General features: G+C 48.1%; 2 protein-coding genes across 3 annotated transcripts; both read left to right on the forward strand.

Moving 5' to 3' along the window:
* Positions 1-902: 902 nt before the first annotated feature.
* On the forward strand, positions 903-38,611 carry SYT17 (synaptotagmin 17). Of its 2 annotated transcripts, XM_074840725.1 has the most exons (8): positions 903-1,050; positions 4,384-4,401; positions 5,718-5,866; positions 10,996-11,144; positions 11,575-12,194; positions 23,282-23,402; positions 24,233-24,388; positions 37,416-38,611. In XM_074840725.1, the coding sequence occupies exons 1-8, from the start codon at positions 1,036-1,038 to the stop codon at positions 37,610-37,612; spliced, it is 1,425 nt and encodes a 474-aa protein (XP_074696826.1). In that variant the 5' UTR covers positions 903-1,035; the 3' UTR covers positions 37,613-38,611. The 2 variants fall into 2 exon arrangements, with proteins under 2 accessions (XP_074696826.1, XP_074696827.1); XM_074840726.1 differs by lacking the exon at positions 4,384-4,401.
* Positions 38,612-47,920: 9,309 nt separating this feature from the next.
* Positions 47,921-51,395, forward strand: CLEC19A (C-type lectin domain containing 19A). The gene is made up of 5 exons (XM_074840728.1): positions 47,921-47,978; positions 48,405-48,570; positions 49,082-49,175; positions 49,939-50,071; positions 50,847-51,395. Exons 1-5 carry the CDS (start codon positions 47,927-47,929, stop codon positions 50,924-50,926), a joined length of 525 nt encoding a protein of 174 aa, XP_074696829.1. The 5' UTR covers positions 47,921-47,926; the 3' UTR covers positions 50,927-51,395.
* Positions 51,396-67,752: the final 16,357 nt, after the last annotated feature.

The following is a 67,752-nucleotide window of genomic DNA, read 5'->3' on the forward strand; positions in this document are numbered from 1 at the left end:
AGCCATTGCCTCTGCCTCTGTCCAGGGCTTAGTGTAGATCCAGGTGCCAGGGAGGTGCCAGAAGTGTAGCTGGAGAGTTTCCTCCGACGCTGAGGGCCTTTATCTAGAGCAGCATGTTGGGAAGCCTCTAACTTGTGTGGTACCAAGGTGGTGCTCAGGAGGAACAGCCCCACATCTCCACCTCCTGTGCTTTCCCTTTCCCAGTTTGACCTCAGAAGACCGCTCGGAGTTCTCCAGGTCCACCCATCCACGTGGTGGGATCTCCCCGTTGCTGGGCCACGTCCCCTCCCGCCCTGCCTCTGGCTAGGGCCCGATGCCTCAGCGCAGCGGCGCGAGGCCAAGCAACACCGCGCTCAGCGCAGCCCGTGAGTTACAAGCTCGCTCCTTACTCCAGCTCCTCATCTTCACTTGGGAAGACGCGGGCGGACACGTTTTAACTTTGTTCATTCAAGCTCATAAAACAACTGCATCCTTGCTGAACTCAGGTGTGTCCATAGCACCTTCTCCTTCAGGAACTCTTTGGAGGAAAACGCGGCTATAAAGCTGCTTTATCAGACAAGGCCACCGCTCGCCCCGCGCCTGCCGCCGCTCCGCTGCTCCTACCGCTACCGGCCGCGCTGCCGGCGGTGCCCCCCGGGGCCGGGAGGGTTTTCCAGCCCTGAATTTCCGCGCCGGGCCCTCTGGAGGTCAGTGTTTGCCCGCGCTGCGGCGGACCTGTTGCAGCCCCGCGGAGGCTCCGCGGGCAGGGCCGGGCCGGGCCGGGCCGGGCCGGGCAGGAGCCCGCCTGCTCGGAGCGCAAACCCCAACCGCGCTTCCCCGACCCGAGGGGGGCGGCGGGTCTCCCCGCCCTGACGGCGCCCCCGGTCCCCGCGGTGCCTGCGCGGCCGCGGAGCCGTTCGTAGCCCGCGGGGCGCTGCAGCCGCGTCCCCCCCCCCCCTCCCCGCCCGGGGCGGTGCCGCACCGCGGGGCGTATTGCGGCGCAGCGGGCGCGGGTGGAGCAGCGCGGCGGGAGGCGCCGTGCGCGCCCCGCGGAAGATGGCGTACATCCAGGTGGGTGCGGAGCGGCGGCGTTGTGGGTCCCCGGGATGATCCGCATCACTGGGGGGACCCCCTGCTTCGTCTGCGGGACGGTGCCGGTGCCGCGGCGGGGCCCCCCCTCGCTCCTTGCCCGGCGCGGGTGCGCAACTTCGGGTTAACTTCTGGGGAGGAGTTCCCGGCGGCGGCGGCAGCCTCCGGCGAGGGGGGCAGGAGCGGGGCTCGCAGCCTGCTGCTGTCGGCGAGGCGCCGGGGTAGGAGCGGATCCCGGCGGGGCACGGCGGGCAGCCTTCAGCCCTCCCGCCTCCCTGCCGGGGGCAGTGGGGTGGCCCCGGGTGCAAGCGAGCCCGGCCCGAGCCTGCACAAGGACTTCTTGGAGGGAGGAGGAGGATGAGGATGCTAAACCCCGCCGGCAGACTTGAGATGCGCTGGGGACTTAATCGGCCTCTCCAGCCTGGGCACAGCCCGGCGGGGTGGGGGGCACAGGCGAGCCCCAGCCTTCGGCGTGACGGACGAGACCCCCCCAGCAGCGTGAGGCTGGATTAAAATTTGGGCTGGTTCAGACCCTGAGCGATTTTCCCCTCGGCCCTGCAGTTCCCAGCTGCCTGTTTTCCATCTGTAGCTCCGAAGGCTGCTGCCCGGTTTTAAGATAAGCCCGAGCGGAGCATTTACAGCTGCGCGGGGAGTCCGGGGGCTGGTAGAGACACCCGCTATCAACACCACCCATGACCCCCCCCGTCCCACCCGGGGCAGAGCCATCGGGGGCGCGGCGGGCGCTGCCCCCGGGGGGGTGGCTGGAGCCGGCGGCGGGCGAGCCCCGCCGGGGTGGGGTACGGCGGGGGGGAGTGGGGCTCCCGGCGCCCCTCGGCTCGGCGGGGATCTCGAGTGGGGCCGGGCGGACCCTCCGGCAGCGCCGCCGTCGGGGTCCCCCTGTGCGAGGCGGGGATTCGCGGGTGGGGATGAGGGCAGCAGGGACAGCCCGTTGCACCCACGTTGGGGTGGGGGGGGCACCCACGGGTGTGTGGCTGGGGGGACTGCGCTGTCCGCAGGCTGTCGTGTCCGTTGTGGTGGGGCTTGTGAGCCTTCCCTGGGGGTGTAGCTGCGGGGGCACAACACGGTCTGTCGCCGGTGGGGACCCCACCCTGCTGCAGCGTCCCTGGGGACACCGCCATGGCGGGTTGTTGTAGCTGCTCTGTTGACCCGGTTGTGATGGGTGCGGCTGTGCTGGCTCAGAGCAGGCGACCCCCGCCATGGGCCCAGGCAGACTGGGGGGACTGGGCCCCTGCAGCGAGGCGTGGAGGGGAGGTGCAGCCCTGCCTCGCACCCAGCCCCGGGCGAGGGGGTGCACCCAGGCGGCCGCCGTTGGCCCCCGAGGAGGGTTCACTCCTGGCTGCAGGCTCCCAGCTGGGTTGTTCTCTGCTCGGCCGGCTTGGGGAGACGTGGCAGGGCGTGATGGAGCCTCCCTGACCCCGGGGGCTGAGCCCTTCTCCTGGGGGTGCTGAGCCCTTCTCCTGGGGGTGCTGAGCGCGTCGCAGCAGCTTTGCTCCCTGGGATCCCCCAGTGCCTGCTCACTGGTGCATCCTTCCCTAAGCCTCTGCCCTTCCTCAGCCCTGACCCTCCTGCCCGGTGTGAGGGAGGTGGGTGAACACAGCTGGTGGTGTTTGCTTTCCTTTCACGGGCCCCTGCATTTAAGCCCTATATGTCCCTGGTTGCTTGTTTACCTCTCTGCACTATAATATTTAGTTATTCCTCTCCTCCCATTTCCCGGTGGAGATTTGTGGGACTCAGTTTATGACGGTGCTGGTGGGACCGCTGCGGGTGCTCTCGGGGCTGGTGGCTCACAGGCATGGTTTCACGTTGCCGGTGGCCGATTGTGACCCAAAGGGCTGTTTGACACAAGCCTACGGTGCGTCCCTGTGGGCCATTTGGAAATGCCACTTCCATCGCACAGCACGTGCTACGGAGTTTGATCGTGTGGCACGGATCCAGCCACTTCATTTTAGAGCAATTTAAATATTCTTGTTGCAGCTTTGCTAAACCACTGTAGCTCTGGCTGTCGTGCTCTGGCTGTCGTGCTTTGGCTGCAACTTTGCATTAATAAGAGATGATAAAGCCCTTTAAACCATTTAGGATTTTCTTAAACAGTTTGTCTATGGGTATCTGGTAATCACTGTCTTGTCACATTGCACTGCAGCGTTTCTAGTCTCTTACTTTGTGCTTCTAACGAGTGATGGCCTTTTCACCAAGCACTGGTTTCTGAAGTTTAAAAGGGAGCCTTGGGCTGAAACGTGGTCCATGGGAGAGTTCTTGGAACTAAAGGCAACTTCTGCCTCCCAGCTGCTTTATAAAAAGCTGCTCTTGTTCCTGCCATGAGCATAAAGTTAGAAACCAATTTCTACATGTAAAAAAGTAGGGAAGAGTGGGGGGTTTTGTCTGAGTTTTTTGTTGTGTGGTTTTTGTGTTTTGGGTTTGGGTGTTGGTTTTTTTTATAGGGATTCCCTCTGTAGAAAGACAGCCAGGACAATTAGGAAACTCTTAGATATTAGGCAGAAAGCAATAGGAAAATAACTTCAGCAGGCATTTGAAATGCTGCTAAGTCTCCAGTTGTCAACTGAGTCAAGTATAATGTTTCAAGGTTGTCTTCGTGACTAAAACATTGGCTTGCAACCTTTTCTCCGTGACTCGGGGGAAGTAGCTACAGTGCAGATTTTTGAACTGGAGCATGTGACTCAAGTTTTAAGCACTTATTGTCTATTTTTTGTGTTCTTCAAGTCACATCTGAGGATGAGACTGAAGATGCCCAGCTACCTCAGCTGATGTGTACGTGATGGAGAGTATTCAGAGTCTGTGCCCCTTCCTAGAAATGTTGCTTTTAACAAGTTGACATTGAAACTGCGTTTATATGGGCTGAATCTGGAGGGAAGCCTCTTTTTTCACTGTGTTATCTGACTGGAAGATTTGGATATGGTTTGCCATCAGCAACAAGTAGTTGCTGCAGTTAGAGAGGTTATTGAAGAAAAGAAAGGGGGTTGCACATGATACCCCGTTAGCAAGGGTCAATGAGCAGGATTTTCATGCTCCAGGGTGGGTTTGGGAATTTTGCTCCTGTGGAAGGAGAAGCAGAGGGAGCTTGGTGGGAAGGGACTGGAAATAGCAGAAGCTGATACCTAGTCAGGAGACCTCTCCTTCCTCTAACATTTCCAAGGTACTGTCTTGCCAGAAATCCAAGCTCATCCCAGGCCGGGGCATGTCGTGGCAGAAAATTAAAGTTACTTGAGCATTGCTAACCTGTTTTTGTCTTTTTCATTTTGTTCCCCTTTGCTTCATCCTGGATGTCTAAAAGGACAGTTGGAACCAATAAATGAGGTGAGTTAATCTGATGATTCACTCTCCGTTCTGTCTCCTTGCTCCATCCTGAGGGGATTGTATCATATTTTCTGACTTTTTGCTGATGTCCTAGATATAAGTAATGCACCGCATTTGGGGCTGGTAATTTTTTTTTTCAATGTTCAGATTTTGTTTATGGAAAAAACTGTGTGTTTTACTGGAGCAAAAATAAATGTTCCTGTAGAGAATTCCCTGCAGATATGTGTTCCTCAGAGGAAACCCCTTTGCGTGGTGTGATAGTGCCCTTGTATCTGCCCACTCGTGAATACTGCAGATGTCTCAAGTATTTTGGGGTGATATCTATGGAGAACTTCTCTCATGCTTTATTTCTTCAGCTTCTTAGGAACGCTTCAAGGTCACATACAACCGTAAAGCAATTCAACCCTGGATGTGCATGTGCTGTGCTCTTGCAACTGCATGTCTCCCCCCCATGACTACGGAGCAATGCCCTTTATTAGCAGTGCCCTTGTGCTGCTTAATGAGCCTTCTTACAAACTGCTGAAGTTGAAGCCGGTGTGGGTGGGAAATGGGCTCAGGTTTGGCTTTCGGCTCCTCGTGAAGCAAGCAGAGTTTTGAAATGGAGGGAAGGCTATAGGAATGGCATGGAAATGGGGCAGCAGCCTGTTGCCCCTCTGATGGGGTGCTCACACCCCACGGTTGTAACAGCAGAGGAGCACTTTTCTGGGTCAAGTTACTTTTAAGAAAAACCATTGAAGGTTCTTCATTAAATTAATCATCATAGCAGAGGGGAGGCATGTGGATACTGTGCTTTTGCTAATCCATGTTAGTGGCAAGTTTGTGGGGCTGTAATGCTGTGTGTGTATGGATCATGCAAATACTACTTAATGATAGATCTAGAGGGACAAAATGTGTTCACATTGCTGTGTTAATTAAATAGACCCTCGCCGGATTAAATCGGAGCTTCTGTTTTTAATTCCTCCTGTTGTACATTTGCTGATCTATTAGTTTGTTGATGTGCGTGAAAGAATAAGTGTGTTCTACTTTAGCATATTGCTACGCCATGGTGTTTTGTAAATCACCCTCTTGCCAACCTACATAATAATACATCACTACTAGAGGGAAATACCTGTGGTGAATGCTTATTTTCCTGCCTTGTTATGGCATCAGTGAAGTTGGGCTGGTAACTGCATAGCACTTGTCTGTTGATATAGATGGAATAAATATAGTTCTTAATGTTCTGTTGCAGAAACACAAACATAAATACAGCTGAATGTTATTTCTCAATAGCTATTTGATGGGTTGTAATCTTGTACTTTGGTTTCCAATGGCTTCAGGGTCTGCTCGCTAGAATCTCGGATCTCTTGCTGTGCCGGTGGACTTGTAGAAATTGTTGTCAGAAGTGTTTCGACTGTAGCTGTTGTCAAACAAATGAAGATGAAGTTGAAATCCTGGGACCTTTTCCTGCTCAAACTCCAGCCTGGCTGTAAGTTTAGATGCACAATTTCCTAGCTTTAACTGAGGAGTAGGGCTGCTCAGCTGTGATGAGGGTATTGATACGAAATGGTGATAGGACATTCAGAGGATGCCATGTAGAAAGGAGGAACCTCCTGTTGAGAGTGGGAACATAGGCTACTCAACAGCGAGATGTAAAAGGAGCAGCCCTGTTAGCTCAATAGTAAGGTTAGTGTTTGTAAAACACTTTTCTGGTGGGTAAGACAAGTTATTTTGTAAGCTAGCATAGCAAGCTGATAATTGGTTTAGCTGTGCACCCTTTTCTAAAGATGCTTTTCATCTTCAGTCCTATTTGCTCTTCAGATGGACCAGCCCTTTGGAGCACTTCAACTTACCTGAAATGCTGATGAGGTTGTTTTGAAATATTTTCTTATCCTAGCGTGAAGGTGGTTATCATATAGGCAGATGAAAGGTGTACCTTGTACGTGCTCTAAAGGGGAAATTAATTTAAGGTTTCATTTAGCAAGACTTGATCTCCTGCATCATCTTAGTACTCTTCAGGATTTCCTCTTGAATCATTAAGAACAACAGTGGCAGTGCCAGGTTTTATCTGGGGCTTTGATTAGTGTATTTGCAATCTATTACAGAGAAAGTCAGTGAAGTCTTCCCTGTTTTACTTCCTCTCATTTGGGAATCTGCAGCACAGAGGTGACCCGGTGGAGGCATTGGTGAGACCAGTAAGGGAGCAGAGATCTCCTGTCTTCTAGTAACTGCTCTGTTGCCTGGGCTGGGCTGTCTTCTGTGAGAGCAGATCATTTGATGGACACAGCTTCAGTGTGTCCAGAAGCTGTGGCACAGAGGGTGCCTATTTAGTGCATTATATGATGCTCAGAAGTTTGTATCTAGGCACTGAGATGATCAGTTAATTTTATCTACTCCTGTGAGTACCAACTGTTATTCTGTGTCAGGTCTGGAAGGTCCATGGCTTGGTGCTGCATGAAATAAATTGTCTTATGTTTAAATTGCAGTCTTGTCTATATACTCTTGAATCCAAGTAGAATAGGATGGTAGTTAATACTGAAGCAATAAACCCAGAGATGTTCAAGATGTGTTAGAGTGGTTTTTAAATGTGAAGCAGCGTATTTAAGAGTCCAGAAATGGATTCACCTGCAATTAATGGGAAATGGAAACAAAATCGATGCTAAATAGGGAAGCATTGCGCACAGAAGAACACAGTGATGAGGCTGCAGTATTGGACGTAGAAAGATTGCTGTAGGAACAATTACATACTTGGGAACAAGTATCTAGGCTTGTTGTGAGAGGATGCTTCAGAGTTTCTCTGGTGTGTTGAGGAGCAGAAGGGACATCCTGTGTGTTTGGGGCTGTGGGGTGATTGTCCCATGGTGTAGTTTTTGATTGCTTGATCCTTCTGTCTGGCTAAAGGGGCATTGTAAGTATTGAAGCTCTGTTCTTCTTTTGATCTCAAAACTCAGGTGTATGGTGACTTTGCAGATGAGCTGGACTTTGCCACAGGCAGAGAACACAGAGACCTTTGAACTCATAAAATGCTCTCTCCAGCCTGTATTGTTTTCTCCTATTCGTGCTCCATCTAAAAGCCTCAACAATTAACATACTGGAATGGCCATAAGCAGAAAACAATGTGCTCTGAAAAAAAAAGCCCAATTCTTCAACTATGTTGCGCTTTATGCTGCTCCTATTCATGCTAACAGCCCTGGGAAGGGTCCCCAGGACCCCAGCCTAGGTCATGTATCCATCTTTCCTTCCAGCCTCAGGCAGTCTGGTGCAGTTAGGGTCTCCCTGCTCCGCTGTAGTGCTGAGAGAAGTCAAATTCCCAGGGGTAATGCCTGAGAGGGGCAGCAGGAGCCAAATTCTTATTTTGAATGGACACATGGGAGAAGTAGCTTTGCTTTGTGAGGAGGCATAGATGCTGCCATGCCTTAGGATCACTGAAGTCACCATCTCCTCTGGCACTGTTGCACATCCTGTGATCTCTAAGGATGCCTTAGTGCGTTGATGTGGAAGCTGTAGGTGAGGCTTTGCTTGCTTGAAAAGGTTGTTGGCTCCACTTCTTGAGTTGAGATGGACCCAGGGTGGTGCCAGGGAAGATGGCGATGCTTTAAGCTTCCATGGTGACTTTGTTGGAAAATGGTGAGGGAACCCAAAAATAAGTCAAGTGAGGAGGGCAAAGAGAGCAGAGGAGATATGGAGAGGGAAAGGAGCGGAGGGGATGTGATTGAGAGGAGGGAAGGAGCAAATGAGCCTGTAGAGAAACACAAGTCTGGAAGACTAAGAGGAAAGGAGAGTAAAAAGCAGGAGGCAGAAATGGTGTATTTTGTTTGCTGATCAATAGGAGGGCCACGCTTTTTGTGTGTGCAGGTTTAAGATGGAAATGAACTCATGCAGCATCTGCTGGCTCAGAATTCAGAAGCCAAAGATTTATGTTTTCATTGTGTTGATCTTATACTCTTCAATCTCCATATACATTTTTGGAGGTGGGAAACAATGTCTGGAGTTAGACATGTGAGCAGAATAGGAGTTTGGAATTGGTCTCAGAATAAGGTGTTTAGTGGGTAGGTTTTTAAGTTCTCAGAGATCTGTGTATGCCAGTTGACCCCTTGTCCTTTTTTTTTCCTTTTATTTTTGAAAAGGGGGGTTTTTTATTCAGTGGAAACCCCTAAAATGGAAGACAGTTTTGACACTGCCATATTCTGCATTTAGATGCATGCACTGAATTTGGGAACAAATCAATTTATTGTATTCCCTGCTCACAGCCTGAAAGTGTTTTAAAAATAGATCTAGGTTTTCAGCTGAGATCTTTCCATCTTGTCACTTCTTCATGGGCCTGGGACACTGGTATAATGTGGAATGCAATTTGCTCCTTCCTTACCTGGTCACCCAGTCCCCAGGAGAAAACTGCTTTTATGGTCTTGACTGGCTTGCTAGCAAACATCTGAGTGCCTGTGCTCAGTAATCTATCATTTATTTTTTGCCTGTGGGTTTTCCCTTTGGCAGCTCTGAGACACCTCATTGTCCTGGAAATTCAGGAGGGGACACTGAAACTGCAAGTTTAAGCCCTTCCTCTTGGGGAAACTGTTGATTTTTCTCACTTTCTGAATTTTTTACAGTGGCAACTTAGGAAAAAATTTCTTACTGAAGTGAGTCTAATTGTATTGACCTGAATGCATAGTAGCTTCTTGTTATTTCATGAGGAGCATTTGCATCCTGGTCTTTGCAGAAATGGGCTGGGAACAAGGGGTTATGTTGGAGCTGCCCATGATGGAATATTCTACACAAACCCCAAAGATAAACGCTGCACACTCTGTGAGACTGAATTGAAATCAGCACACGATTTCTCTTCCCAAAGGTTCGGATTAAACAGAAACAGAGCTGCTTTAACCAGAGCCAAAGTTTATTTGAGGAAAAATTATTGTGGCTCAGTAGCAATTTCCTTACTAAAGGTCATCTGTATGTTATTAACTCACTATTACGTTTACCCATTGTAGAACATCTTTAATGCCTCTCTTCCTGATTCCCTTTTCATCCTGCCTTCTCCTTCTGTGCATTTGCTTCTCAAACACAAGTATATCCAAATGCTACCTATGATTGTGTGGACCCGCATTTAGTCATGAAAAAGCTATTTGTATTCCAAGTACTGATTATATGTCAAACCATATGATTTTGACTACCTTTAATGGGCTGAAGAGTTGTGCAAATACTGTATGCCACTTTAGCATAGGGTTTGGTTTTGGTTATTAGCAGACTTTTTTTAATGTGGATGAGTTGTGTGACTCTGAATTGGTGAGATTTGTGTGGATCCTGCTGTGAACTTTGTGGGTTTGGATAAGAATTTCCAGCTTAAATCTATTTTATATTTGGGGGACCTTTTCTGCAAGTTTACTGCTTTTTGCAGAATATATTTATTGCTCTGCTCCCGTCATTGGTTACTAAAGCAAATGATTCAACATATTTCGTTTATACCCAACTGAGGCATGCACACAGAAAGGGTGAATCAGGAGCAAAACTCATGCAGTATTCTCCTTTGCTTTGCTCATTTCACGCTGATGCTTTCCTTGTGATCCGCTGCTGGTTTTTTGGAGTACTCTGTCTCATGGATTAACCAAAAGGCTTATTTTGCCTGATGCACTACACTTCACGTATCATTGTGTGATTCCATTTCCATCAGCAGCCTCTCCCCTCTGAACATGCAGTTGGAGACTTTATCTCCTGTAGTTGTTACTGTCTGCTCTTGTTCTTCTTTCAGTCAAGGCTGGGAGGTCCTGACTGCTTTTGTGAGCCACTGGGGGTGTGACACATTGAGGTTTTCAACCAGAATGTTGTTTTATATGAAAACAAGACATACACACACACACAAACTGAAATGGGAATTTCACGTGGACTTCTTTATGATACCAGTCTTCTGTTGCGTCTTCTCAAAGATGCTACAGCTCTCATTGAAACTTGATTTGTTATTTAGATCCTGCCAACTTCTCGGCTCACACTGAGACCCCTGGGCAGTAAAATTACTGTCTGGTGAGAATCAGAATCACCTCTGGTTTATAGACATGAATAAAAAGCAACCAGTTATTTAAAAAGGCAGGTCAATAAATAGCTCTTAGTGAATTATTTTTATAAGATCAAGTTTTGAATCCTTAGTGGCATCCCTGCAAAGCAATATTTTACTGAGAGGGGTGTGTGGTAGGTTTGAGATGCCTGAGCATGGTGGTTTCCCATGCTGGTTCATTCCTAGTGAAGTCTGTTCTTCCAAAGTGTAGGTGTGAATTTACAGCAATAAGCTACTGTTTGGGTTTTGTGGTTTTTGTTTTGTCTTTCTTTTTTTTCTTAGAGACAAATATAATACTTCTGATCAAGATCTGAGTCACACATGCCCGTGTGCCCTTTGTCGTGCTCTAATACTGATAAAACTCCATTTGAAAGACATGCAGAAAGATAAAAGAATCTGTTTTTTACATAGGTCTGAAGTCAGTTGCTCAGCCTTTTGCTTGCCAGATAGAGCAGGAGATACCCCACAGCATCCAGGGATGTGCACCCAAGATTAGACCCAGAATACCAGAATGCATTTTTATTCTGTATATATTCATTTTACTGGGTTGAATCACCCAAAGGTCTCTCTTATAACAGGATAAGCAGCCAAAATGAGGACAAAGATGGAGACTCTGATAATACAATCAGTGAGCTGCCTCCCACTCTTCAGGATGTTTCCCCTGACAGAAGGCGGTCGTCTTCAGATGCATCACGGTCCACTTACAGCCTCACGAGGCGGATTTCAAGTAAGGTCGTCCTTCCAACATTAATGTAATTCTTGTGGGGAAGAAAATCAAACTGTAGTGCTTGCTCTTTCATCTTCTAGACAGGGAATCAAGTCAAGTTGAAGGTACATTGGTAAAAATCTCATCCTGTCTGCAGGAACACAGTGGAAGGGGCCAGCCCTCTTTTTATTGCTGAAGCATATGCATGATAATTCCATGTGAAGAGGGACGGGGCAGGGGGGAAAGTGTAGCTGAGCTTGTACTTCAGCATAACTAAGGGTGCTATTAATTGTTGGCAATGTAATGGTGAAAAGTCCCACTGAGGAGCCTGCTGTGCTGGGTGTTGCACAGCCCCAGAAGAGCTGTACCCAAAGAAGCACAAGTTGACTTGCGCCTATAGTGGCTTCACTTGAGTTTCTAACAATCATATTTGTGCATTTCTCTTGTTTAGGTTTAGAGTCGAGGAGGCCAAGTTCTCCGTTAATTGACATTAAACCTATCGAGTTTGGAATAATAGGAGCTAAGAAAGAAATAGTTCAGCCAACTATCCTGCGAAAAACCTATACCCCAGATGACTATTTTAGAAAATTTGAACCACGACTGTACTCTCTTGACTCAAATAGCGATGATATGGACTCCTTGACAGATGAGGAGATCTTATCAAAGTATCAGCTGGGCATGCTGCATTTTAGCACGCAGTATGATCTGTTGCATAATTATCTAATAGTGCGAGTCATTGAGGCTAAAGATCTGCCGCCTCCAATTTCTTACGACGGTTCAAGGCAAGACATGGCTCACTCCAACCCCTACGTGAAGATCTGCCTTCTTCCTGATCAGAAGAACTCCAAGCAGACCGGAGTGAAGCGCAAAACTCAGAACCCAGTGTTTGAAGAGAGGTACACATTTGAAATCCCCTTTTTAGAAGCCCAGAGAAGAACTCTGCTTTTAACCGTAGTGGATTTTGACAAATTCTCACGCCATTGTGTTATTGGCAAAGTGTCAATGCCCTTGAGCGATGTAGACCTTGTGAAAGGCGGACACTGGTGGAAAGCCCTTGTGCCTAGTTCTCAGGTAACAGAATTTATCAGATTATTGCCACAATTTTTCTCGCTGCTTTTTTGTGCGGTTCCTTTGTTTGTTGGCAAGTAATGTGGTTTCTAATTAGTCATCGTCATCTTGTTAATACAGCATCTGCTGGGCTGAAATAATGTGGGCCTATAACTGGTCTTATAACTAATACTGTGAGGTAGAGGAACTGTCTTTCATACTCAAAGAAGGTGGCATGACAAAAGATCCTATGTCAGCTTTAATGAGAACAACTCAAGACAGCTTTGGAAGTCTGCACCTTTTGGAAGATCTTTCTTGTCACTGCAGTGACCTGCATCCATTCTCAGACACTGCAGTGACACTGTCCCATCTAGGTCACTCCTGTGGTTGTTAACGTGACTCTGCTTTGGGGACATGAGGGGAACCACTGGTGCCAGTTCAGTAATGATTTGATTCAGAAAAGTGTATAGAAGACAAAATCTCTACAGATTTGCGGCATAATGCATGAGCAAAAAATTGCAAGGTAGTGATGGATTTATTTTGATCATGTCCCTGAAGGAAATGTAAGTGGCATGTTGCATGCATGCAAGTTTGAGCATGTGTTTTGGACTAGATTGAACTGTCCAATGGGATGGGAAGAGAAGGTGCAGAGGGTCTGTGTGCTTCCACGTCTGTTCTCAGGGAAGGGCCCTGGTCAGCGCCACCTCCTTGCCAGCCAGGAAAAGAGCTGTTCAATGGAAAGGTCTGAGCTTTGCAACCAGGAATGGTCATTAGCTACCAGATTTGCTACTAGCTGTGTCACCCATGTAGCTAGAGGCACAGGACCCTGTAAAAAGCCAAGCTAAGGGTGTAGCATGAGCAGCATCGCAAACATTTGTGCTAAGGACAGGAGTGCCACTTGAGGTTGGTATAACAGGGTTGCCTCTCCCAGTTCCTTACCAGCTCTGGGATTGCAGTTTCTAAGTTTAGAGCCTTTGCTGAATCAAAACCCTGCGTGAACTTGGATGGTTCACATTTTCTTTGATTTTTTTATGTGTTCACAAAAAGAGTGGCATAGTCACAGGTATTGGATGAGATGAACAGTAAATCATTGACTTCACTGCTGATTTACGGTGTGGGTCCAAGAGTCTGATTTGGAGTGGAAACTTGTGATCAAACACTTGTGGAACTAAAATCCACTGAGCAGTATTTGTATGTGAAGCCAGCCGGGTCTCTGACCCTGCTTTGCCCCTTCTCTGTGTGCAAAGGAGCTGAGAGTGCTCAGACCTTCTGCAGTGTGTAAGGGAGGAGAAGATCAAGACCCCTGATAACTGCAAGAGAGCCAACTAGATCTGCTGTAATAGAAGTAGGAGTGTTACAGGATTAGCCTGAACAATGTTCAGGCAAAAAGGAAAGTTTTGAAAGTAGTGCACAAGTCAAAATTGTGGGGCCTCTGAGCATGTCTTTATGTAGGACATGTCTTCATATCAGTGGGATCTGCTTTACTCAGTAGAGTGGCTGTGTTACGAAGCAGTTCATAAGGAAAATGAACAAGGACAGATGTTCCTGGGCACCCCTCACTGTCTGGGCCTTTTCCCCAAATGTTTTTTTATAAATGACTGCAACAACTTACTTATTTTCTGGTATAAGTGATTCATCATGGACTCTGCATTGTGTATCTGAGAACAGAGCTCTCCTCTTTGCATCCCGTTATCCTCCCGTGATTCACACCATGCAGCCTTGCTTCCCCCCCTCCTCTGCTTTTGCATGATAAATACTTCTGTGTTATGTATCTCTTTATTAGTAACATGGATTCATTCCACAGCTAATACAGACCTTGATTAGACAAGATCATCTCTGCCTTCGTGTGCCAAGCTCAGAGCCAGCCCTTCTTCCCGCCCTCTCCAAAGTTTCATTGAAAACTTCTGCTGTTTTCAGCAGTGCTGCCTGCTTCACCAGGATTCAGGACAAATTATTTATGCAGAAATTGGCTTTTCTGATGTTTATAAAAGGAAGAAGAAAAAGACAAAACTCCATTTAAACGGGCAGGCCTGACCTTACAAGCTTTCTGCATTTATCTGCTTGCTATCGTATGGAAAAACTTAATTTAAGCAAAAAGTCCTTCACACCTTCATTTGTAAAGTACTTCCGTGTTCTTTTTGCCTTAGCTGGCAGATGGCAACTGCGAAGAGAACAACAGTACTTGCACTAGGACATCCAGGGAGGGTGTTTGGTATCATCTTCGAGTGTTTTCTCAGTGATAACATTTTTAAAGTTCATTGAATGAGGTATATTTTATCTTAGTGGTGATTAAAGTTAAAGTCATTGATCAAAGGGTTAAAATAAATCCTGGAAGAAGTAAAACAATAAAGCTTATTACTTTGAAAAACTGCATTTCACTGTCTTTCAATAACAGTGATGCTTGTGCTAGAAATTTATGAGGTTTTTTGATTGCTAGTTGGAAGGTTCTGCCTGTGGAATGATAGATTTGACATGTTGACAATTTTTTTTATACTTTTTACTTTTTTGCTTGATTTGTTCACGGACAGACAGTCTTTATTAGTTTCTTGTTGGATTGAACCTGAGTCTGCTGAAGTGTACTTTGTGTTGTGAGATCGTGATAGATGGAGACAAAAAAAATCTATGTGCAATAGCATTTTATTTTGCAGAAGGTGTCCTCGCATTCTGGAGAACAACGCAAAGCTGCTGTGGTGCAGTTCTGATGGTTAGGCGATGAAAATTTGCCAGGCTGGATTGGCTGCCCCAGGGCTCTGACACAGAGCAGCAGCTGGCAGCAACACCCCCCCAGTGATAAAGATAGTGTTGGAGAAAATGCTGAAGCAGATGCTTGAAAAACTAGTAACAGGAGGGAGAGAAAAATAGACAGTCGTAGATGTGATATGTAAAGATAAAAGACACAAAATACATGATTTTTTTTTTTTTTACTGGCATTTATAGACAGAAACATCATGAGCTGGAGAGATGGAGGAAAATTAATCCAGATGGCAGGAGCTGTGGAGAAGGTTTTCTCTTCATACCGGTGGGAGTGGGATGGGGTAAGGTATGTGGAAGGTCAGAGAAAGTGGCCTAAATGGTATCAGCTAAGATGAACATCTGTTTTGCACTTGCTGCATCTGCCTGGAAGCCATTGCCATAGAGTGTGCTGATAAAGTCAGGTGCTGAGTCCTTGTCCTGCTGTCACACTGAGCCCCATCAAGCCCAGAGCTGGGACACTGCCTTAGTACAGGGCTGTGCCAGCACAAGTGAGACCTGCTAAAAAAGATGGGGGATGACAGCAATCCTTTGGTGCATGTGGTGTCGAGGGGGACGGGTGGGTTTCTCCCAGACTGGGGCATGGTCCAGCTTCTGCAGCCAACAACTCCATTGACTCCACTGTGAGCTGGGCCAGGATAAGCTCCTTAGGCCTGTGGATGGGATGTACAGCTCCTCAATTGGTGAAAGCCCATCATCATTAATAGCAGAATATCTTCATTACCACCTCATGGAGCTGCTTGTTAACTGACAGCCTGGGAACTTACCTGGGGTGTAACGAGGCGGGCTGTGCAGCATTGCTGTGCTTGTTATGTCTGGGTTGTCAGAGAACCCGAATATAGGTGAGCACCATGCTGTCCTCTCAGCCTTAAGGAATCAGTACAATAAACCACTTGATGCTAAGCTTCGGGCAAAAGACTGTACCTGTGCATAAGTGCTTTTTTAGTTTGGATCATGCATTGAACACTTAGGGGAACTGAGTCCAAAGCGAAGGCATGGGGGAACTGCCGTTCAATGTATCATCAGAACCTGCAGCTAAGCAGAAGGACTTATTCCTTGTAGAAAATGTCAGTGCAGGTATTGCCAAATTCTTTATCCTTGGTAGTTCTGGGAGGCTTTTTCTTGCAGGGTAATTAATGTGTTTCTAAAGCACAGTAGCTGCTTGTGGAGTAGCTTGAGTCCAGTCCCCATAGGAACACTCCGCGCTCCTTAAATATCCCCTTAAATATGTGTGGCTTTACTTAATTACCATGAATGAAGTTGGCAGGCCTTGCTGTAGCTGGGCTCAGATTCACACATTTCACCGTTAAGATTAATTCTGAAACACATGTTCAGGACCCCAAGTTTTATTGACATATGATTCATTTCTCTTTTGGCAGATTTGAGTGGGCAGGAATAAATGTTTTAGACCAGCAGTAATGAGAGCTTGAAGATCATTCTGCAAAACAAAAATTGCCTGGTCGTGGTGGGAAAATAGCATAAAAATTCCTTCTCACCTCAAATTAAGCCATTTTTATAATAGAGGGAGTATGTATTGGACTTGCTCTTTAAACTTTGTACTATGATTGCACTACAATGAGCTGTCAGCTTTTTACGTTCAAAATGGTATGTGCTCCACAAATGAAGTGGCTTTGCTTGACAAGTCTCTGCAATTTTTTGATTCCCATCTCAGGGATAAGCCTACAACAAGTGCTGCACTGTTGTTATTGCCGTGCCTTGGTTGGGAAGGAAAAGAGAGAAATGAACTTGAAATTCTGGTAATGATTCATTTCAGAGCATTCCTCTTGGGTGCTACGTTGAATTCTGCCGTGCAGGCAGGTGGTTTTGGTGTGTGGTTTGGAGGCCGCCAGTTGTGCGTGTACCAGGTTTGTTCTTGGTACTCTTGTTCCTTGGCTTATCCATTGCAGCCCTGAGAAGGAGCCATCCTTGGGGAATGTGGATGATGTCTAGCGTTTGGTAGCACAGTGTATTATTGAAAATAATACCAGTGCCCGTCTCTCATACAGGCATAAAGCATTGGACAGGCAGAGACTTGGTTCAGAGAGTTGGCACAACAGTTGACTCAAGGCTGTATGTGTCAGTGTGGAACGGGGCTCCATGTTCCTGACCGTCACAGGAAATTAAATATGAAAGTGAATGTTGTAAGGCTTTTTCCTTTTCTTCCTTTTTTTTTTTTTTTTTTAGCTGTCCAAAAGCTTAGCGGCTACTTAATTAAAGGAATGATGCAGGATCACTGATGATGAACATGGATTGGTTATGTTGGGCTATGCTTGCTCATTAACAGGAATGTTAAAGTCAACCTGTCAGTTTACCTGTGTCCGGTAGGAGAGATGCTCTGGGCAAAGCCCAGCTGGAGGCAGGATGCCACCACCCTGCAGGTCACTGGACTTGAGGGAACTGTGATGGCATGCTGTGATGGATGTTGGTCTGTCATGATGACATTTTTGGCTCTTAGGCTGTGGTTAGTTGTCATATTTTGGCTTATGACATCCTACCATCTTCCTTTCACTCTGTATCTTTATTTTTTCCCCAGATCCATTTCGGTTTTTTTTTTCCCCCTTTCCTTTTTTGGGCTTTAAAGCTCCAGCACTGAGAAATTTTTCTTCTTGATCGTTTTCTCTGTTTTATCCTTATCTGTCTCTTCTGCTTCCAGCTGTCATCGCAGTCACCTCATCCCTTCCCCTCTGTGCTGTTCACTCCTTGCCCTTGCTTGCAGAGGACTGGGATGCTGTGGGGTGTATTTTGCTGAGGAGGAGCCCAGAGGAGGGGTTGGTGGGGATCGTGGGCAGGACCTCTCCATAGGAAATCTTCTTCCCAAAGGTCTTTGCACTGGAGAGGCTTTCTCATGGCCATCCAAACTGATGCAAAGCCAGTTAGACTTTAGAGAAGGGATTTTGTGACTCTCTTCGTCATACATCTACTCAGCATCTGTTACATAGTTAACACTGTTCTTACCCATTGGTAAGTTGTTTTTTTTTTTTTCAGGTTCTGGTCCTTAATAGCTTAGCCTTCTTGAAATGATTGCTGTGTGTCACAGGGTGCTGTAGAAAGCCTGTTAGAGCAAACTGTTCTAAACCATCAGTTTTTTAATGTGCCTGGAGGTACCATCAGAGATAACCTTGAGGAGAAAAATCAATCTGAAACTTCATTAGGGGCGTTGCGTAGATGTCTGTGCTGATGTAATGTGCTCTGGTTCCCGTTGGGAATCGGGAGGGTTTCAGCTGCAGAATTTTGCTGGTGTTGTAGCAATGCACAGCAAACAGTCTGGGGGGGCTGTGAGGAAAGAATTGCCCTGATCCAAACAAGATGTGCAAATGGCATTAATTAAAAACTCCTCTTCCCTTGAGGTAGCCTCTTTGTGTTTCAGAGATGACGGAAAAGAAAAAAAACTTCATATGTGTCTGGTTCAGCCCAGACAGTAACTGCAGAAAGTTCTGGATCACAAATGAGCAGAAGGCTGCAAATTCAAACGACTGGCTGTGTAACACAGCTGCAGAAAGGAACAGCCAGAAGTGAAGTGTTAATCAGAGCTTCAGGAGAGTCGGACATCCCAGACTTGGTGTCACTCCGGCACCTCATTAAACAGGAAATTGCTTTTCCAGGATCATCTGGGATCTCGGCACAAATCAGTGCATCATCAGCATAATAATGGCAACTAAAATGATGCCTTTGCACGGCTGTGACTGAGGGGCACCTCTGCACACTGTGTTCTGTGAACAAAATATTCAGGGCGAAACCAACAGCATTTTAGTTTCCTGATGAAAAGACCTAGGAAAAGTAAAATTCAGGCACTTCCTTTTGCTATGGCAGACGAGGTGCTGATGCCACCTCTTATGTATAAACTTGCATCCCTCTTCTCAGCTCAGCCCCTGTGTGAGTCTGAGGTTTGGGGAGGCTCCAGTGTGTGACAGAACAAAAGCCAGGCTTCTGTGCCTGCAGTCCCCCGGCAGGAAGTGTCTTAGGCTGTTGCTGATAAAGATGCCTATAAAGAAGTTGATGGGCACGGGGGCCAATGGTTGTGGCAACACAAAGTGTTTCCAAGGTGCAGGTGAGCTCAGTGGGTCTGCGGGCTGGGGGAGCATCCTGGGCAGCTCCTGTGGCCCTGCGAGCCACCTGAGACCTCTGTGGCTACTCATCCTTCCCTGAGCTGAGTCTCCTGCCTGCCCTGTAACAAAAAGCCTCCTGTTTCTTCATCGTGTGGTGGACCCCGCTGTGCTCCCTGGTTATCTCCCTTTTGCCCACTGAGCCAGTGAGTCCATTAAGCCGCAGCTCTGTCTGCATCCTCATCTTCATCTCTGACACAAACTGTGCTACCAGTGTGTCTTGTTAGCAAGACCATCACATCAGCAAAGGTACATGCAGTGTGAGCTTGTTGGGGAAAGCACGGGGAACTAAAAACCTGAGGAGGTTGCCTTGTACCTCGGGCTTCTTGAAGAAACCCATTAATTCCTTGCTTGTTTGCTAATGATGACAGGTGAGCAAAGAACAGGAGAAGGTTAGCAAGCGTGGTGCAGCACGGCATGGTGGAGGTAGTGCTGGTCTGATGTGCCAGGGAGGAACGTGTGGTAGCTGCTGGCCACTGATTAGTTTTCTTGAGTGCTTTATGTTCCCTCAGGCACTGTGGCAGGATTTGAAGCATGTTTCCTAGATCCTTGTGGCTAAGCTAGAAATAATGCATTTATAAGATCAGAGACAGTTCACTGCTTGAGTTAAGTGTCTTGAAAAGGCTGAGTCACTTGTATGGGGCGGTGAGCTATCCGGGGATCTGGGTTTCCTTCTGAAAACACCTTTTATAATTGCTGCAAACACTGCTGGTGCTCTGCCTACAGGCTGCTTTCTTGCTGGCTTTGGGCACACCCATTCTGCCGTGGCCTCTCTGGGTTGGATTGTATGTTGCTTCCCTTAAAATAATTAGCAGAAATCTGGGCATGCTTGAAAAACATTAAGGGGCAGAAGGTGATACTGAGGTTTGGGAAATGTGGCCTGATCTGAGACTCGTTAAAGCTGGTGGTAGTCTGTCTTCTGACTTCAGTGGGTCACACTGACAGAGTATAGCATTTTACATCTCACCTTACTCAAATTTAAGCCCAGATAGTAAAAATGATTTTTCTAGAGCTGGCAATATCCTTCTTAGGTTTAGGTCCTACGTCAAATCAGGGATTTAGCTTTACCTTTACCAATCGAAGGCTTGTGAGTTAAGCAGCAGTGTGATGCTTACATTATAGTGGCTCCTTCAATAACCTCTGCAGGGGTTATGGGACATGGTGCTGGGGAGGGTTCAGGTGGGGATAGATGCCTGGTTCTCCTGCCTGTGCCTCGGTGGGTGTTACATACCCAGTCTGATATTGTCAGTGTACATGGGGCAATTTTAAAAAATGGAGCATAAACATAAATGTGTCAGAAGCATGGAGATCTACCTTCCCTTGCTGAGCTTCACTGCCCCTCCCTGATCCAAGGAAGCCCCTCAATTTCTGCAGATCTTGGATAAGGTCAACAGCTTCCACCAATAGACAAATCCGGAAGTAATCACCCCAAATCTTAATGTGGATTTTCAGCATTCTAAGCTTGAGGTGACTTGAAAGGTCATGTCCAGTGCCAGCTTGCCTCCTGGTTGCACCAGAAGTTTGGTATTTGCAGCTGGAGCTGTTTGATTGTCTCTTCCCAGCAGGTAATAACATCACTAATTGGTTTCCTAATTTGTGCTGTCCAAATGTACCTGAATTTCTAGGAATTAAAGCCTGCATGAAACCTGATGTAGCAGCGAATGCAAGTGGAAGTAGGACTGCATATGTTAAAAATGTTGTTGATATGTTGTAAAAAATGAGCTGGGATTGAGGGGTACCTCAGGTGGATCTGTTGTGGGTGGCGTTGTGGGCGCTGCAATATTTTGTTACTGTCCTGGAAATACATTTAGGAGTCACCAGCTGTTCTTGATGATAAACGTATCTTCAGGCTGTTCCAGCCACAGACCCAAGAGTAGCAGTTTTGGGGAAAATCAAACCAAAGATGATAGTTTAAATTAGATAGATAACGTTTAAATCACCTTGGATGTGATATTCTCTTAGATCCTTATGTTGTGCAACCATTGGGCACAACAGTGTATATAGGTATGGCTTGACCTCGCAAAAATCGTGAGCACTGTGTGCATATTGGGTCAGGTTTGTGTTGGGGAATGGCTTTCTGATGGAAAGGGCTTGAAATATCTGTTGAGCAGAACTGTGATACAGGAGTTGGCAAAGGTTGACGGAAGAGGGGTACCTTCTTGGTGAAGCAAAAATACTGTAGCTGCAGAAGAAAATGCATGTGGTGAATGTGAGTATGTGTGCTGTGTAGCCATATACTGCCACATAATGTGACCCAGGAGATGCTGTGACAAAAGGAGCGTGGTGTAAGAAATCAGATGCTTTTTCTCATGGGGGAGAGGGGCTGTGGGGAAGGTCAGGCAGAAGGTGGGCCAGCTTGGGGTGGATGCTGCCAGGTTGGCTCTGAAGCTGGCTCCTGGGGCAGCGAAGTGTGCGAGGAGGGCGCGTGGGTTTACCTTAGGATCCGTGATGTGGATCCGTGATGTAGATCCATGCTTTTTGCCCAGGGGCTGAGTCAGGGTGTTGCTGTACTTGCAGCCTTCGCCCTGTTCCCTGCATGGTGCTTCCCTTCTCCTTTGCTCATTAAAGGGTTAAACACAGAGGGGTTGCTTTGCCAGCTCCTGAAATGCAGAGAACTTTGGTGTGAAATCTGGCAGCCTATTTTCTGTGGAAAGACAAAAAAGGTATATTGGATTAAATGGAATTGTATTATGTAGCATCGAAGGTGCAGGACTTCCTCAGCCTGCCACCTGCTCCTGTATGCCATGCACGTCCTGCTGCCTTCACCAAGAGTAGTCAACAGGAACAGGAGAGGAGACAAAGTGCCTCTCAGAAAACTTTTAATACCATTACCTGATAACCAGTTTTAGTGCTTGGCTTGTTAGGTGAGGAGCTGAGTGGCCTGCCCTTAGTAGGAGCCGTTCTGTGCTGCTGGCCAGCCAGGCAAGAGGTGCTGGGCTGCTCCTAGCAGAGGGATGGGGCTTTTCCCTCAGTGCCTCCTTGGGTTCGGTCCGAGCCCTCTGTTTCATCTGTGCTCAGTGGAAACTGCTTTTCCATATGCAGATGAATAGCTGTGACCTGGTTGGGTTTTCTGGCAGCCCATGCCTCAGTTTCCCCAGATCCGTTGATAGCTTTGCTGGGGATGGGTACCTTGTGTGCTGGCCCATGTGCTAACGAACCTGATTCTTTGGGTCAATTCAGGCTGTGACTGTGTCTCAGAGCTTTTTTCTTTATTGTCTACCCAGTCCTTCAGTCTCTGATTTGTGTAATGTAATATTTGGGGCATCAGTAAAGCTATTTAAGCCTTTTGTTATGGTTGCAATACCATTGCAGCTCCTTTGCCTTTTGGGAATGGGCTGTGACCATCTGATCTAGGCTTGGTTTTGAACTGTTTGGCTATCTGGGATGAAGAATTAGATCTGCACTCCTGCATGGACCTGAGACAAGGCAGATGGATTGATGCCCTGTCCAGGCTGGCTGGTGTGTTTCCAGTCTCCAGAGTTGTTTCATTGTGTGTATTTTGCATCTGAGAATAACAGCATCTCAGAGCCAGGTCGTGCTATGGGGGAGAGGTTATTTTAAGCTGTCACGTCTGAGGAGGAATGATGTCAATTCTCCAACTTTTTTTTAATTACTAGTTTTAAGCATCATTAAGTAAAAGGAAAAGAAATAATGGCTGAACAGCTATACTGATGTGAAGCTTTGGCTGTGGTACAGACTAATGAACAGCAAGGGCACAGTTAACCTGTGCCATGGTCTCTGCATAGAACAGGCTGGATGCCAAGGGGATGTCTCCTCTGAATTGCCTTCCTGTGACCCAGGGGTGCATTAACTATCTCGTGCCTGAACTTCCCAATGGCTTGTGTGGTTCTTGGGGGCTGGGCAGGAAAGAGGATGTCTTCTCCAATGGGTCTGTGTTTTGTACATTAAAAAGGATGTGAGGTTGATGAGATCAGAGCCACCTGGAACTGGTCAAAATGGAGCACGTAGAAACTACTGACTTTGTATTCATTCCTCCTTATGGGTCCTCTTTGGATGACTGCTGAAAAGCTGGTGGAGGATCAATGATTAAAGAACAGTCTTCACCTGGGGATAGTAATCTTTCTTGTTTCTGCTCAGCACGAGGTACCACCAGATGGTTCTTGGTTGCAGTGTAGAGCGTGACTAAAATTTATTTTTCAGGCACTTAGACAAGTGGGATTTATTTAATTTCTCTTCCTGCTCTTCCCTTGCCCTCTGAGCTCTGTTCTGAACTTCCATGTTCCCTTTTCCCTGCAGAATGAAGTGGAGCTGGGAGAGCTGCTGTTGTCACTAAACTACCTACCCAGCGCGGGAAGGCTGAACGTGGACATCATTAGAGCAAAACAGCTTCTTCAGACAGACATGAGCCAAGGTTCAGGTAAAGGGCAGTGCATTTCTCACATTACTCATGCACAGATTATATGTGATTTTAAAGCAGATCAGTGGTGAGGCTGCAATTTGTGGGGGACCCAGAGGGATTTGGATGTTCAGTTCCTATTAATACAGGGCTCTGGATACTCATTTTATATATATTTTTATATATATATATGTATATGTCCAGCAATAACAAAAGTATTTGGAACACTTACCCTGAGATAAAATGGAGGGTGTGAATACCTTTGCGATATTTAAAGTAAAAATCTCTGAACCAGGGTGAGGTGAGGAACCAGGATCTCTAAACGACCCCCGTGTTGTGTTCTGTAAGGCAGCCCGTTTGTGGCTGCGCTGTGTTTTGCAGACGCCATGTGCTGCCTGAGTGTTAATTTTGCAGTGGATTCACTGACGATATCTAGCTGCTCTGTGGATGATGTGAAGTTTTTCCAGTGTCCATGCATTGCTCCCTGCCGTTTCTGAGTGTGCTGGCTGGTAACTGCTTCAAACATATGTTCTCAGGTGTTTTTTCCATATTCCCTGCCCCAGCCACTGGTCCTGCCAGACTACTGGCATTTTCCAAAAAGAACAGTATGCTTGGCTTCTGTCAAGGCTGCCATTAATCATGATTTTGGCAGGGAGCATTTTTAATCCAGCTGTCTGACTTTTGTCTCCACTGCAAATCCCTGGGAGAGGTGTGGTCGTACAAATCCCAGTCATTTTCAAATGCTGTTTTCCAGCACGGTCCATCCCTGTGGTGCTGAACCTTCACGAGCCAAGGTACTGACTCACGACACCCGTAACATAGAGGCTGTGTTTTGTGGGTTTTTTTGTCAGATCCCTTTGTGAAAATTCAGCTTGTTCATGGATTAAAATTAACAAAAACCAAGAAGACCTCCTGCATGCGGGGGACGATAGATCCCTTCTACAATGAGTCCTTCAGCTTCAAAGTTCCACAGGAAGAACTGGAGAATGCCAGCCTAGTGTTCACAGGTAAATGTGGTGGTGTTACCGACTTGGCATGGTCGTGCATGCCTCCAAGGTGAACAAAGAAGCAGTTGTGGGTGTGCAGATGAGCCTGTGCAGGACAGTGTCTGTCCCGGTAGCCACCCTGCAAGGGGTGACCATTGTTGGGGTCTCCAGGGAAGCTTAATTAGCACTCTGTCTTCTGCAGAAGCTGTTCCCAGCATGGCCAGCTGATAGCTGGAGCTTGTTGGGAGCGCACCTCATTGGTCCCATGCTTAATCGATGCCATTGGGAATGCTTTGTGCAGAGGAGGAGGAGGTATTATTTGCATTTCTCAGTGGTGACCAATTTGGGCATAAAGTCAAAAATTAGAAGAATGAAAGGGAAGTATTGAACAATCCCAGAGCCCAAACACTGACAAAGATAACTTCTGGTACTTGGCATAATTTGCCGGTGAGGTGATGCAGCTATAGGTGTTTGACACTGACATCACCTGTTCTGTAAGCAGCTTTGTTCATGCCTTTATTTCTAAAGGGCTGGGACTCGGTGCCAAGCCCTGAGTGGCACAGCTGAGAGAGACCAAGACACAGACCACTCAGGCTGTGAGCGAGAAGTCCCAGAGCTAACCTCACTCGAGAGCTTTGTCAGTGCTGGAGATGTTTGGTTGGGATAGGAATTCTTATTTTTAAACAATTTCTTAATCTCCTGGCATGAAATCTGAATCTCTAGGCCTAAAAACACTAGAAATTGGCAATTGGGCGTGCTGCTTGGAGCTGGGCAGCAGCGGTGAGGCTGAACTGAGGGCATGGACCCACTGTGGCTGGTGGCCTTCTCCGCTGTTCTGCAGCGTGGAGGTCTTGGGTAGGGCTGCAGGGACCCCTAGGAGGTGGTGGGTTTCCCTCCTGTGCCATGATTTCACCCAGCCGATGTGGGCTGCGGAGCTCAGGCACCATCGGGAGCAGGGTCAGACCTTGCTCTCTGCAGGAGTAGAGGGGCTGGGCAGTGGGACCCACACTCTTCCACCACACTGGGCTCCCATGCTTCACAAACACGTTTTTTGGCAAATTTGCACCCATTACTCACCATCTTTGGATGAAGAGAAAGGAATCTGCATCTGAAAGAACATATTTTGAAATATTTTTAAATTTTATTTCTTACATGGCAGATACAGGTGTCAAAGCTGGTACAAGGAGCCTAATTCCAACCCATTAGTTTGTTTCCAAACATGTTATAACAAAAGTGATACTGATCAGCAATTTAAATTTTGCCCTTCATGCTCAGAAATTTCCTCAGCAAAAAGTCTATAATTAATCACTGCTTTGCATGAACGTCACCCTGACTGTACCTTGCATGTGCAATGATGAATTTGTTCTTGGAAGCTTCTATCAGGTGATCTCGTGACAGGCGTGAAATAATCTTTTCTTTGTTTTCCCCTTTTCCTAACAGAAGAAGAAGAGGCAGAGTAGCAGCTCTGTGCAGTCAGAAGGGTGAGGGGAATATGGTGCTCCTTGCCACAGCTGATGAAGTTAGCATTAATGGGTGGATGTCTGATTATTTTTTTTTCTGTGCAAATGGATGTATTCTCAAATAAATCAATGGGAAGTTAACTGATTTATAATCATATGTAACGCAGTTGGATTTCAGTGGCGTGCCTTTTAAGTGGTGCTTCACTTTCTAAATGACGTGTTGCTTGCTTTGAACGTTGCAATAAATAATCCCAGGCCAGAAATGTCACCATCAGCTCCAAAGCTGGGAAGGAGCGTGCAGAGCTTTTTGGAGGAGCAGCGGGGCCAGGTTCTTGTGACCGCTGTCCGACTGAAGGGTGATGCACAGCTCGGGCATCGCTGGGCTTGCTGCTTCTGCTGTGGTTGGGACTCTGTTGTTTAAGATAGATGATTTGTGTAGCCAATATATAGCTGGAGCCAGAGGTGTTGGTCACGTTGTTGTGTGTACAGTCTTCTGCTGGTCCAGTGCCTGTGCCACCTCCTGTTGTTAGAGGAGCCAAGAGCTCATCTTGTTGTGAGGACCTTTGAATCAGGACTCATGCACAGGCATCTGCAGTGTCATGGGAGTGAGGTGGTCCAGGGGACCTAGTGGTGGTGAAGATGCTGAGCCATGCTCAGTGTTCACCTAAGTGATGGAGATGCTCTGGATGTTGGTGGAAGCGTGTCCCCAACAGGGAGTGCAGCACCAGTTTCTTCTTGTGTGCATCTATGAGGTTTTAATAAAATGAGTATCAGTGTGCAGCTTGGCTGAAGTTCTGGGATGGGGATGGTGGTATTCCCCACATAGCTGCCTTCTTGGCATGTTAGGGCATTGTGCAGCTTAAAAACTTGTAAAGGGCTTTAGGATCTTCTGTTAAAAGACAATAAAGAGCAAATGGTGGCCAGCATGGAGAAGCCCTACCTTGCAACGTGAGGACCTTTTTATTATTTTTCACCTCTACAAAGCAGGAGCATAAGCCTCGTATTTTTATGTAGGTTTGTTGTTTTTACTTGGGGGTTTTTTGTTGGGTTGTTTTTTGACTGCAGTGGTGGTTCTTTCTGTTGTGTGATTTGTGGGAATTGGTTTTTATTTCTTTTTTTGTTTTGTTTTCAATCCACAGCTCTAGTCCATTAGGTCAGTTAATTAAATTTGCTGTTGAGTCAAAGTCCAACTGAAAAGGAAAATAATCCTGCTTGAAGGGTGGGTGACAATGCTTTGAATGAAGAGAAAGCTGTAAAAGCAATCGTGGGAGCCAGAAGTGAGTATATCTTCAATAATTTACAGGAACCTTTTTTGTGGCTTCATATTTTGGACCCAGTCTGCAGCTGTCTTTACATTGGCTTGGCTTCACTGGAAAGCAGTGGAGCTGTGCCAGTCCCTATCAGCTGAGGCTTCTGGCTCCCTCTGTGTGGCTGGTACCACACTGCAAAGTAAGGCGCTCTCTAGACAAAGTAAGATTAATTTTTTTTTTCTCCCCTGTCTGTTTTTCTCCTGTGCATCTTAAATCAAACTGTGTGGGTTTAGGGCACTGTAGTAAGAATTTATTCACCATTTTGTTGCAACTTTAGCAAGGACTGTGTGTGCAAACACTGCGGGTGGGCTGTTTTCTGTAAAGCACCGTTCTGCTCCCTGCTTTCCTGGTGGTACTCTGGAGAGCTGGACCCCAGACTGAATGCCCAGTTGAAGTGCAGCCAGACTAGGAGATGGACAGTGGGTGCCTCCAAGATGGGGGTCACAGGATGAGCGGTGCATTAGCCAAGATTTGGGGCGGGGTTGGGTTGGTTCTTGGATCTTTCCTCCTCCTTAGGCATACTAGAATTCAACACTGTAAATTATTGGCATTTACAGATCAAAATGCTTCACCTTCCACATGGGTGTAGGACACCTTCTACAAGCTGTCTTTCTGCCTTCCCCTCTGTTCCTACCTCAGATTCTTACTGGAGCTGTCACTAACTCACATGTCCCAGTTTAGTGCCTAAAATGAGGTGGGATTTGCTGAGATGGAGATGTCCTCTCCAGAGGAGGTATACAGGGTCAGGATCGCTGCTGCAAGTATTGTCTGTTCATAGCTTCTCACCAAAAGATGCTAAAACCAGGAAAGCAACTGAGTCATAACAAGTCTAATGTCCTGACAGGAAAAAGATGGTGAGTGAGGTAACAGCTAGTGGAAAAGATGTTTGATTTTCATTTAATCCATCAGACATGTTGTCTGGGTAATGAGCATCCATATACATACTGTAACAGTATGCACTTTTTTGAGTGGTTCTTTTTTCCACTTTTTGTTTTTTGGCAACTTGATGCACACCCCCCACGTGCCATGTTCTGCTCGAGTGCAAGCAAGTCATGGGTTCACCTCTTGCAGAGAAGTGGGGCAGGCTTTAAAACACAGTGTGTTGTCCTAACCACATATACCTGTGAACAAAGGTGTTAATTATTCTGTGTCCCTTGGTAAGGGGAAGGTGGAGTTTGGCCCCAGCAGCCAGGCTGTCAGCTGCTGCCCAAGGTCGTTTTCAAGAAGGAAAAAGGATATTTGAGGTGTGACTGCAGCCTCTGCTCTTGGGAGGGCGGGATGCTGGGCACCTAGAGACACTGCGCTCTCCCCGCTGATGGATTTTGGGCAGGCTGTCCTATAAATCCCCATCTAACTTTCAGAAGGCTTGGGATGTGCAGCAGGAGGTGAGACGACACCTGAAATCCGAGCACTGTGGTATTTTGTTAATGATTGTAATGTTGTTAATAACAATCGTCGGTAATGCTGTTTGCGTTGCAGTAAAGCCCAGATGGCCCAATAAAAAACACCAGCGCTCCAGGGCAAACCACGTCTTGGTGACTCGTTAACATCTTTTGATCACCTACCATAAAAAATACAACCTTCAGCGCTCACAGTTGGGGAATATATATCTCCCCAAGGTCCTGTGGTGACTGTGTGTGTCTTTCTCCATCTAAATAAGCTCTTGTATATGTTTACATGACAGCATCTTTAGGGCTTGTGAAGGAGGCAGGGTCTCCAAAGAGGGAAAAATCACTTTTGTGCTCTGGATACCATCTGTGCAAATGCAAAGGAAAAACCTTCTTTGCCGTCTGACCTGACTGAGAGCATAGCTGGAGCTGGGACGAGCATCAGGCTGGTGGTGTCTGATGGAGAGCAGTGGTGGGGCTTGTCCCACTGCACCGTCCCAGTGTGAGAGGTGGCCATGGATCCAGCAGGACAGGATGCTCTGCCCAGGGGAGTGAAGCAGGCTGGGGCAGGGTTTGCTTGTTGATGGAGAGATCGGCCTCGATGTGTATGTGACAGCTGGTGAGATCTTCAGCATAAGTACTGGCAGCTCATGGGCATTCTCTCTTCTGAACCATTTGTAGGATTTTATATGATTCTCTTCACTTTTCAGTATGTTTTAAAAATGTGTCTCTGTTTTCTATAAATATTTAGGGCCAACTTTTAACTTTTATTTCTTTTTTAAAGTATTTGAGTTCCTCAGGGAGCATTGTTGAACAGTGAGACTTCGCACACCTATGCCTGTGATTTCAACAGCTACTGTAGAAGGGCGCTGACAATACCATCAAGCGTCTCCATGCACTGAGTGCTGTAGCAGCATGTGTCTTCAGACCCCCAGATCACTTTGATGCTTTATCCCAGGGGTCTAATTAACTTCCAGTTAATAGGCAGTACTTGATTAAAATAACAGATTGCTGTTCAATAGCAATATACCTGGTTCCTCTATTGGATCATTTTCCCTTTCCCTTGGCCTTTGGGAAAATTTAAGGACCATTTAATGAAATTTGAATTTTTAGAAGGGGGGGGGGAAAGTCATTGCTAGTGTGTGTTGCTAATGGTGGAGTTCTGGGTAGTTTAGTTTGGTTTGCTTTCACTGAAATACTTCTTTTTGAAGACATACTGCCTGTTTGAGCATATTAATTCCTTTTGTGGCATTACAGCTTCAGAGAAGAGGAATTGGATCTTCCTTGAAATCCTGCCTTCTTGTTGGAGGTGGATGTTCTGGGGTGTTTCTGTATCTCAAAAAAATGGTCACTAATGGCACAGACAATCTGGTGAGCACAGCTCTGGCTCGCTGCCACCCTTCACTCCTGGGGATGATGGAGATGCTCTGGTACAGGCCGGTTTGGCTTTTTATGTTGTCTAATGAGCATTTTTTGGATGTTCAATAGCAAATATTTTGGAGTATTCTTGATCCACATGACACAGTTTCTGGGGCAGTCGGTAGTGGTGGAGATGTGGGGGAGGAGAGCAGCCCTGACCTGGTGGAAAAGGCTGTATAGAGATGGGCCAGAGCTGAAGGTGATCATCAACTCCAGACTTCACCTTCCAAGTGAGCCCAGGTTAGGTGGAGGGGCAAACTGCTGCGCCAAAGACTTACAGCTCACAGACCCACACTTACCCATCACAGCCAGAAATAAAACTAATATGGGTTCATTCCGGATGAGTCCTATAGGTAGGCCTCTGGGTGGCTTGAGTCCTGGTTGAGGAGAAGATGTCTGAAGCTCCTCAGACCTTAAAACTATTATTTTTTTCCCCGTCAGCTATGGTGGTCAGACTTGTCATGTAGACATTGGAGACAAAGTGATGCTTTTGGTGTTTGCCTGCACTGCACGAAATTTGTAAAAGTCCCGTGAATGGGATGCAGAGGGAGCGAGGCTTTTCAAGGATGTTTTTTTAAGTAATGGGCCAATTTCCAAATGTCCCAATTAGCTGAGCAGGTTGAAGGCTAATAATGGTTTTGTCCTCAGGCTTCTCTAGAAATACATCTGAATTTTGATTTGCCTGCCCGTGTGAGAGTATGACCTTCAGCTGCCAGCACCGTCTTCAGGTGCCTGTTTTCAGGGATGGAAACCGCAATGTGTTTGGGGTCCTTACACATACACATTTTGACTTGCTACTTCAGATGCTCATCTCTCCTTTCTCCTATTACTTTTTCTTTCCTACAAAAAAATATTCAGGCACTTTGTCTTTGCACGCATACGTGCGGGGGAAAAAAAAAAATCATTTAATATATGAGGCAACTGAAACAGGTTTTTTTTCCCATACTGGAACACAGGAGGAAGTAGTGGTTTCTGTTTTGAAACACTACCATGTTGGACACAGTAACATCTCTTGGATGGATAGATAATTAGGCAACTTCCTGCTAGAAAATTGTTTCTTGTTGTCTATTAGACGTGTGTTTCTGAAGTGCTGTACTGTCTGTATATTCCACGTATCTGGAGCTGCAGAATCTAATCTGTGCTTAAACCTGTGTAATCCTATCTTAGCCAAAGGGGGGGAAAAAGAGAAAACCATTGATGTCAGCACTGGATTTTCTGGGATTTATACCTGTTTAATTTAGATCAGAATTTGGCCTTTGTGTCTGGCATTATAAAATACTTCGTGTATTTATGCATCAGACACCATATGGTCTGTGCTCAGGTCTGGGGAGAGCAGAGTGTTCCTGGCCAGTGCCTCCCATGGTCCCAGCTCCTTTGCTCCAGGTCTCGTGGCCACACGAGGGGACCCAGCAGGTCTTGTGAGGACATCTTCTGCTCCTGGGGCAGTGGGAGTGGGGCACAGAGAGCTGTGATGGCAGCGGGAGACCTTGGCCTCCTGGAGCCCACCCTGCCTGGCAGAGCCTCTCCGCAGTGGGTATGATGCATGGGCTTTGAAACCCTTCTGGGAGGAGGAAGGTCCCCATTGCTCTCCATCCTCCAGATCCCCATCTGTGGCTTCCCGGTCTCTGCGATAGGCGCTGTTTGTCAGCCTGGAGCAGGTGACAGCAGAACAGGCAGTGAGGTCGGTCGGAGATGTGGAGTGGGGTCCTGCCGCCCCGATCCTGGTTTGGAATCACCCAGGGAAGATGCTGCAGGGATGGATTTGGCTTTTTGCAGCAGACTTGCTGCTTTAACAAGGAGGAGTGAAACGCTATTAATCCTGGTGAGAGCAACAAGATGCTGATGCTTTCTGAACCAGTCTATTGCTCGGTTAGAAGGCAAAATTAGATTCTTCAAGTGAACCGACTTAGTTAATAACTGCAGCTCATTGCAGACATGGCAGAAACTGCTTGTCCTGGAGCTCTCTGGAATTTCTGGGGACTCTTTTTCTTCTAAAGAAAGGAGCAAACCCTCCTCTCTCCAGGCTGATCATCAGCACTTGCTCATTTTGCCAAGCCCATTAATTTAAGGAGTGTCACGCCTCTCTCACCTCGGTGTTTCATCTTGTTTGGCTCATGCCGTGGTGAAAGAAATTGTTCAGACGTCTCACAAGGCCATAATCTTTCTGTGTATCAAATGAGGAAGAATCTCAGTGGCAGTAGCTGCTGTGGGCGGCGCGTGGTGTCTGGAGATGAAATGCTTGTGCTGGCCCTGTGGCTGTTGGAGGAGATGCGTGAACGTGCCATCAGAGGCTGCCTCTCCACACAGCCATCCCAGCCTTCGTTCACAGGCACTGGTGGTGGAGGCTGTTCGTGTGAGGTCTGTAAATGGCATGAAGCCATTCATGTGCTTTGTGGGATCTGGGGCTCATAGTGTGGAGAATTAAGATGCAATTTTTTTTTTAAAAAAGAGGAATTGGAGGTGAAAAAAGACAGCTGTAGATACTCCTTTTCAATATCCTCCAAGCTGTTGCAATAGATGCATCTAGTCCATTATTCCAGTTTCTCCTGGTGAGATAAGTTCATGAGGTGTCATCCCTTCATGTCCTTGAGATCTCTGCAAGAGACGCTTGTGCGTTTGTGTTTCCCCTGCTCCCTGGGTCCCTGCTCTCTCCTATGGACTTTCCTCTCTCTGTCTGAGGCCAGACCCCCATTAGCCAAACATCTGTCTTGGGGCACACGCTGGGTGCATCCACAGGGTCCCCTTCCCAGGCTGCGCCAGCCAGAGCGCAGGGGCTGCCCTCACAGGAGGGAGAGGAGGGAAAGGGTTTTCCAAAGCGAGTTTCCTTGGTGTGGTGATGTTCTCTCCTGCGGAGCAGCAGCTGGGTGCTGGAGCGGCAGTGGGCCTGTGCGTGGCCAGGGTTCGGCCTTGTGCTCAAGCAGTTCCAGTCCCCTCCGGAGCTGGGCAGGCGCAGACGTTGCAGGGAGCAGCCTCATGGAGGAGATGCTGGGAAGTGGGTTTTATGTGTGCATCGGAGCTTGATGGAGATTAAATTGATAAATGTGAAACCATGGCATCTTCTCCTGTGCTTTCCTCTCTTCTCTACTAAGTACTGTGGGTCATGCTCAAGGAGCTAGGGGCAGAATTTGGTCCATACCTATGACCTTCACAGTGTGCATCATTAGTCCAGCTGCTGCCTGCTCCTAGCAGCACCTTCTCTGTGCTAAACAGCTTTTCAATATTGATGTCAAGCAGTTCAAAAGTAGTTTTCAGACGTGCTTAACCTGACAGATCAGACCCACTAGCTGATGGCAGAGCTCAGCGGCCAGCATGAAAAAGGCTGGGCACTGGTTTCTGCCTGCAAAGGGTCAGGGACGGAGCGTTGCCTGCGAGAGTGGTGGAAACGTGAAATAGGGCACTTCTTGAGATCCTGCCAAGCCCTGAGGCTAAAGTGGGGAAGCGCAGGGAGTGTTGATGGGTCAGTGCTAACAGGATTGTGGTTCCTGCCAGAGAGACTCCATAGTCTCATGAGACCTGTCCTCAGGGAGACTCTGCTGCTTAGTTGCGTGTGTGCAGCCTTGGGCACATTTTTGCTTATTTTTCCATTTTCCTCTGGTCTGTCTGTAATCTGAGGATGCATCTGGGCACAGCGTGCAGAGTGACTGCTGGAGCAGGACGCTGCTGGCTGAAGGTTTCTGGGTGTTGGTTTTGGAGCTCGCAGCTCAACACCAGCTGGCAGCAAGCATGGCTGCAGGGGTGCAGTCACGTCTCTGGGCTGCAGGGTTAGGTGTGCCTGTGCTGCAAAGCCCTTGCAGCAAGAATACTTACCATGTAGGTGTTTATTTACTTCCTAGCCTGGTGGGCCCAGGGTATCAGATGACACTTTTACAGGCTGTGGCAACAGCAATTGCAGGTATATGATGGTGGGTAGGATTTTTTTTTTAACGACTTTCATGCCTGATGGTTGACCCAGGCACCCAATATTCTCCTCTAGACCAGCTATAAAAATTAAGCTGGATTTTTGCTCTCTAGTATTTAGATTGAATAGCTTTATCGAGTAGTGGAAAGGAAGAGGGCAAGGTCCTCTGACTCCTTCGAGGTTTCTTCCACTGGGGAGCTGGTTCCTGTGGTTGTGTCTGCTGTGCTAGGAAATGCCTCCCGCCCCCCCCGGCTGGCTCTGTAGTCCTGCCGGCTGGCATGTTGTGCTGCAACACTGTGTGTTGGAGGGGTGCACGTGAGCTGCACTGAGGGGTGCTTCATTATTTAAGACCTTTTAAAATATTCAGGATGCCACCAAATTGCATTTTAAAAGTAAATAAATAAATAAAAAAGAAAACAACTTTGGGGACAATTTGTTAGAGAGTGGGTGGTGGTGTGCTGTAAATAAGCTAATGGCAAACTAGTATAAACTGGGTGAAGATGTTCTGCTTGATGTCTGGCCTGAGTAAGAAGGCAGATGAAAAACAGAGGCACATTCCTGCTTGTTATTTTTCTTCTCTCTGAGTTAAATGGTTTTAATTGCATTGCAGGTAGCTGATACAGGTGACTGAAGACAAGTTAAATTATTTGTGCCGGAGCTCCCACCCACTCCAGTGCGCCAAGGTTTCTCTGCCCCTTACTCCCGGAGAAGTGGCAGTCGAGGCGAGGCTGGAGCGGGTGCTCGGGCAGCTGCAGGCGGCAGCAGAGGCACTGTGCAGCTGTCCTCGGCGGTGCAGCATGGCTGTAACTGCTGGGCACATCTGGCGGAGGGTTTTCAGGAGATGCCGATGCTTTGTGGCCCCAGCTGAGCAAGGTGCTTCTGCATAAAGCTTGTCCTCCATCACATAAATGGTACCGATAGCCTTGAAGTTAGCTTAAGGAAAGTTTCTGAGTTAGTGCTCCTTCCTGGTCATTTCAAGGCTGCTGATATGTTCAAGCAAGGGATGAATTAGTAGCTGAAATTCCATCTTAAATTTTACTGTGCCCATAAATCATAAATCACAAATACTTTGCAGTCATGCTCTTCACAGGTACTCGGTTTGCAAGTCTCAGCGTAGAGGCAAAGAGGAAGGTAAAGGGCATTTTGGCTGGATCTGGTGCCAGGGCTGATGTGACATGCAAAGCTGTTGAGTGGTGAAAAGCAATTCCATGTGACTGAGGTTGGTAGGGGACAAAGGAAAGCTCAGGCTGGAGTTGCACCTGGAGTCAAATGTTGGAGCTCCAAGTCCCATCGCATCTCCTGGCAGTCCCTGCCACTGCTGGGGTGCAGCTCTGGGCTGTGCCCTGCCTGGTAGCCACTGTGCCACACTGCTCAGCCCTGCAGGGAGCACGGCAGCCAGGCTGGGGGTGTGACCCAGCCACCCCTCCTGTGCAGGGGGCGACCCTGTGGGAAGCCCGTGCTGGAGCAGGCTCCTGGCAGGACCTGTGGCCCCGTGGAGAGAGGAGCCCATGCTGGAGCAGGTTTGCTGGCAGGGCTTGTGACCCCGCGGGGGACCCACACTGGAGCAGTCTGCCTGAAGGACTGCACCCCATGGGGGACCCATGCTGGAGCAGGGAAAGAGTGTGAGGAGTCCTCCCCCTGAGGAGGAAGGAGCAGCAGGAGCAGGGGGTGATGAACTGACCACAACCCCTATCCCCTGCCCACTGCACGGCTGTGGGGGAAGGAGGTGGAGAAATCGGGAGTAAAGTTAAGCTCAGGAAGAAGGGAGGGTGGGGGGAAGGTGTTTTAAGACTTAGTTTTTGTTTCTCATTATCCTACTCTGATTTGATTGGTAATAAATTAAACTAATGTCCCCAAGTCAAGTCTGTTTTGCCTGTGACAGTAATTGGTGAGTGATCTCTCCCTGTCCTTATTTCCACTCATGACCCTTTCATTGTATTTTCTCTCCCTTCTCCAGTTGAGAAGCGGAGTGATAGAGCAGCTTTGGTGGGCACCTGGTGTCCAGCCAGGGTCAACCCACCATGACTGCATTACTTGTTGTCAAGAACTGAACCCTTTTAATGGACATAAGTGAACCCAATTTTCTTTTGTATTTCATCATTTCTATTGTAAAGAGATACTTTTTTTTAAAGAAGTCGTTCTGTTTCCAAATGCATCTGTCAGTAAAGAGCAGCTGCAGAAGGAATTGGTTTGACCTCTGCTTCCTTAATTGCTTTTTGCTCTGTGTTGGCCTGGAAATGGATGTTGCTATTGTGTAAATTATTGCAATGATGGAAAAAGAGCTTATGAAATCAGGTGTGTAGTTTCTGTCAGGAAAATAGGTTTCTTAAATGGAAAGCAGTGTCTACCTGTCCATAACCAGAGTCTGGGTCAGTCTGAAAACTCAAAATGATAATTACCTCATTTTCTGCTTCTGAGCAGCTTCATGGAGTTACTGTTTTTTGTGGCTAAGAGCAGATTTAATCTGAAATCTACTCTGAGCTCCTCTCAAACTCTGGAAGGGGATGCTTAGACATCCACTCCAGGCTCGGGGCTCCATGCCAGGCTGCGCTCCCCCTTTGAACTTGCTCTTGGTGCACAATCCTGGGTGGATTTGGAGCCCCTACAGACATTTGTTCTTAAAAATCCCTTTCTTTCCCGAGGAGATGTTTTAATCCTTAATATTCTAGCCAGTGCCTGTGGATATCCTGGCTTCAGCTTGCACAGACTTTTTGTTTCACTTTCTAATGAGCTGAGGCAGGGCTTCGATTTGCAGAACACAAAGTGCTTTTGCTCGCGTCTGGTGGGAGCGTGCAGCCCTTCCCGGGATCATGTCCATCATTAGAATTTGCTGCTGTCTGCGGTCTTTTCTTCCAGGAGACTGGGCTAATCCAAAGGATGGGGTGTTGGGTTGACGTCTCTCCCTCGCTTGCTTTTCTGGACTTTTAACAAGTAGCTGCAGTGATAATTACGGCAAATCATTTCTGTATAAACATCCTGCTGACAGCCTGTATGTGTGTGATTCCTGTCTCTGAGTCGGGAAGGCTATCGATTAGCACTGGAACAGTTCATGACACTCGCATTTGGAGGAGGACAGTTTGCGATACTGCTTCTTCATCTACCCAGTTGCAGGCTGCTTAGCTGCTTTTCATCATTTCATGATGCCCAGGCAGTGCTTTTGGCATTTCTTTACATGACGTAATTCTACTTCAAGGCCATGTTGAACGGCGCTTTGAGCAACCTGGTCTAGTGGAAGGTGTCCCTGCCCATGGCAGGGGAGGGGTAACTAGATGATCTTTAAGGTCCCTTCCAACCCAAACCATTCTGTGATTCTACTTCACCTGTTCCTGCTAAATACCATGATAACTGTGGATTTTTGTCCTGTTTAATTGAATTGTATTTCAATCTCTAGTACAGCTTATTGTATTCCTTCCAAACTCCTGATTTGGTGTTTCTGAGGTGCTGAGTTATATACCACAACGCTGGTGTCTGCCATGCTGTGTACTTGCAGGACATTTGGCTTTCTGGGGACAGGGATCTGGGTGGATGAGTGATGCTTTTGCCTTGACCAGTCTCTGTTTCTGCTCTCCCCAGTGTACGGGCACAATGTGAAGAGCAGCAATGACTTCATTGGGAGGATCGTGATCGGGCAGTACTCGACAGGCGCCCCTGAGTCCAACCACTGGCGCCGGATGCTCAACGCACACCGGACGGCCGTGGAGCAGTGGCACAGTCTGCGGTCCCGGGAGGAGTGTGACCGCGTCTCTCCGGCGTCCCTGGAGGTAACATGAGGTGTGGGACTGACAGCAGCCAGACCGAGCAGGTGGACGAGGCAAAAAATTAAACCACTGACCGAAACACCCCACCTCACATCCTACACGCACCCCACAGCAGCTCCGTTGGATTGAAGCGGCTGCCGGCACCCAACTGGCCACACTGGCCTCTGTGAACCATGTCCCACTGGGTCCTGGCCGTCCCCCCACGGCCACCAGCGTCCCGGCCGGCCGGACCTCTCGCTGCTCGCACCCGGCACCTCTTGGCTGTTTGCATCCCGCGTGGCAGAGTGCGTGGCCGGGTGGCGTGGGCTGCGCGTGGGGGTGCCGCGGGAAGCGCTGAGTGGGTGGAGGAGTTGGGAGTTGCCTCCACTGTCCCTCCACTCCAAATCCATGGCTCATCCTCTCGGAGATATAAGTACCCATGTGCTCTCGTTGGTGAACGTGGTAATTAGGTTAGAATATTTTTTTAAACGGTAGAACCTGTGGTGAAATTGATTCTGACTCCAGTTTTGTCCTTGTACTAGTTTCAACAGAATTAAGCTCCTGTTAGTACGTACATGTGCATTTGTGTGCCAGGGCACGTGTGTGGCCACATGGCCCCGCGTCACATGGATCTGATGTCACATCAGCGGTGAGACCTGCCACTCTCAATAGCAGTCTGTGTACGTCAAGTAGATACAGTGATGATATAGCAAAGTAAACATTTCCAATAGCATTTATACTGGGAAAGCCAGCTCACGTCTTTTCAAACTTGTGTTGTGCAAAAGAAACCTGCTGTGGGAACTTTTGCATTGAAGAAGGCCCAAAATACACAATTTTAATTCTCTCACAGACTGCAGTGGCTCCTTCTGTGTTGTGTATGTTAACCTGGGTAGTTCTCCAGGTCACCAAATGAACTTAGCTACAGTCAAGCTGTCCTGTTGGTTGCTTCTGTACATTTTATTTTTTCACAGCATATTGTCTGGTATGATGCAGATTGTATATTTATTGAAAATAAAATTCTATTTAATTGTGCCACGTAGACTGGGGTGGTACTTGTTAGCAGAATTCATCTTTGTGTTGAGCACCATCAGTTATGTTTATCACACAAGAAAAGCCAAAATGTTGGTATTTACCCCATTGTTACTTACTGCAGATGAACCAGGAGTAATTTGAGAGAAACTGAGGACCTGCCAACAGAGATCAGTCAGAAGAATGAGCCAGATGCGTTGGTCTGGCCATGCATGCTTCCCAACCAGAACACACCCACCACACTACGAGTTGGATGTCTCAAAGTCTCTGCACTGGGCTCTGGGTCTTGGTTCTTTGCAGGAGTGAGCCCCAAATTATTATTAATTTGTATTGCTCAATTTATCAACATTGAGACTGCATAAAAATCTGTATCTTGCTTACAGCCCATTCAAGAAATCAAACAAAAAGGACATCACTCTGAAGAGAGCTGGGCCTGGCCCTTGACTTTATTGTCTTTCCATGTCTTTGCTTTGGAGAAAGAAGAGTCTGTTCTGCCTTCAGCAGTGTTTATCTGTGTTGGGCTGGAAAGCCTTGTGGTGTTATGGATGGGTCGGCTCTGTTGCCACATCAGTGCTGCTCTGATCAAACAGAAAAGGTGGGGAAGGGCCCTGAGCTCTGGCTGTATCCTGCTTCTTGGGTCACCTGTGAAATTGGTGGGTGGTAACCTGTGGCCTCTGCAGCCTCCCAGGCCTGTGGCCCACTCCCCCTCCATGCACCCCGTGGTGCACAGCCTTCCCGCAGCCACGGTCGTCTCCAGGGTCCCCATCGGCTGCTCAGGAAAGGTGCAAACCAGTGTGCTCTCCATCTGCCTTGTCTCAGTCCCTTTCTGCTAGAAGTGGGAGAGTTGCCTTGAACAAAATAAATGTGGTGTTTGGGGCTGGGTGCTGCAGGAAGCTTTGCCTTTGCTTGTGGCCCTTCAACCTTTGAAACTGGAGGTCAGAGCAATGGCACATGGTAGGGCAGGCAGCAGTCATCTCCTTCCCCTCTGTTCATTAAATGCAGCCCAGAATGAAATCCCATTACCTCCAGTGCTTTTAATATTTTGATTTTTAAAAAGAAAACAATACATATATATGCCTATTTCACCTCTGTTGTTTGGCTGCCACAGTTAGGGACAGGTGAGTCTTAAAAAGTGAGGAGAAAAAAAAAAAGCTTAGTGTTTATTTGGGCAGATGTCAGAGTATTGGTCGATAGTCCTTGTTGCTGTCCAGGGTGTTTGTGCTTTAGCGTGACAGTCTGTGTTGTGACTGATACCAGCATCCCTGCAGCACGCCTTCGGTCTAGGACCTGCTCTCGTTTACATTGAGTTGTGGGTGTTTCATTCCCTTCTGCGCTCAGAGCATCCCTGTGCATGTTCTTCATGTGACAGCTAAGTCTGATACAGTGACGCTGCCATCGTGGAGGAGGAAATGCAATGAATGAGTACAAGGAGGCTACAAGAGATACTGTCTCCCCTCTGCATCCAGAAGCCATCTCTCAGTAGCTGGGGCAGAGTGACAGTGTGGACACCCTGCTCCTGGGCAGAGCACAGCATGACCTTGGATAGAGGATGGCAAAAAAAGGCCTTGGTGACCTCATTGCTGAACCGTTGCCCAGTTGCTGTGGCTGTGGGTGAACACAAGCAGAAGCTTACCTTGTTGGTGTGGTCATGCATGCTGTCCCCCCCATGAACACCTTCGCTTCTCACTGACCACCCCGCACATGGCTCCCTGCTGCCCTCCAGCACAGAGGCTGTATGTTCGCAGCACAAAGCGATGGGGACAGCGGTTGCTGCAGGGCTGTCCATGGGCATCCTCTTTCCAAGCGTGTTATGGATGGTGGGTTTCAGTGTTGGCCTGCCTCTTTGCAAGGTGAAATTCATTCTCTGTCCCACAGTGAGGTCAACAGCAAATCTCTGTTCTCTGGCTTCCTCCTGGTTTGTCTCATCAATAAATCAAGGTGGAGAGGGAGCCCACAGGGTGTCCTGGGCAAAGATGCGCTGTAGGAGGCTGATCTCTTCCTGTAAGTCAAAAAGGCTTGGACAAGGAGCTGTGGTTTCAGCAGTCACTGCCATTGACATTAATATTCTTCCATGTGAGGTCTCTGAGCAGCAGCACGAGCTCTGGGCATCCACAGAAGCTGACCTGAGACCTGCCACATGCGTTGCTCAAGCACTGGGGGTGAAATGTCAACAGAAGGCACTCTTGCCTGTGAGCCTGTCCTTGGAGCCATGAGGCATCTGTTTCACAGGGAAGAGAGTGTCATGTACAGATGATGCCAAAAATTGGTGATGGAACCTTGAAGAAAGGTCAATAAAAGCAGGATGGAAGCACACTGAGGAGCTCTTGACCTGGAGGGCAACCCGAAAACAGCATGGGGAGGAAGAGGAGCAGAAGGGCTGAATACACAAGATGTAGCTGTGCTCCCAGGGCTGCATCTAGCAGGTAAAACACATCTCATGTCTTGTGAAATCAGAAGGTAGCTCAAAGTGCAGCAGCAACTCCAGCCGGCTCTGTGTGCAGGATGTGCATGTACTTCCTAGTGCTGGGAGCAAATCTGGTGCCCAGCTGCTGTGCTGGGCATGGGGCTGCCAGCTCGGGGGCAGCACAGGGGGCTTGGAGCATCTGCCTGTGCTGGGGAGGATGCTGCTGCGGTGGGTCTGGCATTAGAAACAGGTTTAAAGTTATTCTGGATCTCTGCTCCCTCTTTAAGCATCAATATTTGTGCTTTTGGAGTAAATTAACATGCTCAAAGAGTTTCATTCCATAGTTTGCTAATAATTGCTTATAACACTGGCTTTATCTGGGGATGGCACACAATTAAGAAGGAAGAAGGCATGCCTTGGCTTCTAATACTCTGAATTACTTCATTTTTAGTGGTCTGATACATCAGTAGGCTTTTTCTTGAGCCATATAGTTTCAGACCAATGTATTGAACTGCAGATGGGGGAAGTTTTTGTAAAAGTTGTTATTTAATGCAAAGAAAAATTAATATATGAAAGGTGATTGAATGAGTTACTGTCTCTGGAGTAAGTCTGGATGCTTTACTATACTGAAAGCTTTGTGTCACCCCAAATTTCTTCTACTTGAATCTTGCCTGTTAGAACAGGTCATCCCAGCTAAGTCCCAGAAAATGCTGAACATTTTAATCTGTAGCTAAGAATAAAAGGGAATAGCACTGAGTGTGTTCCTAAGCAGTTCATTCAATGCTAATTTAATGTATAAATTGAAAATGGAGCAGGACCACAAAATTTCATAGTATTTGTGCCTGTATGTTTTACTTACCAGGACAACAGCTAGAAAAGGACTTTATACAACATCTTTAAAAATCTGAAGTTTATTTTCAAAAAAATTTTGACCACAGAAAGGAGATGTGCTAGATAATACTGACTGTTAACAATATTGACTGCTGCCTGTGCTGAAGGTTTTCTGCTGTTGTAGGACTGCATGAACCTCTGAGATGGGCATAGTGTGAGTTCCTGAAACAGCCTTGGGCCCCCTGGCACAGCTGCTGGTTTCCCCTTCCAGGCTGTTTTAGTGTGTCAAAGCATTGTGTTAACCTTGGTGTTTTTTTTAAAAAAAAAAAAGGCAAGCACAAAATGGGGCAGAAATGGGTCAAACCCCACAATTAGAGGCTGCACAAAAGCTGGCACAAGGCAGTGCTCCCCTGCAGCCCTGGGCACCCCTGTGTTAACACAGCCCTCGCCTTCCAGCTGTGCACTCTGCCCGGTGTTTAAAGGGCTGCCAGCCTTGCCCAGCAGGCAAAAGGAGCACGTTTTTCAGGCACCCCAAGTTGAAGGTCTGCCCTGAGCTCCCCTCTGTGCCTGGCTGCTAATGCCCCCCAGCATCCCTGCAGGGCAAGGCGGCCAGGACAGCACAGCCGGGCAGAGCTAAACTGGGGTCATAAAATAATGTCTCGGGAAGCAATTCGGGGGGTGGGGGGGCAGATAAGGGTTTTCCTTGCTTTCCTGCAGCTTCGGGCATATGTCAAAAGTTCTCTGGGAGGAGACATGCACCCCTGCACCCTAGAGCAAGGCCATGGGCAAAGGTCTGGGTGCAGGTCCCTTGGGGTGGGATGCAACGAGCACGCCCAGGCTCAGCCAGTGGTGGGTGGGGAGGCGTGTGTGTCTGGGAGAGCCGCTGCTTTTGGGGGAGGGAGCAGCACAGATCCTATATCCACCTCCTCGCCGGCAGCCTCCCTGGCACAGCTGGGAGGTCCCGGACTGAGCATCGACCTCTGCAACCGGCTGCCTGTGGAGCTGGGGGAGCACCCAGTCCTCCCTCCCTGGCAATGGGCACTGGCTGGGATGTGTGCATGCTCCTCTCCACGGCCTTGCTCGCTGCCCAGGCTTTCCCCCAGACAAACATAAAGATCAGCCAAGGTGAGTGCAAAGCGCCGATTGCGGCTTGGGGTAAAGGTAACCTTAAACTGCGATGGCTTTAGTAGGGAGAGGAGAGTGTGTACCTCCCGCAGGGTCAGCAGCTGGCTTTCCCCTTTCTCCGACTGCTCCAGAAATCTCTGACTTTCCATGAAATCAACTTTCTTCTTTGTTGGGGAGACGTGCCAAGAGCAGCCCCGGTCTCTCTCTCCCGGGATATTGAAGCTGTCTCTGGGCTGGCTTTGTTTCTGTGTGTAAGAGGCTGCGCTGTTGCCTTCAGCAATGTGTGCTGGTGTGGCACGGTGCCGTGGAGCTTCAGCTGTCCCTGCTGTGGGTCCGGTGTGGATGGCAGGGGCAGTGGGCAGGAATAACTCACAGAGGTACATGTATGAGTGGTGCAGGACTGCAGCCACACGGCCTGGCAGGACAGGCTGGGGGGCCACTGTGGCTCCCCATTTATTTATTCACACTTAGTGCACGTGAAACGTGACCACAAATATGCAATTCCCCCTTATTTCCCCTTTCTTTTTTTCTGAGTTGTTGGTGATGATGACCGCTATATGTCACTTAAGTTTCTTGCAAACTGGTGCTGGTGCAAGTGAGAGTCGTTACTTTGAGTTTGTTCGCGCCCTGTTAGATTTATATGGGAATGTGAGCAGAAAGGGGCTCCTTAAGTGCTATTCAGTGAGTTCGTGAGAAAAAGGATCAATATGAGCCCAGTTTTCCTGCCAGATGCCTAATCCATGGGAGCTTCACCCAAACTAATTAAGGAGGAAAAAAACTCTGCAAGATAACTCCTATCTGTTAGTGCTGGCTGCAGGAGGGCTGCTGCTGGCGCCTGCGGTAGCCTCACATCTCCAAACATACCTGGCAGAAGATTTGAAGCTGTAAAACCAGCTTGGTTTCATTACAGGATTTTAAAAAGCAAAACCTCTGTGTGAAAGGATGTTGCTTCCAATGTGCTCCAACTGGTGTTTAATATTTTACTTGGAAATTTGTAATATGTGCCTTAAAAAACACTTCAGAGTGTGCAAAATATTGCCCAGTTATAAATTGAGCTTCATATCCATCAGTGGATACCATCCCCTCCAGCTCCATGCGTCCCCCAGACACAGACCAAACACCATCTCCTGATCTGCTTGTTTTGAAGGTGGATGCTAGGCATGAGACTTTTTCATCTGTTAATGAAAGACAAATACTGCAAATAACATGAAGGTGGGATCGTTTGTCCATAGCGACTGTAGTGTGAGGGCTGTAGGATGTGCTCCTAAAGCCATGGGTGACCTGAGGTGTCCCAGCATCACACAATAGCACTGTCTTAGCCCCTGCCACACTCCTGCCCACCAAACCCCTGTTTTAATGCTTATTCTTTGGTTTTATTTAAGAGGATGTGGGCTAGTGGATGTGTTGAGGCTGTGGTGGGATGGAGGTCTGGCTCAGCTGGCACTTTGAACGCCCCAGCCTTGCCGCAGGCTTCTGCCAGAGCCATCCTGGGGCTCCCCTGTCCCAGCCCTGTTGTCTCACCCATCCCCTATAACTGCCCGCTGCTCCAGCAGTGCCAACACAGGGTAAAGCCATGCTGCTGGCCCTCCCCATGGTCTCGAGCTGGTGACAGGTGGCTTGGTGCTGGTGATGCTCATCCTAAGCCCCGGCTCTGACCCCCAGCTGGGGAGCACTCCGCATCCCTCCCCCTCGGCATCACAGCCCTCGGGTCCCAGCAGAGGGGGTCCCCTGGGAATGACCCAACTTTCCACGTGACAGGCATCTCCTCAGCTCTTCTCCATTGGCATTAACTTCAGACAAGATTGTTGGGCATTGATGGACACCCTCCAAACCCAGCTGCTTGCCAAGAGCTGAAGAGGTTCACTTGCTTTTTCAGGTCAGATGGCAGCATTAGCTTCTGGATGTGCCAAGGGGGGGTGTTTCAGGACCATGCCTTTCAGTGAAGTGTCTCCTAACATTTCTAAGGATTTTGGTAAGTCTTCAGCTGTTGATAAAACAGAGCTCTTCAGAAGAGCATCTGCTGACACCACTGACCTGATCCGATCTGCTGTCCAAAACCCTTTGGTGGAGCTGCGGCCCCCCAGGAGTCTTCCTTGAGCAGACATCTCCGGCCAACCTGGTCCTAGCCCCAAACTTCATATCTCAAATCTGTGGATTAATGGAAGTGAGGCAGCATTGCACCTTGGAATGAAGCTGTTCAGGAAGAAACTTGCTTTTCACCAGCTGAGTTAGTGGGATTCACATAGTTGGTATTTTATCTTTTTCAGTAGCATACTGGAATAAAAAAACCTCGTGAAACTGGCTGGGATTTTCTCAGTTAATTATTTCTAATTGGAAAGTGGCCACTTGGGGAAGTGAAACTTTTTGGCAGAACAGTGCCAGCTTCTGCAAGATTTTGACAAGTGATTTTCCTGTCAGTTCTGCAGTGGGTCTCAGCTAGTAAATAAATAAAAAGACTCTAGTTTTGTTGGCACTGACACATCCAAAGAGCACAAAACTCTTTTTCTGACCCAAAATTCTTGTTTTCCGGCTTTTCTGAGTTAGTAACAGCAGGCAGTGGCTGTGCTGCTCCTGCCCTGTGCGCAGGACCTGCTGGGGTGATGTTTTGCTGGGGTGCTTAAAAGTGAGGACCTGGTCTACATAGCCCCCAAATGCTTCCCATGTCCCCTTTTGGAACAAAATACCATCAGCAGCTGCTGGCTTGGATTATGAAGTTTTCCTGCAGAGCCATGAGTGGACTCCTATATTCACAAGCATACATCAAATTTCTTATGGCTTTTCTGCTAAAAATAGCCCCCGAAGACCCCAGATAAAGCAGCACCCCCAGTTGTTCCTGCCTCTAAAACTGGGAGCAATAGTTCTTCCCCAAAGAGACAGCCAAAGCCTCTGATCCTGACCTAACAGGAAAGATGCTAATTAAATGCTGACCTCCCATATTTTCCTTTTCGGTATATTTAACCTTAAATTCCTTCAGGCACCTCTGGTTCACTGAAGCTCGTCAAATTAATTCTACCTAATGGGAAGCAGTATGGAAAAACAAAGAAGGACTGTCTCCATCTCTGACTCTGTTTCGGCTGCTCTGAACAAAACGAGGGTGATTTTCCCAGGCGATTGGGGTGCTGACGGACCCTGCTTGGAGCCAGGGCACCAGGATGCCCACTGCAATTAGCACTTGGGAGCAAAGGGCCCCATTTGCTGGGGATGCCGCTGGGTTAAGCCCTGTGAATTTTGCCACCATGCTGCTAGAAGTGAGGAATTTGTGGCAGTGCCTCACAGCCTCTATAATAAAATCCCAGTTGCTGGGGGAGCAGGGGCTGCCTGTCTGCCACAGATCTCTGGGGTGCCCTCGGCAGGAGGGAGCAGCAATCTGGAGTTGCTGCGAGCCGGGAGCAGACCCCAGCCTTGTCCTGAATGGGGGGACATGCCTCATCTGTGACCCAGCAGTGAAGCTGAAGCCTCCTCCCATGAATTTGACCCTCTGCCCTTGCTCTGCTCCACTTTTGGTGGGGACAGGGACCCCTGGCCAGCATCACAGGGGGAGGAGGGCTTGGCTCCTAGGAAATCACCTCAGCTCTCAGTGTTCCTGGCCCTTCTGCTCTATTGCTACAATAGAATAATTTGCATTTCCTAGGGCTGTTCTAAGGTTTTTCCCAATGCCAGGATGGCCGGGTGTGAATCAGAGAGCTGAAACCTGCATTGCCACTGAGCTGGCTGCAGCTTGGCCACCCTCCCCTAAAGCTGTGTTTCCAGCCTGGTGTGCCTTATCTTTTTCCCTCTGCAGCCTATAACTAGTGTTGATGAGGATGGAAGAGCTCCTCAAGCCCCTTACTGCTCTCAGCAGGTTTGTGCCTGTGGGGTGCAGAGCTGGTCCCAGCCACGGCTCTTCCGGAGGGATTGGCCAGGTGTCCCGAGGTGGGGTGATGGGGTGACAGCCCCATGGGGCTCGGCACCCGGCTTTGCCTCCGTGCCTTGCTTGGGAGGAAAAAAAGGCTCTCTGCGTTTGTGGTTTGTCACCTTGGAAGGGGGTGTGTGACAGGAGGGACTCAGGGCCTGGCTGATGGCTGTTTGTAAAACACTCAGAGATCCCCATGTGGAAAGAGCTAATGAAATATAAAATTATTGCCAGGAGCTGCCAGCACTGGTGCAGGGAAGAATTTGGCTCCATGAACGCTCCTGCAGCTGCTTTGAATTCACCTCGCCTCTCCTTTCCCCCACGCCGATGCTGCCCTCACTTCTCCCATGTCCCACGCTGCTGCTGGCAGGGTTTTGCTGTCCCCATCCTCGGGGAAAGCCATTCTCCTCCAGCCTGGAGCTTGTCCCCTCCAGCCGTGGTGTACAGGAGGCCCTGTAGCACCACCCTGATCTCTCTGGGCTTGAGCCGGTTACCTGCTTGGATAGTTTCGTGGCATCTGATGTCTGCCATAACCCACTCTCCCTGCCCCCCCAGCCCTGCCTGCATCCTCGCTCACTCCAACAGCAGCCCAGCCCTGGACCAGGACCCCATGGGGATGTGAGAACTGGCTCTGGGTGAGCTGGATATTTCCCAAGGCTCAAAACCCAACAGCTAAGAGAGTTAAGCCTGTGTCCCACAAGATTTGGGGGTTATGCGTGCATTTGTGTTGGGTGGTGTGTTGCGTGTGTGCTGCATCCTCCCCGCTGACATGGAGGAGGCTGAAGGGTGTGTTAACACCGCTGCAGTGTTTACACAATGGCAACTGCAAAGGCTCCAGAAATGCATCCTGCCCCTAAATGGCCTCTCTTGGGGTAACTTCCCTTCTGTGCTGAAAAGTGGTGAGGGAGGAGGAGCAGCTTGGTGGGCCCCAGTTCTTATCTGGCGGCGGGAGGCAGATAGGCTGGCACCGCTCCCGGCGGCACGCACATCTCGCCGGCTATTTATGGGGCCGAAATCCAACACGTGCATATGTGCACGGCTGTGTCCAGGCCCAGGGACACAGCGGATGGTGAGGGGGTTTGCTCGGAGGGAGGAGGTGCGAGTTGGCCTTGCAGGAGGTGAGAGCAGAAGGGCAGAGTGTGGCCATAACCCTGCAGCCCCCGGCTGTCAGCTCCCATCCCAGCACTGCGACTCTGGTAGTGCCTGATAGAGGCGAGAGGTGCCCTTATCTTGGTTTCCCCAGTAGCAAACGTTAGTGCCTTTATTTTAAGCACCCTCTGCCTAAAATGATGTCAAACTGTCTTGAAATGTCCCTTCTGATTTAGACAGATGCTAAAACCAAGAAACCCACGGCTTTTGCAAATTTGTTTTGGCTTTTGCACAGCTTCTGCAACAGTTGTGTTTCCCATGCATATGTTTGGTGGTTATTTGCCTGGGTGAGGTGGGGGGAGCAGGGCTGGGCAGTGCTGCTTCCACTGCCTGCTCAGCTGCCTGGCCAGGCTGCTTCACCATCAGCTGCTGGATGTCCTCTGCTCTGCCCCCAGCCATGCCGGAGCCTGTCCACGCCTACTCCTGCCCGCTCTTCTGGACAGAATACGAAGGCCACTGCTACCGGTACTTTCCCATCAACAAAACCTGGGCTGAAGCTGACCTCTATTGTGCCGAGTTCTCCATTGGCATCAGATCAGCCAAGCTGGCCTCCATCCACAGGTGAGGGGCACAGAAACTTGTCATCCCACCCTGGCATGGCCTGGGGAAGAAGGAAAATGGGGAGGAAGTCCCATTCCCATAGCACAACCTCTGCAGCAGCTGTGGGCTCATGTCCCAGCCTAAGCATCCCTCTGCACCAGCCTAAGCATACATCTGCAGCAGCGACTGGGTCAAGTCTGATGCACTGGGCACACAAAGGTGATGTGAAAAATGCCTTTCCTGGCCTGGCAGGAAAGCTGACATAGTATTCCCTAAATTTCTCAAAACTGTATTTTTTATTCTTGAAAAAGGGATAAAAATACAACATGATTACACAGGCTTTTTCCCCCACTCCCTCTCCCCCAGCTCTCACCCCAACTACGCACCTCTTTCACAGACCTAGGAAAGTAATCAACAGCAATTAGAAGAGAGGGACCCATTTGGCCATGCCGTAGGGTGAATGCTTAGGGGAATGCCAGACCATTTGCCTGATATACCCCCTCAGTGTCTCCATATTGCTCTGTTTTGCCAGCTGGGAAGAAAATGTCTTTGTGTACGACCTGGTGAACAGCCGTGTGCCGGGCATCCCCACTGACATCTGGACAGGGCTCAACGACCTGCGGCAGGTGAGAGCTCCCCATAATCATGTGGGAAATGGCTTTGAAAAATTCACTTCCCTGTGTTTTCCCCCTGGAAAGCCACTTGGTTTTCCTCTTCACTCCTTATAGTCCCAATGATCAGGTAGTGGCATAGGCTCTGTTCTGCAGCACATGGGGGAAAGTTGTCATTTCATCCCCTCCAGTCTGCTTCTAAAAGAGAAGCTACTAGAATGAATTGATTAATAGTTACTAATTATTCACATCATATTTTATTAATGGATTAATCAAAAGAGTATTGTACTGCTGGTCCAAGAAGAGCAAATAAACTGAAAACGTCTCCAACATCAAAATCACCAAGTTTCATTACTTTCTTGTGATACTCTGCAACTTTTCAAAGATGATGTGTTGGAAATATATAGTCTAATATGTAATAAAGAAAAATCAAAACCATCAGGAGAACAGTCCCATGCCAGCAAATTGTTTGTAGATACTGGGAAAGGAATGGAAAAGAAAAAAGGAAAAGGAACACAGAATTGGGGGTGTGTGTTAAAAAATATATGGGTTTAATTTCTGGGCTTCCCTGGTGCGAATGCTGGGGCTTTCCAGGGGAAGTTTTCGGTTGTAAAACCCAAACGTGCTGTTGGCCTTTGTTGAGTAGTGACAGTCTCTCCCTGTGTCCCTCGGCTGTGTGGCACCAGGGATGGGGACGGCATCTGCATGGGAGTGGGACGCCCACCCTCTGCAAACACGGCTCTGTGATCGTGGCCTTTCTCTGCTCACTCCATGCCAGGAGGGTCACTTCGAGTGGACGGATGGTTCCTCCTATGACTACCACTACTGGGATGGCAGTCAGCCCGACGACGGGATCCACTCCATCCCGGAGGAGGAGGACTGCGTGCAGATCTGGTACAGGCACAGCAGCGGTGAGTGCTGCGCCGGACATCGAGGCCACCTTAAGTCTTATTTGTATGTCAATAAATTCAAGCCACTGCAGCTCGTGCTTTTCTGAAGAGGTTACTGGCAGGCTGAGGGTTTGCATATTATTTTTTTATTATTATTTTCTTTTTTCTTTGCAGAGAAGAGATGCATTTTCTATTTTACCATGTACATGTGCACACACACACGCTTGCTTTCCTTCTGCTCACAGCCCATCTCCCTGTCCCATAGCAGCAGCAGCAGGAGGGGAGCATCACTCACTTTGAAGAATTACTAAATTTAGCCAAAGGTCAAAGTTTCCAATTTCCCCTCCCACATGCAGCCCGTGGAAACACCCCTCAGTTTGCCAGCTTTTCCCTCCCTTGCTCAGGCCAGGGACATCTCACTGAAATGGGGCAAGACCCTCCTTGTGCAAAAATCCCACCTCACAACCTCATTTCCAGTGAGTCCAGTCAGGTGTATCCAGACCTTGTGGACGTACCTAAATGCCCTGTCCGCGTGTGACCTGATGATATTCTGTGCGGTACAGGGCTGTGTTTGCAGCTGCCTCACTGCTCCCATGTTTGAGCTGGGGCTAGGCATCCCTACCAGCATCCCCAGGATGAGGACGGGGATGGGAGGGGGCATAGCTGGGAGCAGCCCAAATGGGAGAACATTCAGGGAAAGCCTCCCGCAATGGCAGGAGGTCCCTGTCCCGAGGGCAGTGCATGGTTACCTCCTCATTCCTTTTTTCAGCTAATGCCTTGTTTTTTTGGGGGGTAGCACTGCGCTCCTGGAATGACAACGCCTGCGGCAGAGCCTTCCCCTTCGTCTGCAAGATTCCCTCACTGGCCCTGGACTGAGGCTGCTGGCGCTGCCCGCATCCCCTTCATTTTGGGTCACCTCTCCAGCCATGCCAGGGAAGAGCAACCAGGACATAGCACAGGTGGCGAGAGCCACAGAGCTGTTCGGCATCCCAAGCCAGACCCCAGCTGCAAAATCCCTCCTGGGAGTGCCGTGGGGATGAACCTGGCACTCACCCTCCCCATGGGCAAATGGCAATGGGAGCTGTGTTAAAGAGTGAAGGAGGCCTCCAAGCCTGAGCCTGGCTTTGGGTTTCAGATCAACTATCGCAGTATATTAGAGGAAACCCATGATTTTACCAATACACCAAACTGTTAGCACCAAAAAATAGCCGTGTGTAGGAAATGATTTTGCCTGTTGTTCTGCGAAGAGTGGAGGAAAAGTGTTATTTTCTGTTAAGTTATGCAAAATGCCTCTTGTGTGTGTTATTTTTCTCTCTGCTAAAATAAATGGCAAACAGCAGGTGGAGGATCCTCCATCTTTCTAGCACTCAAGTAGCAGCAACTCCCCGGGGACGTGGGGTCTCGTGTGAAAGGATCTGGTTTTACCCCAGTCTGCTCTGTATTAAAAAGGTGCACTGGGGAGAAGCAGATGCCTGGGAAAGTTTATTTTATTGACTCTGACTGGTTTTTGGGGTCCCTGGGGCAGACTGTGTGCGCTCCCTACCCTCCACCCAGCCCCCACCAGCCACACAGCATCACTGCTTGGGGGGTATGGGGCTACTTGGCACCCCACTTACCTTCACAACATCCCTACGCACAGCAGGTGAGCAGGGTTTGGCCCTGGCTGATTCCAGCTGACCAAATTACAAGGAAGGTGGGTGAAGGGCTGATGTGCACCAGCTGAGGGCCAGCCTACCCTCATAAACCTTTCCTGAGTGGGGAGAGCTTGCAGCTTTTGGTGCAACCTTATTTCCTATCCAGATGATGCTCTTTCCTGCAGTTGTTGCTGATGTCTTCCCTATTCTGTGCTGGTGTCACAGAGGTGCTTTTATCTTCCAGGTAAATAATTTCTGGGGAGGTGTGTGTGGTTGTAGCAGCCCCAGTGTGCCTTGTTTGAGTTGTTTAGTGGGGAGATGGAACCCTCCCCCTTGCATGTGGGTGAATTTGCAGGGGTTGGGTGCAAATGGGGCTGCGATGGTGCCAGGGCCCAAGGGAAGGGAAGCGCTATCAAGGCAGAAGCATGCTTCTCCTTCAGGGGAAATGGCTGCAAGGGCACTACTGGACCCAGTCAAATGCAGTAAATCCAGGGCTCCCTGGAGAGCCCCTGCAGCGTGACCTCTGGTCCCATGCAGCCCCATGGCATCTGGGTGGCTTTGCCAGAAGCCCCATGCAGAGGGGGCTTCCTCCCCCTCCAGCCACTTGCCCTCTCTTGGGAGTGAGATGTCCCTTTTGTCCCTGTTCAACAAAGACCCCGGGGTCTCACAGCACCAAAGCAGTTAGGACAGCCCTGGCTGCCCCGCCTCAGCCACTGCCTGCAAAGATGAGTAAAAGCATCCACATAAAATTGTCTGGTCTCCCTTGATGTCACCATCTTAGAAACAAATCTCAAAACTAAGACTTTCCAGAGCCATTACACTGGATACAATGAGGTAAATAACTGAGGCTCTGTTGGGAGGTGTCAGCACAGCTTTCAGCTAAAATACATTTCCACTTGGAGAGAAACAGCAAAACTTGGTGGGGGTAATGGTGGTGTTGTAAGTGGAACATGTGTTTTGGAGCAGATTTCTAAAATAAGGAAATACTGTCATCCCCAATTATGGTTTTATATATATATTAAAAATAAGTATAAATGGATAATAAATATTAATAAAATATTTTTAATGGATTATATAGATATATACACACACTATCCATGTAAATATATGGAAAGTATGCAATAGTTTTCAGTCCTGGGTAGGAGACAGCATTGAATATTGTTTCTCAAGGCTTTTGCTTCATCTGAAAACAATAAATTACATATAGATACTAACAGTATGTAAAGAAACCAGCTGTAAAGAAAAGTATTCTTGGCTCCAACAAGCTAACAAAATGTTGACATGTAGGCTCTAATCTGTGGCAGAAAAAGGGCTTGAGAAACCATTTTGATCACTGTCCTAGAGGTCACCCATGGATGGGTCCTGTGCCTGCTGCTGGCACGAGGACAGCAGGGTTGGGCACCCGCGTGACACGGGACATGTCTGACTGACTCCTGGTTCTGAGCGCCGGCGCTGAAGTGTGGTCCCGTCTCCGTGCTGGAGATCAGCTGCACCACAGGGGACTGGAGCCAGCACACCCTGCAGAAACCCCTGTGCCCAGAGCCCATCGCCGGGACGGGAGGGGTGGCCGCCCCGCTGGGTGATGCTGCCGCACACTGCCCTGTTCCTCCTGTGTCCCGTGTTCAGAGGAGCTGGGAGGCCATCACGGCTGGGGCTCAGTATGCCTCAAGCCAAAAAAACTTTTTTCCATGCAAGTGGCATGAGATGTTTCAAAAGAAAGGTTAAAACCTTCCCTTGGGAAAGTGTTTGAAGACTTTGGCCCTACTGTGACTAAAAATATTGCTAATGGGGAAATGTATGAATGCTGTCAGCTCCAATTAACATCTTCATTTCCAGGTAAAAAGAACTGAACATGCGTGACCTGGAAGTCAGGACCAAAGTTAATAGGGGCTTTGTTTTGCAACCCGCCAACTTTCTCCCCAGGCTCCAAGGTCCTTACTTAAAAAACAACCCTCTCTCCTTGCTAGTGTCTTCTGTTTCACAGTAATCAAATAAGATTCAGAAAATGACAGGAGTTTTCACCTCCTTAATGAACTTCTAGTGAATCTGGCGAGGTCAGTGCTTGATGGAAGATGGGACATGCCCTCTCCCTTGGCACAGACGGTCTCAGACTTTGGGTTGCCAGAAGGAACTCCAGCTCTTGAGTCTAAATTTTTTTTTTTTTTGTTTTTCTGTACTCCTTGTCCCGTAACCCCTAACTCCCCTGTTACCTTGAATTTCTCTGTGCTGACTTGCCATATGGTGCAGGCAGTGGGAAACCTGGCAGCGGCAGGACTCTCCCACCACTCTCCTGCACATCACTTGCAAGTGACTGATGCCCTAGGGTCCTCCTATGTCACTGAGATTTTTAGGAGCTGAACATCTTCCTTTTAATGCCTGAAAGCTGGAGTAAGCATGAGCAGTGTGTGACATAGCCTGGGAGTGAACAAAAATAATTGTCTATTGGTGACAAATGCCTTTACCCTCCTTCACTCCATTTCTTGGTCTGTAGAGACAATACTGTGCCCAGCCTCAGGCAAAGAGTGGCCCTGGCACGGCAGGTGGGAGACATGGGCCTGTCTGGACCATTTGCGTTTTGATTCCTTTTTTCCCTACTATCATTATTCTTTATTTCTTGAAATATGCTGCTGGATGTGCAGGGACAGGAGCTGCAAAGACAAGTGCTGTGCTGTCAACAGCTTACCCAGGCATGCTGGTGATGCAGCCGGCAGCAGCCTGCCCCAGTGCAGGCAGCCTCGTGATGATTTTTCTCCCTGATTTTTAATCTTGACTGCTCAGATGGCTGGCTGGGCTGGGCTAAACTGCCCTTTCCTCTATTAGTTTGGTAAGATTTTTTTCCCCTGAAAATTATTGGCAGGATAAGGCCTGCACAGCTGAATCGTGAGTTTTTTCTCATGCATCTCTCTGTCCTCCCCCCCCCCATTTTCACTTGGTTTTAATTGCCTGAGTAGCGGCACAGCTCCTGCCCCAGGGCAAGGATGCCACAGAGCAGCTCCCTTTGACAGGGAGCAAAAATATCTCAGGGCCAAAAAAAAGGCTTCCAGCAGCTCAGTGAGTAAACTATAGACATTTACTGGCTGTGGCAGTGAGGTCCATCACCAAAAAATCCCCAAACCACAAAATTGTATGCTAAATGATGTTACTTATCTGTGTGATGGTATTAGCATTGAACCCTCCAGCTTTAGCGCATCCCAAATGTGCACGCAGGGAGAGAGGGAGCAGTGGGGCATGAGGAAGGTGAGCAGGATTTGGCCCTGTGCTGTGCAGGTCCCAGCAGATGTTGGCTTAACCGAGACGTTCCTCCTGATCTGCACGAGGGTTTTTCCATCCCACCTTGCACCAGCTGCTCCCTGCTGAATGAGCTGGTTGGTGGAACCAGCAATGACAAACCGGCTGGGAAACGCATCTCCTGGGCACAGCTGAGCCCAGCTGCCCCTCGGGCGGGCAGGGGGCTTGGCTGAGGTGGCTGTCAAGAGAAGGGCCAGAGGCGTGATCGAAGGTAGATTTATAAACTGTGCGAGCTGCTGCTGTGTGATGGCACCTAAATTAATTACAAAAGCTCAGTGAAACTTCAAGCAGCACCAGTTCCCCCTGGAGAGGGTCATTGCTGCTGGGGACTCCTCCAGCCTGGGGAACCCCAGGACAGGGTTGGCTCAGCACAGGGTCTGCATCATGTCAGCACCAGGGTCCATTTTGGTGTTGGTTGCTCCTTATCAATACCCCGAGAGATCTCCCCCTCTTTTGTGGCCAAGAATTTCCAGGCTTCCTGAGAAAACTGCCTTGGTGAGGAGCACTGGCCGTGGGTCAACAGCCCTGTCCCCCTTTTGGCGCAGGGCTCTGTGGCACAGCCACCTAAAACGGATGGTAAAGTTTTTTTATTAACTGCTTTTGCTTTGCAGGGACTTAGTAACTTGGCTGGAAACTTTCATTCCTGTGTGTAAATTGCCAGAGACACTGCTGATCAGAAGTAAAGCAAAGATCTAAGGAAAGCTCAATTCCCACTGTAGTTTCTGCTCTTAAAACCTGTCAGTCTTGAAGGCCACGGAGCCAAAGCACAGGTGACATGAGAGAGAAATGAATCGCAACTGGCACCATGAACGTGAATCCCCTGGAGTCAGTGAGGGTGGAGGTTTTTTGGGCAGATTGCCGAAAGAGCTGATACTCTTTGGCAGTACGTAGTTGCTGTCCCCAAATGAGGTCCCAGATGCCACGCTCCTGCTGCATTGGCAAAATGTAGCTGTATTTTGTAATCTGCAAAAAAGTCTAGTCTGGCTCTTGGGGTTACCATGACAACTAGATATTTGCTCATTTGTATTTCTTGAAAATTATGCTAGGCTGTTGATTGCATGGTTTGTCAAGCTCTTTGTCAGGAGGCCAATGGATCGTGGTTTGTCAGGGCTATATGAGAGCAACTGGTACTGTTATTAAACAGATTTCAAATGGGAACTTTGCTGGAGTTTGGTATATATTATAACTTCATCGCTCCCGCAGGAGCCCAGTAACATAACCCCTGGCCTAGGAAGTATGTGCTTGCTCTGTTCATCCCTTCTGACATCCATTTGTCCTTATGCACTCGCTTGGGATAACACAAAATCCAAGTCACTCACCATGGGAGACCTTGTTAAGGACAGGACAGGGGACAGCTTGCAGGAAAAGCTTTCTTCTTGTGCTTCTGTATTGTGGAGAGGACTCAAATGAAATATCCTCCTTTGGCTGTGCTCAGAAATCTGCTGAGAGGTAGGAAAGCGAGGAGGTTTAACTTGAAGGTAGTTTGAGGAATCACCGTCTCCCTGTGTGATCAGGAGAGGAGACGAGAGCCACATGGCTGGAGAGGCCCCAGGAGCAGCATCCACTGGCTGCGATGGGAGGGCTGTGGTCCTGCTCCTGGGGGAATAATCACCATCTTCTGCTTCCAGAGTGCATGGAGACTCTGAGGTTTGAGAAAATGCCAGCTTAGATTAAATGCTTACTAATTTTTGGTATTGCAAAGACAACACTCACTGCAGAGCACTGGGAAAGGACAGTGCTGCAGGGCTGGATTGAATTTGCAGAGGTGGCCGTAAAAGAGGATAGGGAAGGCTTCTTTTTCTTTATCCTGAAGACAAAATTAATTTGATTTGGATGCTGTTTATATGCAATGACCATGGGTTCCTGGAAGTTAATTGACCCACAATCCAGCAGCAGTTCAAGAACTCAGCATTGGTTGTCAAGCATTTTTTTAATGGGAAAAATCCACTTGCCACTAATTCCTCTTATCTCATTGAGATGACTAAATTAGGAGGCAGGACATCATGGCAGGTCTGTAGACAGAAGTTGTTTTGTGCACTTTGTCTGCATGAGGACGTAACACCTTCGTGGTCTCCCAGTGCTGGCACTGATGCCTGCATGGAGCACAGGGACTGCTGGACCTCATCCTCCCCATCACGGCCAACCTCTTCCATCGTCTCACCACCGGCCATGGGTTGCACCCAGCAGACACTGAATGTGAAGGTCACAGGCAGAGGGAGGGGAAGGAAATGGCAGAAGTGAGGGTTAAAGCAATTAAATGTGATATTTCATCCGTGTGGAGGGCAAGTGGTCGCAGGAATGGGCTGTGGCCTTTATTAATCTCCAAAGCATCATATGAAGTCATGGGCACAAATAAATGCTGAATGCAAATGACAAACATATTAATCTAGTATGGATAGTTACCCTGGATTTAGCTGGGTTGTGAGAGAGATTATAATTTGGTAATAACAACAAGATTAACAGCTCTAATGAAATCTTAAATGCCAGCTTTGTAACCTGCCCTTTTCTCTTCATTAACTTCATCAAGTGTCCTGCTGTAGCTGTCTGGGTGGGCTGCATGTCGCTTTGCATGTGATCCCTCCAATCCTCCATGCACACCTGGCCTGATTGGGATTTCAACGTTATTTATTACCTTGGGTGCCATAACCACACAGGTAACACAGAATGGCTCCTGCTCTGGCAGTAATGCAGGCAGGGCACTGAAAATCCTTGCTCAGATTTTACATTTTTAGGTGTATTCTGCATCTATAGTAAATTTATCCTTCATTGCATGTTATCCTAGGTCCCTGGGTGCTCTCTGCGCAGGGATGTCCCTTGCAGGGATGACTGCCAGGGCAATAGCCATCGGGCTACCAAAGCATCCCAGTGCTGGTGGGTTTGGTCCCTCCAACCCCGAGTACCCCAAGGATGTGACTTTTGGGGAAGGACTAGTGAGTTTGTGGCTTTGGGTGGAGCGGGGTGAGGTGATGGTGAAGGATGCTTGCAGTTTCTTCCACTCCTGATTTTAGCACACAACCATGCAAGGCAAAAAATGCCTGTCGGGGTGGGGTTTTTAACTTTAGAATGCCAGTGTAGACTCTCACTGCTCATATTATCTGGCAGCTACAGCCATCGCATCCTCTCTCAGATTACTTTCTCCATTTTTCTGGTTTAAACTGAGCAAACACAAAAAAAGCTGCTGTTTTGTTCAGACGGCTCAGTGCAGTGAATGACCCATTTTTCTTCTTGGATGAGTCATGGATCCTCCTCTGAAAGATCTCATTATTAATATGCCATTTGGGGGATATGTCTGAATTTTCCAGCAGTGGCAGCGGCCTTGTCTGTGCTCACTAAGGGAACCTACACAATTAATGGCTTATGCCAACTGGCTGCACCATAATGCAACGGATTTAGTATCTATGTATTTTTAAAGGATATATTGCATTTTTAATGAGATTTTTTACATATATGTTTAACACTTTTTCTTTATTAGAAATTTGTTGAAATTCTTCTCATAAGCAGAGGAAGGGGATCCTTCCTCAGATGGTATGTCTCGCAAAAGAGAAGCAGAAGAGAAGGGTGGTATTTTGGGATGTGCAGAATGGTCGTGGAGTGGGGTTGCACATCAGGGAGACAGCAACCACCACCCTGCATCTGGGCTGCCAGGGCAGCACATCCCAAAGCCCTGCTTTTAGTCTTTTGCACAGACCTCATTAAACTGTCGAAGAAAACGAATCCTTGTGACCAATGACCCCTGGAAGGGGAAATGCAGAGTCCAACAGTAGGAGAAAAGTGTTGAGTTTATTTTGGGAAGAGGCCAAATGCTCTGTCTGGGCTGTCTGAACCCCACTACAGATGGAGGCAATAAGCTTTTTTTAAAATGGTACCTTTATTTACTATTGTGGAGCTCCTGCCTCCAAAACGCTACATGAAGTGTGACTTTAAACAACACCTTCCTAGTCTAGCAGATAGTATGTTCAAGGATAATATTCTTCCCATTTTCCATTTGTTGCTTTCCCCCAAACTGCTCTGTCAAAACTTGACTTCTCTGTAAATGCTCAGTCTCCAGCAAGCCTAGCAAAAACGCTTAACCACATATATCATAGAATCCTAGAACATGAGGTTGGAAGAGAACTCACGGATCATCTGGTCCAACTTTTCTTGGCAAAAGCACAGTCTAGACAAGATGGCCCAGCACCCTGTCCAGCTGAATCTTAAAAATGTCCAATGTTGGGGAATCCACGACTGACTTGGGGAGATTATTCCAGTGACCGATTGTTCTCAATGAAATATTTTCTTCTTGTGGCCAATCAGTATGTCCCCAGGAGTAACTTGTACCCATTACCCCTTGTCTTCTCCATGTGACTCCTTGTAAAAAGGGAGTCTCCATCTTTGTAGCTACCCTTTAAATACTGGAACATGGTGACAAGGTCTCCCCTAAACCTTCTCTTCTCAAGGCTGAACAGACCCAGTTCTCTCAGCCTTTCCTCACATAGCAGACTTCCCAGTCCCTTGATCATCTTTGTGGCCCTCCTCTGGACCCTCTCCAGCCTGGCCACAGCTTTTTTGCATAGCGGCGACCAAAACTGAACACGATGTTCCAGGTGCGGCCTGACAAGTGCTGAGTAGAGTGGGATAATGACTTCTCAAAGATTATGGAGAGCGGCCTTGCAACAACGTCAGCCAGCTCTCTTAACACCCTCAGGTGGATAACATCAGGGCCCATTGATTTGTAGGGATGAAGCTCCTGTAACAGTTCACATACCAACTCTTCCTTCACTGACAGTGGGTCTGTGTTTGGATTGACCTGGAGTTTTGTTCCCAAGGCCTGGGGCCCAACAGTGCTGGTAAAGACAGAGGTGAAGAAAGTGGTGAGAACATCTACTTTTTCAGCATTGTTGGTGACTAATTCACCTCTCCTGTTTAACAGCAGGCCAGTGTCTTCCTTCTGTTTCTGCTTGTTGTTTGTACCTGAAGAACCCTTTCTTGTAGTTTTTGACATTTCTGGCCAATTTCAATTCAAGCTGAGCTTTTGCTTTTCTAACTGCATCTCTGCATGTCCTGGCAATGCCCTTGTGGTTCTCAGTGGGTATTCATCTGATTTTCCATCTCTGGTATGCTTCTCTTTGTGTTTTGAGCAGACTCAGAAGCTCACAGTTAAGTCAAGGGACTCTCTTGCTCCGTCTACTTCCTTTACCTTTAAAGGGGATGAACTGTTGTTGTCCTTTCAAAAGAGCACTTTCTAGCTCCTTTATCCTCCATGGAAGATTCCCATGGAATCCCTCCCAAATGAGCTATGAGCAAGCTGAAGTTTGCTCTTCTAAAATCTAAAACTTTTGTCTTAGTACTAACCTTCAGCATGTTCAGCAGGATCCCAGACTCCGCAATATTGTGATGATGGCAGCCAAGGCTATCGCTAAGCGAGATATTACAAAGCAGGTTTTCTTGGTTTGTGAGTGGCAGGTCCAGCAGTGCCTCATTCCTGGTTGGCACATCTAACATTTGTATGAGGAAGCAGGCCTCTATGCATTTGAGGAACTTGATAGATGGCATGTGAGTTGCTATATTGTTCTTCCAACAAATGTCTGGTTAGTTGAAGTCACCCATAAGAACCAGGTTCTGTTGACCTGAAGCTTGCATAAGTGACCCAGATATTGCTTCATTGGCCTTATTGTCTTGGTTTGGAGGTCGGTAGCAGATGCCTACTGTAAGATCCCCCTTGGAGACGACCCCTCTGATCTTGACCCAGAGACATTCGATAGGACTTCCACAATAGCCATAACTGAACTCTATATATTCAAGGTGCGACTCCTCCACTTCTTCTTCCCTGCCTGTCTTTATAAAACAGCCTATAGCCATTCATTGCGATCCTCCAGTCATGTGAGTTGTCCCACCATGTTTCAGTTACTCCTGTGATAACATAACTTTCTGACCAGGTGTGGAGCTCTAGTTCCTCCTGTTTGTTCCCCAGGCTGTGTGCATCAGTATACACACACTTGAGGTGGTTGGTCTTCTGGTTCACATCTTGGGAGGCAGTTAAGCCACATTTGCCACTGCTCTGGTTGGCCTGGCTTATTCCCCAGTATATATACACACACGCACATACATATGTATTAATTATATATACATGTTTGACAGTATATAAATACACACATAGACATTTATGTATTGCATTAGTATTATAACCATTCTATGTACAAACACACACATGCATCCTCTGCATGTCCCACATCTCGCTCTCCCTTTCTCCCAGCATGAGCAGAGTAACCAGCACTGAGGTCTCTCCCGTGGACACTTGTTTTGCAGAAGAGTCCAATTACATCATTTTGAGGTTCCAAGTGACACATGTGGTAAGATTTACACTAAAACCTAATTTCAGGCTGATTATATACCATAGGAAGTTGCAGTGCGTATCACCTCATTAGCCTGATTAGCTGGCTGAGCTGAAGGATGAACACTCTGTGCTCTGCTGAGAATGGTTTATAGAACAAGGACCCAAAAGTCAATAAGATTTTTGGCAGCACTAAGCATATTTACAGGTTTGGGGGTAATTCTGTTTATGAGGATTTTGGGATCATCCAGGTTCTGGGAACAGTCCAGTGGATAAGTGACTATTAGTGTGGCTCAGCTCTCCTGGGAGACCAAGACATCCCCCTGATTAGATTAGTTTTGCACCCTGAGCTCTGCTTCCCCCCGCACCCCCCCCCCCCCCCCCCCCCGTAATCCCATGCCTATTATTGTGGATCTGCTGAAAACAACAGGTCTTTGCTGATTTTGGAGCTGGGCTTGAGCAGCGGCAGAGCCTGGCTGCGTTTCTGCCCTCCCCATCTTGCAGGGGAGTGTTTGGGTGTGTAGATTCAAGGGGGGGGGGGGGGGGGGGGTGTTGTACATGGGAGCTGGGGCCACACAATTTAAATTATTTCAATTTGTAGCTTAGAGGCTCACTTTAGAGGCTTTTTAATTTTAAACAGAGACTTTACATTTGTGCCTGTCTGCCCTGAGGCTCTCAATGTGTGCTTAAAGCTCCACTGATTTAGCGGACAAACACCGATTTAGTGGACTTAGCGATGGTGCTTGCTCAGGCTCCCTGAAATGGCACCAAGCAGTTTGAGCATGCTGGAGACTCTGACCCATTTTCTGATGGGGGAGGAGCTGTGGGATGGTAGCGTTACCTCTGAGATGTGGAAGAGGTTTCTAAAGGTGTAGGTGACAAGGGAGACAGGCACAGAACCCTGAGGGCTGGGGCAGTCGCACCTAACAATGTGTGCTGGGGTTTGCTGAGGATCCATCTCAGCCACGTCCAGGCTCAGGCCTTCATCGCTTCTGGGAACTCAAGCACCAGCTTTCTATGGGCAGCTCATGTTGGTCACTGGTCTCCTGTGTGCCCTCCAGCATGGTGAAGGTCTGCCTTGCACTTGTCCATCCCAGGAAGCAAAGCAGAGGTGATGTCACATGCAGCTTCATCAAACAGAAACTGATGTTGGATTTGATTAAAAGGTGGGATGGAGACAGGGAAATAAACTAGCTTCTATGGTGCTCATTGCCCTGGGAAAACCAGTGCTGGGAGTTTGCATCTCTGGTGCCTCCTGGAGTCCCAGGCAGAGCTGCAGAGCTGCACAACAGGTTTTACACTGCATGCTTCAGAGATTGAATCTTGGCCCAATAAATCAGAAATCCAATCTGCCTGATTTCTGGTTGGGTAGTTTCTCTGGGCCCTGCTTCAGGCGGGAGCCATGGTGGGTTGGGGGCAGCTGCTCGCTCTGCAGGGGGCTCGGCTGTCACAAGGGTGAGTCCCCTGCTCAGAAAGGCTGTGGCTGTTATAGGCTCTTGTATTGCAAGTTATCATCATGCAGATAGCACAGCACATCTCCACTGCATCCCTGGCAATCTCTGGCATCAGTATGATTTCCTCTGGCCACTTTTTGAATATGATTTTGAATGATCAGTGTGTGACTCTGCAGTAAGAATGCTAATTAAGTGCCACTTCCACAACTGCAAGGTTAAATTAGTTTCAGCCATCACCGATGACTTATTGAACCTTTGTACTTCTGGATACTTTTTGTGATTTTCTTTAAATGATTTAGTTCTGAATCCAGAGTGGTTCTATCTAAATGGGATTTGCCCTGGCCTGATGGGCTTGTGTTGATGTTACATTGGAGCTCACGGTAGCAGTGCTGACCCAGAGCCATGTGTGTTGCAAACACAGTCCCCAGAAGATGTTAAGATGTGTAGCAATGGTAGGTCATTCCTGAATTGCCTCAGAAAAAAAAAGAGGAGGAGAAGGCAGACACAGTGATATATTGATAGTTCATCTATCCCTGTCCACGTCCTGGGTGGGGTTCCCATTTCTAGCATGCTGGAACGAACCCAGAACAACACTGTTAATGGCAGTGGAATTGCTTCTATATTTACATTTGTGTGGTTGAAACTACAGTCTGTCTGTAGTTTGAGCTAAATCTGCCTGTCAGCATCTTGGGAGAAGTGAGACCATCCAGGACAGGAGAAGGAGCCACCCAAATACTTTTTGCAAGGTGTAATCTGATCTCTTTTAATTTACCAAAAGATACACAGTTCGCTGTGGGTATGTTCTGGATTGGATTCACCATTTAAAAATAAGCAGACTGAGCATTAGTAGTGCAGCTCGCACAGGTGAGACAGCAGGAGGGTGGGATGCCGGGATGGAGAGCAGCCATGGTGGCTTTCCTGGGCTCCACGTGTCTCCTCCAAGCACAGAGGGATGCAGGAGCTGATCTGCAGCCACGTGCTGACTTTGTTACCAGACAGGCATCTTGCCACACTCCCTGGTTTGGCACGTGCTGTCTCCCCCTCTCTCCATCCTGGATTTCTAAAAAAGCATTGCCATATGTTGTACAAGCTATAGGCTGTAGGGGATGAATCACGGCTCCCACCGCTGAAATGAGGCGTCTTCAGCTTGGATCTTCTTGTCAATAATACATGGCAGTTTAGGGTGGTGATGTGGTGATCGGACCAGTGCCATGGGGTTGGGGAAGGAAACCCTGGAAGAGCAGGGTCAGACTCAGAGCACCCCTGGTGCTGGGCAAGGTCCGGTCCAACAGCAGTCAAAATCCTGTGGGCTTTGCTGGAGTTTGAGCCAGACCACAGGGCTGGAGGTGTACTTCAGCTGGGTGGAAATCCAGCTACTGCCCCTATTTCATGGGTTTTCATAGTTTGGGAGAGAAAGTCCCACTTGGGTGGCAAGTTTGCCTCTATACAAGTCTCAGCTTTCAAAATATTGCCAAGTCTTTCAAAGCAGAACTGATTGTGAAATGTCCTAACTCTTGTGGATTATGGCAGTTTTGATGAAATCTGCTTACCTTCTCTGGTCTCCGTGGGACTAAGAAACCAAAGCATGGGGGTCTGGGGGAGTGGAAGTTCGTGCTAAAGCTGACCCGGAGTTTCACCCCAAACTTGATCATAGAATCATAGACTGGTTTGGGTTGGAAGGGTCCTTGAAGATGATCTAGTTCCAACCCCCTGCCATGGGCAGGGACACCTTCCACTAGACCAGGTTGCTCAAAGCCCCGTCCAACCTGACCTTGAACACTGCCAGGGAGGGGGCAGCCACAGCTTCTCTGGGCAACCTGTGCCAGTGTCTCACCACCCTCACAGTAAAGAATTTCTTCCTTAAATCTAATCTAAATCTGCCCTCTTTCAGTTTAAAACCATTACCCCTCATCCTATCACTACATTCCATAATAAAGAGTCACTCCCCAGCTTTCCTGTAGGCCCCCTTCAAGTACTGGGAGGATGTGTTTCTTTTTTATATGTGTGTGATTAAAATAAAGGATGGGTTGGTTGATTTTTTTCATATTATCACCTCCAACCAATCTTCCAGGGCCAGGAAAAAAGATAGGGCTGACTTATTTTCCAATTCCTTTGCCATTGTACAATTGTTATGTGATCTGAATTTGGCCCAGTGGCATCTTTTTGCTAAGTGAAAGCTCCAACATAAGACAAAATAAGACTCTATAGCTGGACACAACAAAGAAGAGATGTGGGCAGGGCTGTCGCAGGTACCTGCCCTGCACTTGCAAGACTGTGCAGCGCTGTCTTGTCAGCAAGGGTGCAGAAAGCTGCTTTACATAAGGACTTCCCGAGTGGTGGGAACAGTAATGGCTCACCATTTATTAGCCTTTTCTTCCTTTCATAGAAGAATTCGGTACTGATGAGGGACTGGTTTTCTGGCTGGAGTAAAACAAATAGGAGTGGTTTGGATAAGATGCCACAGGTGAGAAGTTGCAGCCAGAGGTACAGCAAAGCCAGGAGCTGCAGCAGAGCAGGGATGGGGAAAACAAACCTAAAAATTAAACCTGATTGGGATCTTTCCAGAAGAGATAGGTAAGTACATGAAAAATAAAAAAAAATTGGGCATTCTGCATGGGAAAATGCGCGGAGTGAAAAATCCTTATGAGACAGGGAGTAATGGCAAGCAAGCCCAGAAGGATGCAGTACAATTGCCAGTGTGGAACTGATGGTTAAAGAACAAAAGCGGTTTCCTATTTAGTTCTCTGAATTGCCCTTGCAGCAATTTATTTTAGTTAAATGGTTCATCCCCGCTACCTGCTTGGGGGAACTGAGTTCTCCGCTAATGACAGATTTTTCTTGGAGACAAATTCTGCACTGATTTACTTCATGCCCCTTCACTGATTTCCCTGGCAATGCCCAGGGTATAAAAGAGCACAGATCCTATATACCAGACTCAGAAAGATCCCTATTTTAATCATAAAATACCTTCTGCGATACTAAATAAGCAGTTTAAAAACAAAGCCTAAAATTACTGTCATTAAGCCATGACTGCTGCTGGCCTCTGCCTCTTCTTGAAGGTTATTGATTGCTACCATAGATAACAATTTTTGCTGCTTGGGCTTTCTTTCTCCCCAGGCAGCTGAGTGAGTTCCTGGGGAATATGTATTTATCTGTGGCATCCTTGTACCCATGGTTCTTGCTGAGGTGGCCAGGATGAAGTGTGGGGTGTCCCGGGGAAGACGTGGTGGCTCCTGCGATGGCCAGTTCACCCTGTGCCACTTGCCTCCCTGTGGAGAGCTGCTCTGCAAAGCCTGAAACACTGCAGCAATGCTGCTCTGTGATCTGAGGGAGGCAGTTACCATCACTTATAAACATCCTGTGGAGATTAGATCTGTTGGTCCTTTTTCTTAGGAAAGCAGCTCAACTCTCTGCTTTGTTTGAACACTTCAGCACAAGCTGGGCATCGGAGGAGCCTGTAGGACGAGCTATGGATATGTACTGCAATAATGCTCACTGCTCCTCGCAGCACATCTGCAAATACACAAACAATATTGTGCTCTTGTTTTTCTATTATGCTCATTTTGAACATGTAATTTCCAAATGGCTCTGGGTGTTTGGTTTTTCCATTAACCCAGACAAGGCATCCTCGAGTACCACCAGAGACCAAATGAAATGCCTGCCAGCGTAAGCAAATCTAGGAGACATTATGCTCTGCGTTTTGCAAGAGAGACGCTAAAGATCCTATTTCCATGGCAGGTCACTGTAATGTTTGTTGCTGCTCGTCCCCTAGCGATGCTGCTGAGGTCATGCCAGGGCTGCAGGCCAAAGTCAGCCTGGGTGGAAGCGCTGGGCTCTCCTTGGCTTTGCAGAAGGTAAGGCAGTGCCTGTCAGTGCTGGACCAGTGCAGGGTCTTTTAAGGAAGCCCAAAAATCAGTGGGGCTGAGATTTCGCACACTGCCAAAAGTAGCTTCCAGATGCCACAGAGGTTGCCCCGCTGGAGACATCTTTCTTCCCAAGCTGGTAGGTACTCTATGTTGCACCAGGGTTACCCCAGGGTTACCCCAAGGTTACCCAGTGGTGAGGGCTGCCCGGCCAGCACAGGGATGACCCAGCTGCACAGCAAAAAAGGGGAGCATCAGCTCTGATCACCCCGAGGGGGACAGCAACACCTGCAGGGATGGTGCATGGATGCTGGTCCCTGAGCAGTGTCCAGGCCTGGGAGCTGCTCAGACAGCAGGGAAAATACTAAGAAAAAGGAGGGGAAAGGATGTGACTGCCTAGGAGTTGCAGACACGGTGTCTGCCCCCACAGCCTGGGGAGCACTGTAATGGAAACTCATCAGATCTGAGGGAAATCAAGGAGAAAACACTAAACCAAGCATGCTCAGTATGTTTTCTGTCAATTTTTATTTGCAGTCGGTCCAAATCCCAGATTCCTTGTTTTGTAAAGACTGGCTCTGGGCTATTAGCATGCCTTGCTCTGGGTACTTGTGCCAGAGAGTGGCAGCTGGACAGTAATGCCCTTGCAGAGCAGCAGACAGAAAGTAGATTGGGTTAATGAGCAGCTAGCATACAGCAAGTTTTCCATGTTTGATGCATTTTCTTTAAGCAAAGAGCCCCGAGGAAATGTTTCCCCTTGAACCTGGCTCCCATGGGCTGCTGGAGGAGGTGGGTGCCCTGCGAGAAGGTGCTGTCAGCTTGTGTGTCCCCTCCTGTGGCAGGCAAGGAGGCTGTGGCATGGTGGCTTTTGCAGGCAAGGCCACCTTGCTGCCCCTAATTAATGCTGTCACTAATTAATTTTTGTCCCAGGTACTTTTCCACCCAAATTTCCTGTATTGGTGGCAGTGGGCTGTCCACTGCAGAAACCCAAGCCAGAGGCTCCCCAGGGTGATGGAGAGGAGCTGCAGGTCTTCCCAAAACCCAATGCAAAGGAGCATCTCTGGTTGGTGCTACCACCTGAGCAGTCATGGCTCACCTCAGAGGCTCTTCTTTGTAAAAATTTGTCATAATTAGAATATATTTCTCCTCCCCAACT

Source organism: Strix aluco, chromosome 15 (genome assembly GCF_031877795.1).
Source record: "Strix aluco isolate bStrAlu1 chromosome 15, bStrAlu1.hap1, whole genome shotgun sequence".
NCBI lineage: Eukaryota > Metazoa > Chordata > Aves > Strigiformes > Strigidae > Strix > Strix aluco.

Excerpts from the sequence above, each read along its gene's own strand:
- SYT17 (XM_074840725.1), top strand. Across the intron at positions 5,867-10,995 it reads GCTCAAACTCCAGCCTGGCT|GATAAGCAGCCAAAATGAGG; the intron begins GTAAGTTTAGAT and ends CTCTTATAACAG. Across the intron at positions 23,403-24,232 it reads AGACATGAGCCAAGGTTCAG|ATCCCTTTGTGAAAATTCAG; the intron begins GTAAAGGGCAGT and ends TTTTTTTGTCAG.
- CLEC19A (XM_074840728.1), top strand. The coding sequence starts at position 47,927 with ATGGTGAGGGGGTTTGCTCGGAGGGAGGAGGTGCGAGTTGGCCTTGCA. Across the intron at positions 48,571-49,081 it reads AAGCTGGCCTCCATCCACAG|CTGGGAAGAAAATGTCTTTG; the intron begins GTGAGGGGCACA and ends CTGTTTTGCCAG. Across the intron at positions 49,176-49,938 it reads GGCTCAACGACCTGCGGCAG|GAGGGTCACTTCGAGTGGAC; the intron begins GTGAGAGCTCCC and ends ACTCCATGCCAG.